This window comes from Poecilia reticulata, chromosome 9 (genome assembly GCF_904066995.2).
Source record: "Poecilia reticulata chromosome 9, P_reticulata-male-v2, whole genome shotgun sequence".
In the NCBI taxonomy this organism is placed as follows: Eukaryota; Metazoa; Chordata; class Actinopteri; order Cyprinodontiformes; family Poeciliidae; genus Poecilia; species Poecilia reticulata.
Window position 1 is genome coordinate 19,384,462 of NC_088838.1, and position 65,425 is coordinate 19,449,886.

At 39.1% G+C, this 65,425-nt stretch overlaps 4 protein-coding genes across 6 annotated transcripts in view; 2 read left to right on the forward strand and 2 right to left on the reverse strand.

The window, feature by feature from the left end:
* Nucleotides 1-4,222, forward strand: part of pcsk5b (proprotein convertase subtilisin/kexin type 5b) — a 95,869-nt gene extending 91,647 nt beyond the window's left edge. Inside the window, 7 exon segments of the mRNA XM_081610684.1 lie at nucleotides 1-11; nucleotides 163-396; nucleotides 472-652; nucleotides 728-945; nucleotides 1,234-1,334; nucleotides 1,938-2,142; nucleotides 3,022-4,222. The exon segment at nucleotides 1-11 is cut by the window's left edge and continues 232 nt beyond it. Coding sequence (XP_081466810.1) covers nucleotides 1-11; nucleotides 163-396; nucleotides 472-652; nucleotides 728-945; nucleotides 1,234-1,334; nucleotides 1,938-2,142; nucleotides 3,022-3,428 — 1,357 coding nt within the window. The 3' untranslated portion in view covers nucleotides 3,429-4,222.
* Nucleotides 4,223-9,155: 4,933 nt separating this feature from the next.
* rfk (riboflavin kinase) lies at nucleotides 9,156-13,023 on the reverse strand. Its single transcript, XM_008418529.2, has 4 exons — nucleotides 12,456-13,023; nucleotides 11,052-11,203; nucleotides 10,569-10,671; nucleotides 9,156-10,396 (listed from the first exon to the last, which is right to left on the reverse strand). Exons 1-4 carry the CDS (start codon nucleotides 12,535-12,537, stop codon nucleotides 10,224-10,226), a joined length of 510 nt encoding a protein of 169 aa, XP_008416751.1. The 5' UTR covers nucleotides 12,538-13,023; the 3' UTR covers nucleotides 9,156-10,223.
* LOC103470242 (glucosaminyl (N-acetyl) transferase 1) lies at nucleotides 11,177-19,909 on the forward strand. Of its 2 annotated transcripts, none has more exons than XM_008418532.2 (5): nucleotides 11,177-11,270; nucleotides 16,941-17,465; nucleotides 17,989-18,082; nucleotides 18,599-19,003; nucleotides 19,086-19,909. In XM_008418532.2, the coding sequence occupies exons 2-5, from the start codon at nucleotides 17,116-17,118 to the stop codon at nucleotides 19,584-19,586; spliced, it is 1,350 nt and encodes a 449-aa protein (XP_008416754.1). In that variant the 5' UTR covers nucleotides 11,177-11,270; nucleotides 16,941-17,115; the 3' UTR covers nucleotides 19,587-19,909. The 2 variants fall into 2 exon arrangements, with proteins under 2 accessions (XP_008416754.1, XP_008416753.1); XM_008418531.3 differs by lacking the exon at nucleotides 11,177-11,270 and adding an exon at nucleotides 14,163-14,550.
* A 1,743-nt stretch (nucleotides 19,910-21,652) lies between these two features.
* On the reverse strand, nucleotides 21,653-59,828 carry LOC103470240 (prune homolog 2 with BCH domain). 2 transcript variants are annotated; one of them, XM_008418527.3, is made up of 18 exons: nucleotides 59,138-59,828; nucleotides 52,871-52,972; nucleotides 51,662-51,864; nucleotides 51,171-51,337; nucleotides 49,762-49,896; nucleotides 48,712-48,800; nucleotides 37,645-37,794; nucleotides 37,079-37,407; nucleotides 33,015-36,527; nucleotides 30,655-31,098; nucleotides 29,069-29,160; nucleotides 28,012-28,233; nucleotides 26,855-27,028; nucleotides 26,304-26,403; nucleotides 25,852-25,983; nucleotides 25,411-25,497; nucleotides 25,189-25,287; nucleotides 21,653-23,181 (listed from the first exon to the last, which is right to left on the reverse strand). In XM_008418527.3, exons 1-18 carry the CDS (start codon nucleotides 59,174-59,176, stop codon nucleotides 23,154-23,156), a joined length of 6,105 nt encoding a protein of 2,034 aa, XP_008416749.1. In that variant the 5' UTR covers nucleotides 59,177-59,828; the 3' UTR covers nucleotides 21,653-23,153. The 2 variants fall into 2 exon arrangements, with proteins under 2 accessions (XP_008416749.1, XP_008416750.1); XM_008418528.2 differs by lacking the exons at nucleotides 51,171-51,337; nucleotides 51,662-51,864; nucleotides 52,871-52,972; nucleotides 59,138-59,828 and having other exon boundaries at nucleotides 48,712-48,828; nucleotides 49,762-49,851.
* Between the last annotated feature and the right edge of the window lie 5,597 nt (nucleotides 59,829-65,425).

Here is a 65,425-nt window from a genome sequence, read left to right on the forward strand (position 1 = left end):
TGAATGCAAAGGTAGGGAAGGTGGAGACTTATCCCATGATAAAAGTAATAATATATAAAAAAAGCTAAAATTATAGTTTTCCCCTCCACAAAGTTTCCCATGAGTTTTCTTGGATACAGTCGACTCCTTCTGGAAGGTCCTAATGGCTTCTTCTTCCTGCAGCTTGTGACAAGTCGTGTCTGACCTGCTCAGGCCATGAACCCACCAACTGCCTCAGCTGTGACGCCAACAGACGCGTGGATGAGAGCAGACGCTGTGTGTGGAACAGTCAGTGCTCCATGGACTCATACGTGGACCTGAACGGTGATTGCCAGCGGTGCCACACACAGTGCCACCGCTGTGACGGTCCAGGCAAAGACCACTGCCTCAGCTGCAACGAGCCACACCTCCTGCTGAGTGAGTCGCCGTTGTGTCTGTCTGGATGCATTCGGCGTAGGAAACTTTTAACATCTCTGTGGCTGCGCCCTTTAGACGCCACCTGTGTGAAGAAGTGTCCGGTGGGCTATTACGTCGAGGACAAAGTTGATCCTGCGTGTGAACGGTGCCACCCCAGCTGCGAGTCCTGCTTTGGTCATCACAGTCAACACTGCAAAACCTGCAAACCAGGATTTTTCAAACAGGCCAGCAGCTGTGTTGAAACCTGCTCTGAGAGGTTAGAAGACATTTAAAAAAGCCCTTTTCTGATCGCCGTAATGTACTCTAAATGCTAATCCTCCTTCAATTTCAGCCACTTTGGCAACAAGACCACCATGCTTTGTGAGCGATGTGACCCCTCCTGCAGCCAGTGTGTGGGCAGTGGCAACACACACTGTCTGAACTGCAGGGAGGGCTATGTGTACATGAGGCCGTGGGGTCAATGCCTGAAGAGGTGCCCTCCAGGGTATTACAAAGATATCTGGTCCACAGACTGTCACAAGTGTCACCCCACCTGCAAGACATGCAATGGTAAAGAAAAGCTGCTGTGGCTTTCTGATGCTCTGTGGTTTTCATCTCTTCTTCCTGTATTTCCAGGGCGTGGTGAGAGATAAACCATAGACACATCGGTATTTGCTGAAATTATATCTCTGTAGAGATGACTGGTTTTAGATGAAACATCTTCATCAGGCCTCTGTTTAAACTGAGAATGGATGCTGAAACAGTTATAAGATTTTGATAAGATGTGCTTATTTATTTTTTTAAATTACGGTTCATGTGTCAGATATTGTGCTCCATGTAATTTCTCTGTTCCTCCAGATGAGGGCGCTTTGTCCTGTCTGTCCTGTTATGACGGCTTCACCTTTGAGGGCGGATTCTGTGACAACCCCTGTTTCATAGGCTCCTACCCGACCGCTAAGGTAACAGAAAAAACACACAACACTAACAAACAAAATTACAAGCAGTTAAGAGATTTGACTCAATTCAATAAATGAATGAAATGTGAACGAAAACAGGAGCAAGTTTCATAAGAAGATAATTATCCTCTCTGCGCTGTAGAGAGCATGTCACATGTCCGCTGTAGATCTCTCTAGAGTTATCATGTGCCTTCTGCCTGCTTCTCTGATTAATCAATCGAGTTTATTTGTTTGGAACATTTCAGTTCGAAGCACTTTAGATTTAATCATCTCTTGTCTCAGTCTCTCGTTTTAAGTGGACGGCCATGTCTTGGTATGCCTGTAATGGTCTACATCCCTATGTTTATGCTCAGATTAAATAACAAACACTCTGAATAATGAGCTGTCTTCAGAAGAGAGTTGGTAGTGCCCCGTTTTACTAATGCAATAATTTAACAAACCAGAAACAACCCTTGTTTAACTTTTGGCTTTAGCAGCTGCAATAATAAATAATATGTCACAGTTACGTAATAATTGTACTTAATATTACGCTTGTGAAATTATTAGGAAATAAATCTAAAAGCAAAACAAAAGCTACAGATGTGGGCTAATGTTTTTCCCCTTCAGGATTTGAAGCATGATGACCCACACTGCAGACGTTGTGACCAATCGTGTGAGGGCTGCTGGGGCCCCAGCATGTGGCAGTGCACCCTCTGCCACCCGAGCCACATCCTGGCCGACGACGGCCGCTGCTTGAGCTGCTGTGGAAAGAAGACGCCACGCGACGATCAACCAATACCCAGAGAGTGCTGCGACTGCGAGGCATCATACAGTAAACAAGAACACACTGCATCAACCATCAGACCTCTATGATCATCTCATCAATGGAAATGTCTTCCCTGGATTTGTGAATAGAAAAATTTTTAATCATAAACTAGATTTTTTTGAGTGGAAATCATGTTGCACCTTTAACATGATTTCCACTTGCGGTGCTTTTTACAACTTACTGTATTCATTTAAATAGTTTTTCCAAGAGAGTGTTTTAGGTTTTACTTCACAACAAAACAGCCGTTTACAATGCCAATAAGTAATTCTTGCAGCAATTTACTTTTTTCACCAGAAACCTGATACTTTCCGACAAAGCTGAGAGGTTTTACTTGACAGAAACCTGAATCTTTCTGTTAAGACACAACAGAAAGTTTGTTGTCTACAAGAACAGAGAGGTGCTATTCTCTCTGCTGCTGCTTAAGCCATTAATTACAAGGTTTAAGCAGTAAAGATGTGTAGTGACGTAGTAAATCACGCTTCTTTGGCAATCCGAATGACAAATCTGGGCGTGGCTGATGCTAGAATGCCGTTTTGCATCTAGTGTAACATTTGGCAGAGTATACCTGTTTCCAAGAATTGGGTGCAGTCACTTAGTTCCAGTGAAAGTAGATCCTAATCCACACACATGACATTTTGGGGAGCTATGTAGTCCCAAATTTGTGCAAACAGTTTGAGGATGTCACCTTCTTGTTCCAGCATGATCATAAACATATGGGACAGTTGACATGAAATAATCTGTCTGGCCTGCAGAGAGTTCTGTCCTCAACCCAACAGAACATTTGTTGTCCAAATGTGATCAAACATCATTATTTTCTGTCATTGCTAATAAAATATGCATTATCTAATGTAATCTCACAAATATGTGTCTTCTCTGTTTTTTCAGTGCGGTGTATCCTCGGTGTCAACTTTGTCATGAGTTCAGCTGAGGATTTAGAGAGCAGGGCCAGGTTCAATGTCATGGCCTGCGTCATGAGTATCGTTTTTCTGGGCGGAGGGATCTTTGTTTTGCTCTCCGTCCGCTCCAAGTGGTTCACCGTCAAGATCAAAACCAAAGATGGGGGGTATCAGAAACTGAACACAAACGATGATAGTCCACCGCAGCCCACCACCTCCTCGTTCGGGGAATACAGCGACAGACTCACGGAGTGTGAGAACGATGAGGAGTATGACGACGAGGACATCGTGTACATGAGTAAAGACGGAACGGTGTATCGGAAATTTAAGCACGGCCTTCTGGATGATGACGATGTTGAGCTGGAATATGACGATGAGAGCTACTCATACAGATGAAGCAAAGACATTAAAAAATAACTGCGCAAAAATGCTCTTCACACCTATTTTTGGTACCATTTTACAATAAGACAGCCTTTAATTATTAACAAGTAATAACATTTTATTAGTGATGCTATGAACACTATAAACCATTAATAAAGAATTATTGTGTATTATTTTAAAAAATGACAGACATTAAAGGTGGAAAGTGCCTGGCTAAATAATTATTCTGATTCTATGAGAAGTCTAATTTATAACAGCTTATTAATATTTGTGAAGCTTTAACAGCCTAATTAATGACACATTTAAATAATTATTTGTGAGGGCAGTCTTATTTTAAAATGGTAGATTTTGCTTATGACCATGTTTGTGAATGTTTCTTGTTAAATAAGTGCTTAAATCAATACGTCAATGTAATTAAGTCAAATGATTTTTCTCTGTGATCGTAACTAAGATTATTAGCATATTTTATGGTTGAAGCAGGGTAATATCTTTTTATTTCTTGAAAAATGACTAAAGCTATAATTTTTGTCTTTAAAATTCAGGAATCTCTTCCACATGTTTCCTGTCATGTTTGTATTTTTAAGTCTTTTTGCTTACATGTGGTCCCTATAAATCTGGGACTCCATTTTAAAGTTTCAGGTTGTGACTAGCTAGTGTGACAGTGGAGAGAAGGTGGGATTCACTCATCTGTCAGACTTGTTTACTGTGATAACAGCAAGCTGGATGTAAACGGTGATGGCTGCTCCATGGTAACAGAAACTAAGTTGTATCTAACAGTCATAACTAATAAAATATGTTGGTTTTTCCCATTTCCTCTTTTTTTTCTAACAAAAACATTAGCATTAAGGTTTTAGATTTATTTAATAAGGAATGCAAATTTCTTCTGTGGATTTTTATCTTATGCAATTGATCAAATTTTCTCAACAAGAAGACTGGGTCCAGGAGAGCCCTCTTGTGCTGTGGGGACACACCTGGCGGGATTCACCCTGGATTTATTCATAACAGGATTTCAGCTGTTTGGAGCTTGCGGATACCTGCTTATCGACACATTTTTGACAGACTTGGCCGAACTAGCGAACGCTCAGACTGTTGGTGTGAACAGAGATGCAAGTTGGATGCGAGTCTTGCTGAACTCGCATCGCCAGCTTGAGGACTCTGAAACTCACTGGAATCGATCTTGGAGAAGTTGCTAGTTTCGGCTCAGTGGAAACACCAAACTAATTTGGATAATTGGGAACTGAGATGTAGGAGAAACTTTAAGGAAGATTGGAATTTATAATCAACCCAGCCTAAGACTTTATGTATCTGAATTGGCTTTCCCCGTGTGGCCTTGGAAGGGTTGCATATTTCCAATCTCCTTGAAGATATGTAAACATAACACTCCTTCCCACCTCACCCCCTCCTGTCATCCATGCAGCTGTGGAGCTGAGCGCTCCCAAGGTCATTCCTTGATAACATCTTATCGGACTTTTGCCCGGAGGCTGAGCAACGTGGTTTCATGGCCCTGTGACGTCACTTCCTTCACCCATGTCTTTGTTTTGCCCTTTGTTTTGTCTGAATGTTGCCATGCGCCCTAATGTGTCCTTTCCTTTTTATTTTATTTTGTTAGAAACTGTGGAGTACTTACTTTTAATCCAGAAAAGGAATTGGACCAGAGACTCTAGTTTATTAGTTTATTAGTCACTCTTTAGCTTATTTTTTAGAAACTGTAGACTATTTAGATCAATATTAGATTAATTTTTAGATTATTATGCAGACTCCAGAACAAAAACATTTAGTTTTTATTATTACTTAGAAACTGTGGAGTACTTATCACTTTTACTAATTTACGGCATACTTAGAAAGTCCAGAGAATACTTGTGCAGCAACCCAGAAGTCCAGAGGATACTTACTTACTTACTTACTTACACTTATTTATCAACCCAGAACAGGGATTAGAACAAACTTAGTTCCTTTTAATTCCTGCAAAGCATTTTGTAATGCCTTGTTGCTGAAAATGTGCTATATAAATAAAATTTACCTTTACCTTATCCATACAGGGTCCAATGTAAACATACACTGCAACTAATTTGGGTAAATGTGCCTTAGCAAGTTGCCCAGAAGTCATACGCTTTTTGTAGTCACCAACATGCTGCTGGTTCCCCCACAAAATTATAAATATTCGGTCCTTCTGATGCATGTTGAGCCCTAGGTGAACCTTTGGGGTTAGCTTTTGTACAAATATCCCTGTTTTTATTAGATTTATTGCTTCTCAAATTAATGTGAATTTTTTTCAATGTTAGTCTCAGCTGTAAAGAAGCGTCATGTAATGCAATGGTTCTTCTTTGTAAGACACAAAGCTCACAGTGTTGCCTCAGTGGGGTTCTCCTCGCACCTCTGATATTTACACGCTTATTTATCAGGCGGTGCACAAATAAATGTTCAAAAGTCCCATTAACTATATTAAAACTTCAACTTGGAGTTAACCACTAATCCTCACTGTTCACAACATTTTCTGCTGACATTATGACATACAGTGTTATTTTCCAGCTCAGGACTCCGATTGCTTGGTAGTTTTACACACAGTAAATCAGGAAACATGTTCAAGTAGAATATAAGAAACTGCATCTCATTAACTAGTTAGATTAAGTTGCGTTATATAAGTGTGTGTCAATAAGTCATAAATAGCTTCTTAAATGTCTTTGTGAATATCATTTGAGATACCAGACACCTCCCTGCAGGGTCAAACTGCATGTCAACTGTTTTAAATTATGAATAAATGCTTAGAAGATTACAGAGACTTCTTGTTTGGTTGGATGTTTTAAGAAAAGTCAAATCCAGAGCTCAGTAAAGAAATGTATTTTGTTGTGAATAAAGTTTTTTTTTTTCTCTCCGTCTAATATTTTACACATATTTAAATATTCAGTAATAAGACAGGAGATGAGGAGAGAAAGAATGGAGGACGGTTCTATAAAAGACTGAGTACATGTGATGTGGTTTCCTTACTATACCAGTTGCCCCAGTTGAAAGCTGTTGGGCAACTGGCTTTGTGGGCAGGGAAGTCAGACTAAAGTCAAAGCTCTGAAAATCAAGTGTGATAGCAAGCAGCTCCATCTGCTTTTGACTGTAACAATGCGGCTCAGTTTTTATTTGACTAAGTCTAAAAAATTTAAAGTAAAATTCCCTCTGAGGCGCAGTCTGGCATGTGACCCTGAGACATTTGGATCTTTTAAAGGCTATTCCCACAGAAACCTTTTCCCTGGTTCGTTTTGGCTACAAAGTAAACTTAAACTAAAGCTGTAGCTGGAAGATTTCCCCCCCCCACAGTTACAGTTTTTTGGAAGCTAGTTTATACTACTGTGAACTAAGCTAGAAGAGAAAAGCTATTGCATTTGTGGTTAATTACACAACACATTCTGCTAAATATGCATGCTCAGAATATAACTCCAAATCTATCTTCACTAAGATCTCAGTAATATTTGCTTCAATCAAGGAAATTCCACCACTCCCCTTTTATTTATTTGCATTTTAAGATATGCCAGTCACCACTACGTGCTCGAAGTTCTGCCGGAGATGAGAGTTGAAGCTCCGTCTCACAGGGGACTCCGCCAGACGTTCCCAGCAGACCCTCACTACACGTTTGGGCCTGCCAGGTCTGACCGGCTTCCTCCCCCACCACCGGAGCCAACTCGTCACCAGGTAGTGGTCAGTGGACAGCTCCGCACCTCTCTTCACCTGAGTGTCCAAGACATACGGCAGCAAATCTGATGAGATGATAACAAAGTCAATCATCGAACTGCGGCCTAGGGCGTCCTGGTGCCAAGTGCGCATATGGACGCCCTTATGCCTGAACATGGTGTTCGTGATGGACAATCCGTGACGAGCACAGAAGTCCAACAACAGAACACCACTCGAGTTCAGATCGGGGGGCCATTCCTCCCAACCACGCCTCTCCAGGTCTCACTGTCATTGCCCACGTGAGCGTTGAAGTCCCCCAGTAGAACAAGGGAGTCCCCAGGAGGGGCACTCTCCAGTACCCCCTCTAAGGACTCCAAGAAGGGTGGGTAATCTGAACTGCCGTTTGGCCCGTAAGCACAAACAACAGTCAGATCCCGTCCCCCCACCCGTAGGCGGAGGGAGGCTACCCTCTCGTTCACCGGGGTGAACCCCAACGTACAGGCGCCCAAATGGGGGGCAACAAGTATGCCCACTCCAGCCCGGCGCCTCTCACCGTGGGCAACTCCAGAGTGGAAGTACGTCCAGCCCCTCTCAAGGAGACTGGTTCCAGAACCAGAGCCATGTGTCGAGGTGAGGCCGAGTATTTCTATCCGGAACCTCTCAGCCTCGCACACTAGCTCCGGTTCGGGTCGCTCATCCGCGAACCGACCCCGGATAAGCGGAAGAAAATGGATGGATGGATGGATGGATGACAGTCACCACTAGCAATTAATGACACCATGACGGGAAATTAAAACCGAAAGGATTGAGCCTTTCAGCCCCACTCAGTAGCCTTACTTCTTGCAGGAACTCGAGAAAATGGCTACAACAGATGATATGATAGACATTGGATTAGTTAAATCAAATGTTTTGCCTTGATTAAAACAATATAAAAACAATAATGAAAAGCAATCATGTTTTGTTTAATCTCTTATTTTCTGAAGTAAGAAGAACACAGAAGAAAATCCTCATTGAAGGGCTTCAAACACATCCCTACAAAATATCATAAAACTGAAATATTTATAAATGGGCAATAATTTATCTGTTGTACAACTTACATACAATTATGTAAAAGAAATGTATGCTCATAAACTTATAAGGCTTTTGCTGTATGCACACATCAGATACAGTCTAATCATCAACAACTGTTTGACTATAACTAGTAAAAAGGAAAAAAAAATGCTTGGTCATTCAAACTTTGTGTTTGTTTTCCCCCCAAAGTCGTTCATCACATTAATCAGCTTGGCTGATAAAACCAAGACTTTTGTATCAAAGGTCAACATATTCAAATCCTGAAGTGGTATCTTAAAATTTCTCCACCAGAACCTCTGCATCAGACGGTGTTGAAAGGATGAAATAGCATAATGTTGTATGCCTGAAATGCTGAGACAACACCCATAAAAAACACCCCGATGCAGTTTGAGTAAGTTAGAACCAGCCTGACGAAAAAGATTGTTCTTTATTAGCCTCAAAGAATCTATGCCACAAAGATAAATATACACAATAAACAGATAGAATAGACAGACAGATCAAAAAGAACGTTTATATTTCATCTTTAAAATAAGAAATCATTTTCAGAAGTCAAATTAAATAGTTTTCATGTTTCTTTGGTCTTCTGGAAGATTGTCCACCACCGAATCCGGGAAGTTGGTTGTAAATCCCAACATAAGGGACAGAAGGAGAAAAGGGGAATACAAACCAAAGAAACAGGCAAAAGTAAGCAAGAAGATAAATGCTGAGTCGTAAGTGGCTGAATTTGTTATTTTTAGAAGGGAACAAGTAATCTATTGTATTATGTTTTTGAGCCTTTCTGTCTGTTTTAGTAACTCTACTTGTGGGAATTCCAGAAGATCTCAACAGATGAGATGAGCATGTTTCTTTCTCAATTTCTGAGATAAATATCAAGACACTTTGGATCACTTTAATTAAGTATTGGACTGTGATTAAAGCTAAATTAATTTAAAAACAATAACAAAAAGAAACCAGGTGCCTTTGGTTAATACGTCATATTTTATGATGTAAGAAGACAACATTTATGACATAGGATAATAATTTCAGGCCTCAGAAAGGCTTTAATGAATTAAATAGACCTAAAAATGACAGATGCAGGTTTCCAGCAATTACAACAAGTTTTACAGAGAATGTAAAAACTTCACATCCAGTTTCCTGTCATCTCAAATTTAAAATAAACAGTAAAAAGAAAATACTCCTTCAAGGGCTTTTAACACATTCCCAAAAAAATATTTAATAAATGGGCAATAGTTTGTCTGTTGCACAACTTTCACATACGATTATGTAAAAAAATAATTCATGTTCATAAACTTGTAAGGCTTTTGCTGTATATACACATTAAATACCTAACATTTTTATTCTTCTAATCATTTGCAAATGTTTGACTATAACTAATAAAAAGGAAAAAAAAAAATGCTTGGTCATTCAAGCTTAGTGTTTCCTCCCCCAGTCCTCAAATGGTTCATCATCAAATTCAGCATGGCTGATAAAACCAAGACCTTGATATCAAGGATCAACACATTCAAATCCTGCAGTGATATGTGGTATAACTTCTTAAAACATCTTTGTGTATTCTGCTTTTAATACCACAAATCTGGTCAAATGTAGGATTTCAGACAGACGGTTCAGCTCCAACAGAAACTCTGCAGCAGATGGCGTTGACAGGATGAAATAGTAAAACTTATCATGAACTATGATTAAGTTGCAACTTAATCATAATTTTGATAGCGACGGATTACAAAATATGATCTTTTAAGGACAATGAAGCTGCAATGCTGACTTGAGTATATGAAGATAACATAATGAGTTATCTTTCTTTGAGTTTATGGTTCCTTTAAATCATTGTTTACACCACGTAAAAAAGAAAAAAAAACATCTGATCAGTGATTTTTATCTGTCCACTCTACTAAAGGATTCAAAATATACAGTAGAACCAGATAATAATGCAAGAATATATACAGTTCAACAAACAACAGATGTCAGAAAACAGCGTTTTAACACAGAACCACGTGAAAAGAAACAGAGGTTGACTGTTTATGTGACAGCCGACATGTGAACAGAAACGTGTTCAGGGCACAAAGGCGCTGCCGTCTCTGCCAGCTGTCAGTGACCGTTGATGATGCTCTGAGACGTGGACGCGGCGGATGAGGAAGTGACCGGAGATGAGCTGGTCATGCTGGTGAAGAAGTTGTCCTCTTTCAGTTTGCTGTGATCCGGGAGCTCCAGCTTAACCTTGGCCTCCTCGATGTCGCTGTTGATGGCCGCTATGAGATCCTCTGTCAGCAAGGATAAAAGGGCAGCAGGCAGTTTGTGCGTCAGGAGATAAATAGTACAAGAAAGGGGAAGAAACTGTGTTACTGGCACTCGGATTTGTTCCTTTCACTAAAGTACAAATGCATGAATATGACTTTCGTATTCCAGTTTCTAAAAACGCAGATGACAGCATACCGAGTGAGGGAAAGCTCTTCTCTGAGCGGATGTAGCCCACCAGAACGACACTCAGAGTCTGTCCATAAAAGTCTTCTTTGAATTTGTGAATGACGTGCGTCTCCTGGAAGCCCAAAGACATTTACACGAATTTTAAAAGCAGATAATTTGCCAAAACTTATTGAAATGCTTAGTCGATCACAATTCCACCTGGAGTTTTCCTTTTAGCACAGCAAAACGACCCTGACACAAGCAGGTGTGTGGTGTCTGCCTAACTCAATGCAGACAGAGACAAACTTGAGTAACTTTATTTCCTGGAGCCATGTCAGGATAAATGTGCAGCTCAGGGCTTTTGTTTCTGTTCCCATGACTTCTCAAAACTCAACACCAAAGGACAATTAATACTTCGAACGGAAGAAACCACACATACTGCCAGCCAACCAAACAGGTTTAAAGTGAGGATGAATTTATGACTGAAATAAAAGCCACCCAACTTGAACTTACCATGGACTTCTTTGTGTTTTTGTAGTAAGGGTTCCAGCCGATGCTCATCACCATTTTGTAAACGTCGCCATTCCCGACACAAGCCCAGCCGTAATAGATTCCTGTGCTGATATCAGCTGGAAGATTGTCCACCACTGAATCCGGGAAGTTGGCTGTAAATCCCAACATAAGGGACAGAAGGAGAAGAGAGGAGTACAAAACAAAGAAACAGGCAGAGAGGTAAACAAGACAATAAATGCTATGAGTTGTAAGTGGCTGAATTTGTTATTTTTTAGAAGGGAACAACTAATTTATTGTATTGTGTTCTTTCCCCCCTTTCTATATGACAAAACTAAAGTTTATCAAATTGCAACTCTGCTTAGATTCATTTACTTTAGAGGATTTATTATAACATTGACAATGCAGCACCAGATAAAACCAATGAATAGGCATGTTGCACAGCACATCTGAATCTGGATGATTTTGTTGCATAATTACATCCAAGTAGTGATCAACTTCTATTAAGTATATTATCAGATTTTGTTCAAAAACAGAAGACCGTCCATCCATCCATTTTCTGACACCCTTGTCCCTCAGTGGGGTCGGGAGGGGTGCTGGTGCCCATCTCCAGCTAGAAGACTATCTAATTAGACTCTCTTCAAAGGGATTTATTTTGGTAGATTAAACCTGCTTTGCTTGTAAAAAAAAATTAAAAAGGTCATCTCTTTTGGAGAAAGTTTGGAAAATTACTTTTCACAAAATCTGAACTGGCTTACTACTTAACAATAAAAAACAGTCACACGTGATGTTACTGCATATACTTACACATAAAAGGGATGATCTTTTAGTTTCTTCAATTAAGGATGTATTCAAAACTACTACCTCTGTAATGTTAATTTTTTACATTTGATAAACACATTTTAGATACGATGGATAAAATTGATAAAATAAAAGTTCATAAAAAGTGCCTTTGCCATCAACCCGAGGAACTCCAAATACATTTCTTTATTTCTTATGTGTTGGTCTGTGTCCATCTGCTCAATTCCTCTATTTATGTGAGGTTACATAAAACACGACTTCACATTTTGGACAGAATCACAAGGACATGCTGAGTCAACAGCTGCACTTTTAGAATCAGTCAGATTCCCTTACGCAACTCACATACCTACGTAAAAATATTAGCTCCGTTTACGTACAAATGTAGAATGATTTTTCCGAATAACGCTCACGTAAAGCGTAAATTACTGATCCGGTGACTTACAAAACCGCTAAGATGGACTTGTTAAGTTAAGATCCAGCCTCTGCACAATTCCGAGAATCAGTAAAGAATCTGTTATCATAGACCTTACGTTATTTACGTAGACAGTTATGTATCATATTATCTAACTGTAAATCTCATAGTTTGGTGCCCGTTTCTTGCCTCACCCGTGGGAATTCCGAGTTCTTTGCTTCCTCTTCCAAATCCTCGAACGACCTCTCCTCGGCAGAAGTACGGGAGGCTCTTCATGTTTTGTATACCGCGAACAGCTGCTTTAGACGGGGCTACAGAATGACCTCGAACACGACGCAAGGAAGTGAGCCTGGCTGCTCAACTGGAACGGTTTTAACGGCTAGCACACTGCTAAGAGAAAACTGATGTATATTTATTTTTAAGTTAAGCTCCGGTGCCCGAGTCTGAGTGTATGGTCAACTTTCCCTACCAAGGTGCCTCCCTCACGCTGGTTAAAGTTGAACCTCAGTCACTATGCAGAGATGTTGATGAAAGTTCACCAGCTATGCTAGCAGTGCTAACTACCTTCATCAGCTACTGACAGATCCTGAAGAGGGGGAAACCCCGAATAAATTAAAGACAACTGTTTTTATAGCAACCCGGAGGATGACAGTACTTGTTTCCGGACGGCTGCTACGTGGTGTGGCGATGAAGATCAAGCGTAGAAAAAAGCCGGTTACGTTTATAACATGTGTTTGAACCCTCTGCGTCACGTACGCTCTTGCGTGATGTCATTGACCGCGTGACCACTGGAGTGCCATGGTGCGTTTAGGTAAATTGGGAAATGACAATAAAGAAAGAATAATTTATTGAAGTTGGTCGCTAATGTTATTGTTTCCATATCTGTTGAAAGAGCTCAAACAATGTGAGCATTGCTGAGATGTACAAATGACTTTGTAGGACATGTAGCTATCTCGTTACGAGTTTGCATCGTGTGCCACCTGGTTAAGAGTAAAAGAAATCAAGAATGAAGTTGGTGAGAAAGCACACAATGGAAGAATAAATAAATAAATAAATAAATAAATAAATAAATAAATAAATAAATGTATTCCCCAACGTATACTTCACCTATCAACCAACCCATCTACCTTCACAATCTCCTTTTCCCAGGAGATTGGGACTGAATCAGAAGTGTAGTGGGACCACCTAGCATATAATCTTATTTTAATCTCATTTCCAGAAAAAAATATTTCAGAGACAGAAAATGGATAACAGTCAGTTTTTTAAAAAAATATTCATTTGCGTCGTCCAGTGCGTTTCGGCAAGTTTTGTAAAACACATAATAAAAGAAAATTATATCGAGGTCCATAAGCCTTATATTTCATAAAGGAAAAACACCAACTTTACTACACAAACGACACGCTTCATCTAGTAATTTGAAAATATTTCAGCCAGAAATATTATTATGCTCATTTGTACCTGTCATATCCGTGTGTTGAACGCCAAAGAAAAAACAAACAAAAAAAAACCATCAACTTGCACTGCGTGCTTCCGCAAGGGGCGCTCGCGAGCTGGCACAATGGTGATCGATAGTGCACAATGAGAAAACGGCTTTAAATATGCCTGACGAGGCAACTTCTAAAAATATTCTTAGTGTTATCATGTTTCTTATCCATGAAAGCCCCAAAAGGTGGGCGTTCTCTGACAGAGTGGAATGTTTTACAGTCCGTGTTTGATGAAAATGTTATCTGCTCCGTGGGGTTTTTTATTTCTTTTCTTTCTTAACTATTGCACAATTTATCAGTAGGCATTAAAACTCAAATAATACATAAATTAAAGACTAATATGTGCATTGCTCTTCTGGAAAGAAATTTTTGATTTTTTTGGGGGTGGGGCGGGAGAGGGGGTAAGGATGGGATGGCCGTAGGCAGCACTGCTGTTTCTCCAGGGAGGACGATAAAGGAGGGGAGCAATCTCTTAAATTACCCCACTGAAGTTAGTTTCAAGTTGGATATGCAAAATTATGCACAATTTTGTAAGCTTTTTTTTTTTTATCATTTTTTTGTTATCGTTATGTGTTTCAAGTAAATGGTTGGCTAGACTTCAAAGGCGAGAAGCATCTTTTTGAAAAAATGGCTCAAGGGCAGTAAACACGCAACTATCAGACAGTTTCTGTTCCTTGTTTTATGCCTGATCTAATCTCTAACGCACTTTAGATGTGGAACAGGACTTTCCTTAGTAGTGTCTCTGTTCCTAAGCTCCACACAGAAAGAACAGTTATGGTGCGAAGAGACTCAGGTCGGATGACAGGTAAGCAGTACATTAATAATAATAATAATAATAATAATAATAATAATAATAATAATAATAATAATAATAATAATAATAATAATAATAATAATAATAATAATATTGAACATCATCAGTTTTTTAAGTAAATTTCTATGTCTAAAATATTTGCACTTTGGTAACTTCTAGAGATCTTCTCTACTTTTAATGTCGGTGAGTGCTAAATTTTGAAGATTTTTTTTGTATATATACCTGCCCAGACATTAAATAATGCGCGATGGCTTAAATGCTTTCAAGGCATTCTACAATATTATGTCACACATGGCATTACAAATTCATTTATAAGCGATTTTCACATGCATGCATAGGCTCCATAGACTCAGGTTTTATTTTTGTTTATTTATTTATTTATTTTTTAGCAGCGTAATCTGTGAAGATATACGGGAAATGCAGGTTTTTCAAAAGTGACACGGGTGAAGCGTGTTAGTGTAGCTGAATATGTTTTTTTCCTCTAAATACTTTGGTGTAACTTCGAGTTGCAAGTTACCGTATACGCATTGAGGGAAAGAAAGGAGAGCGCGGATGCAACCACAGTTACGCAATTGGAAGGTCTATTTTGAGATATCTTTCAGCTGGTGATGGATTTACTGCACTGTAAAACATTTGAGCCGCACTTACAGTAGTTGTCTCTACTATTTTCTACTCTTTAAGTCAAGTAAATTTAGCGAGTTTTAGATTTTGAATATAAATGTGTGAGTTTGTGAAAGGTAAACTTACAGCAGTAGGTTGTGTTAACTTTTTTGTTAATTTTTCCAGACCTCCAAGAGTTGAATAAACTAGAGTTTTTAGGTTAGCACTTAAAAAAAAAAAAAAAAAAAAAAAAAAACTCAAAGAAGAAAAAGACCCGAGTCGGAACTATTTCGTGTGCTTAGCGCCATCTTTTTGTATCGTGCGTTGCACCGTCCGTGAGTGAGATGGAAGTGTGTTACGTTGATGTGACTCTTGTGCGTTAACGACGAAAAATAAAAATAAAACATAAATTACGCAATTACGAAAATAACAAAGTCAGGTAAAAGAAAAGGTTTTCCTGATATATTTCTTTCAATATGAAACTTTAACAAAAACTGTCTTTGTTAGTAGATGCTTTGGTTAAGACAAGCTTGTTCTTCATTCACTGTGTTACTCAAAGTGGTAGAGCATCCAGAAATTTTACTCAAGTAAGAGTAACAATATTTCATAATACTCAGCATATAAAAATACTCTTAAAAGCAAATTTTCCCCATAAAACCTTACTCAAATAACTGTAACAAGTTTCTAATCAACTCTGGGTATTCCAACTTGACATTCCAGACTCAATACAAAGCAATTGAGTCCTTGTCTATAACTAAACCGTCTACTTGGGATCATTTTTGGGATGATTTTCTGCAGCCGAGATGCAATTATTTTAGACAACACCTTACAGTTACAATAGAGGGGAGTGTGAGGTCAATGCTGTAATTACCACGACTCTGTGCATCTTTTCCAGGTTTGGGAAGTAATGTTATTGTTAAAGATTGAGGAATACCTATCCTTTGGAATGCCTGTTTGTAAGGGGCGTTAATAATTTATTTGAAAAACTTTTAAAATATTCAATTAGAAAGCTGTCAGGCTCTGGGACTTTATTGTTTTGTAATGATTTAACAGCAAATCCTCACATATTTCATTTTCCAGCATGTCTTTCTCAGGAACATGTAATCTTAGGGACAAGTAATTGATTCAGAAATTGTTTTATGTTTGCATTGTTATTATCAAGGTCATATTGAAACTTGAACATTTTTAAGAAACTTCAGAGTTTGATTGAAACAGATGTATGGGACTTTTATTTTATGTATGTCAGAAATTTTCATTCTTGTTTTTTTTTTCTGGAACACATAAATACACTTTTTTAAATACCAAAAATAACTGGTGGAAACTTGAACTCACAAAAGTGGAAGCAAAGCAAAAATAACAAACAGCTGCAAAAAGGCGTTGCAAGATGTGCATCAAGCAAATGTTTGGATTTTATAATATTGTATGTATCGTTTAAAAATGAAGCAATCAGAGAGAACAGTGGATAAACTGTGTACATTACACCTGACCAGGGCTATCAATGCAATTATTTGGCTTTTTTGGCGAAAATGTTCTTAATTGTGCTTCGATAACATGAGAGAACTTATAACTGTGTAAACTGCTCTCCTTGTGAAGCCACATCTCTCGCTCTTGTTCTCTCTTTCTCCTTTTTTGTCTTCTCTAAAACTTAGCACTCAAATAAAATAAGTGAACACAAATAAATAACACAAATAAATAAAAAACACAAATAAACACAAATAAAGGAAATGTCTATTTATATGTCAACATTACGCACAAAACTAAACAATGATTTTTATTTCCAGGAACAGGGATTTACAAGTCTATATTCAACTCCACAACTGTTTCAAACACATTGTAAAATCCCCCTCACTCTTGGTAAAGGACAAAGGTTTTACTCCACATTCTCCAAAAGATGAAACATTCAAATACATACAAAAATGAATCTCTGTCTGGAAGGAACTATAAAATCTTGTGCAAATGACTGCTGGCTTCCTTATAGAGCTCACTAACTATCTGGAAACCATGCGATTGTGCAAACGGAGCTGGCGTCAGCTGTCTCTGAAGCTCACTGTTGCACTGGGCTCACTGTGGACACTGTTCCTGGTCCTTAAGCTGCAGTCACCTACTACTGACCTAATCCACAGTAACCGCTGGTTGGAGTACAGGGATTATGACTTTGGCCCCGAGAGAGTGTGCAACTGCTCAGCAATCCAGGAGGGAAACACAGAGGCTCTGCTGGAAGCCAAACTATTAACCATCACAAAAGAGTTCCAGAAAAATATTCAGATCCCTGACGAGTATTACATTAATGAAACCAAGGACTGCAGGTGTGTTGCTTTAAACTACAGAGCCTCATAACCCTAGAACATTTTCACATTTTGTTGTGATTTTATGTGACAGAAAAACATGAAGTAGACCGACATTATGAATACACTTGTGTTCAAATCCCCTAAGACCATTAAAGGGCAGATTAACTTATACTGAGCAAAAAAAAATGACACATAAGCAAACTCTGTTTGCTAGTAAGATAACTTCTGAAAACAAGAGTTTGTATTGGATTTTATTTATTGGTAACTGAGTAACTGAAAGACTCCTGCAAGCCTAGCCCTTACCCTGCACACGAGTGTCATTTCTTAAAAAGCAAGTGAAAAAACAATTTCCTTCTACTTCCCAGTTATGCAGCACTTTGTCTTACTCTGTCACATAAAACCTCAATGTGCTGGTTTGTGTTTGCATTGCAACAACATGTGAAAACGTTTGAGGGCTTTGAATACTATTGCAAAGATTTTTTATTTGTTTTAGTAAATCAATAATTTCAGTGACGCATAATGACATTCAACACTGTTACAGGAAATTCAAGTCAAAGATGAAATATATAACATTTGCCCTTAGCAAAGAAGAAGAAGACTTTCCTCTGGCTTATTCTATAGTTGTTCATCACAAAGTAAGTGCATTCTAACATTACATTTAATTACCTCTTACATATACATCTATATTGTAGACCTTACATAGATTGAGCTTATGGTTTCTGTTTTTGTTGATTTTATACTCATTGCTAATAAAGGCAAAACATTTAAATATTACATCAGGTCAAAAGAAACCAATATTTTTATGTCTAAAATGTGAGCTTAATGAAAAGTATCTTTAGTATCTGCTTAAAGGTTATAATTTTGAGAAGGCACTGACAAATGAACCTCATCAGAATCCCTTTCCCATCATTTTGAGTCAATGGCACAACAATGCAGAGGAGACACAGATTGTGATGTTAGTAAAAATAAATAAAGGAAATGTAAGCAGGCACTTGCTTGATCTGGAAAAAGTGACTGACAGATTTTGTGATGTTTCTCTTTCAAAGTTTAAAACTTTGGCTAGAAAACCGAACATGCATTTCCTCACAGAGCAATGTTTCACTCTTGTAGAAAGAAAAAGGAACTTAATTTTGTTTTTTGTCATATTTCAGGTGCAGAACTTTGAACGACTGCTACGAGCCATCTATGCACCTCAGAACATTTATTGTATTCATGTGGACAAAAAATCCCAGCCCTCTGTAAAAGCTGCCATTACCAGCATCGTATCCTGTTTTCCCAATGTCTTCATGGTCAGACAGGCTGTGAGTGTGGTTTACGCTGGGTGGCCTCGTGTCCAAGCTGACCTCAACTGCATGGCTGACCTCTATGAACGCAGTGCAGAGTGGAAATACTTCATCAACCTCTGTGGACAAGACTTCCCTCTAAAAACCAACTTGGAAATGGTAAGAATGCTACGCTCGCTGAAGGGTGGCAACAGCATGGAGTCCGAAGATATGCCCCAAGGGAAGAAGGGGAGGGTATCAAAAGTTCACCAGATTGTTAACGGGACAGTCAAGGTACATTTGGAGAGCATTTGTAGCTATTGTTGAGTCTTAATTACCAATGTTTTATTCACTTTTATTTACTCTATGTTTTCAGTCGACGGGAAAGTCAAAGAGTCCGCCTCCCTTCAACTTCCCCATTAAGTCAGGAAGCGCCTACATCGTGGTAACTCGGGGCTACATCCAGAGTGTTTTGAAAGACACCCGAGTCCAAGCTCTTATCGAGTGGTCCAAAGACACCTACAGTCCTGATGAGTTTCTGTGGGCGACCATTCAACGAATCCCCGGTGTGCCTGGGTCGACGAGACCCCACTCTAAGTACGACCAGACGGACATTAATGCCATTGCACGACTAGTGAAGTGGACGTGGCATGAGGGAGCACAGGATTCTGCAGTGTATCCTGAGTGTCAGGGCAGCCACGTACGGTCGATTTGTGTATACGGAGCTGGGGACGTACAATGGCTGCTGGAGAACCACCACCTATTTGCCAACAAATTTGACGTGTGCACAGATCCCATTCCTGTCTTCTGCTTGGAGAAACATCTCAGACAGAAAGCTCTGGCTGAATCAGAAGGTGAAAAATTTTTCTCGTCTTAATAGATGACTTAAAACAAGATGATCTAATGCAAGCTGGAACATATTTATGGTTGAATATTAAATTTTTAGCTGCAACGGGAAAGGGGAAGTATTCATATTTTGGGTCCACTATGGCTCAGAGGTAGAAATTCATCCTGTAACCAGTGGGTTGCTGGTTTGAACCCCAGCTCTGTGTCTTTCAGTCATGTTCTTCTTCTGCCTTACCTGCTGGTGGTGGTCTGACTAAGGGCCTGGTGGCGCTGATTGTATGCCAGCCATGCCTTCTAAATGTTCCACCCCTGTTAAATATTCTAAATAAATATATGAATATTGAACAAAACAGATATCTGGTGAAGAATATAGCGTCTTTGAATGCTGTTGGGTCAGGTCGGAGCATCTTTCACTGTACATACACTGAGTAACTCGACTCTTTTTGCATGTTTTTTCTGGCAGTTTATCTGAAGAAAGGCCTGCAGGTGAATCTTTGTCTTGTCAGAAACGGCTTTTGAATTGTTTAAAATGTGTTTATAGAAAGCAGTCGAGAGTATTTCAGGTCACCCCGTCCTACTGGCAGGACAGGGCCACTAAGAAAAATCTTCTATTTTAGTTTTCCAGTTAAGGGAAGTGAAGAAAAGATAAAAGTACATCACTCACAATCGTTTACTACCCTCTTACAAAGACGGGAAGGAAAGGGAGTATCCCACCAGTTCCAGTTTACTTCACATCTCTGGTATTTGCACCCTGGATGGTTCAAACAGAGTTCAGATATATCCTTTATTATGCGTTTCCAGCGAGCTGCCTCCAACATGAAGGCTGCTTTATAGCTAAAATTGATGGCTTGATTATTGATTGAAATAAAATAAAGTTTTGACACAAATTTTATTTTGGTATGTTAATGATCTTGATTGAGGAGTACCAAACAACAAATTTTCATTTTTGTTTTGATAATATGAACAAATATTAAACATTTTAGATCTGAATGCTGCTGTTTTGATTCATTCGTTGAACAAATCTTTGAAGATTTTTTCAGGATTGTATAAATTTTCATGACCTTTGAAGTTTTATGTGTACAGTTTTTGTCATTTTTCTGTCCTTTATAAATAAAACATTAAAAATGCCTAATTAAAGACATTTTACTTTTAGACAGGATTTTCCTGAATGAGGAAAATGTTTCCCAACAGGCAGATGGTAAACACAAATAGTCACTTTTTAAAATAACTTTTGTAGGAATTGAAATCTTCATGGAAAATATTACATACAACACACTAGGTTTGACTTTTTGGCACGTTTTTTTCTTTAGTCTTAGCTTCATAGGAAACATGACCACAAACATCCAGTGACTTTCTCTTAAAAAAACTATTTTGAGCATCCCTATTCCTTAAACTTGGCTTAATAATGCAAACATTTTAGAAGAAAAGGTGATTATTCCGTTCTTGTTGCTGAGAATGCAACCATTTCTTATTCCAAGAAATAGAAAAACATCTGACCCATAAAAGTCAGAAAATTTATTTTCCTTTTGAACAAGTTGAACAAGTTAAAGAAACTCTTATGTTTTGGATGTACAACAATTTATAAATCCCTTTTCAATTAACAGAATAAATTTTGTGTTTTATTACAATATTGTATGCTTAGTTTATTTAAAAAAAAAAGAAAAAGAAAAAATCACAATAAAAAAAAAACTATTAACCTGTCATTGGCTACAGCAGGAATAGAGAAGATCCTGTGGCCAAGTCATTGAAGTTCAGAAAAAAAAAAATTAACTTTTGGTTGGAGCCATTTGAGTAGTTTCTCTGGTCATTATGATATGGAAAGAACAAGTAAAAATTGCTTGGTAATAAATCATTTCACCCAACCACTAGCAAAGAGTAAAATAGTATCATGCTCTCTGACAAAATGTCAACTGTATCATCCCCCCACCCCCCAATACTGAAGAAACAAAAAAGGAAAATTACCCAATAGAAGATTTAGAAAAAGATGCATCAATTATCTCAATGACAAAATAGAAACATCTGGCTTTTTGTCACTGTGTGTTAATATAAATACTTCTGGAAAGTATCGGAAACAAATAAAACACAACAAGCTACTGGTCGGGAGGAAAACATATTTAATGAAGTGCACAATTTTCTGATCTCTACAACAAATAAATATTATGTGCTGTGGGAAAAAAATAATAATTTCCAATCACTGTCAGGTTTATTTGTGTGTTGTATTGTACAGAAAGCTTGTAAGACAATCAATAACGAAGATGTTAAAAATGAAAAGCTCTGTCAGGCAGAGTCAACACATGAGTTTTATACCATGACGAGGGATCCAAAACACGGGAAACTGTCTGCTTCCCGTGCAGCTGTAGGGAAACAACTTCCAACCTTTGTGTAGCCCAAACCGGTTCTTTTGGTGAGAATTCACAAGCATTTAATATGACATGATCAGCAGATGTCAACGAATAATTATTTTCCCACCACATATGCCAGTTACACATTAACATTTATGAGTAAAAGCATACATTAAACCGAGTCTCCACCGTGGCTATTATCTTTGCACGAAGGAACATAAAGTACTTTAAGTTTGTCATCCAGTGGTTCATCTTACACAAAGGTTGAACTTCGATCGCACCTCACGATCATCATAATGAAGCCAGTCGTAAAGCCCTGTTCCCTCTGCTTTCACCATTAATAAGTGATTGTTACAAACAGCTGATAGAAAACATGGGACACACTTGGAACATGGGAAAACTCCACTCCAATTTTTTTTCTCTGATAACCTTTTGATTTCACGACAGATTAAATTCTGCTGACCGTATGGATGTTTTCACAGTGACACAGTGGAGCTGGAGGAAAGAACAGCTCGTTTTATTAATAAACAAATCGAGTGTTGACTTACGTGTCGGCACACAGAAAAAAAAAAAAAATCACAACTTCTTACTCAACTAAACGTACTCCTCTTGTATGGGGTCAACCACCTTCGCCTTTCAGCATCATGCATGTGCAGGCCACGCTGCTCATAAAATAGTCCTAATATTTAAGGCCAATTTATTGTATTTTCAAAAGCTTATCGTCTGAGACTATAGTCTAAACAGATAAAACAGACAGTCTATGTTTAATAGTTAAACAGAGACTTCTTAGAGATCTAACACAGCACAGTACCCTGATGGCAGAGGGAGAGCAGAGGCTTTCTGCCAACGTCCAGTTCAAATCGCAACTGTGACTTCAGGAAATACACACTAGTATAAATACCTTTTAATATACAGTGAAGAATAGCCGTAAATGTGTTAATAATTATATTTAAATAAACACAGAGGAAGAGATGGTGAACTTAGTTGAGTGATGTGAAAATGGGACAAAGCTTTCCTCCCTTCCAGCACAGTGACAGTCTCCGCCATCTATGTACCCTTTAATCAGAAACTCTCCACAAAGACGACGTGATCACGCCACGTTGGCTTTATGGCACCATCCCCTCAGATTCGCCAGTAGTTGCAAGGCAACAACTACGTGCCGCACTAATCATGCTGCAAGCTTTCATACTCGGACATGCTGTGGCAGACAGTACAGCAAAACACAGGAAGAAACGAGGCAGCATCCAGGTGTCTTCTCAAACAGCTGATTTCCCTTTGTCCACTCTGCAGGAGGCGGAAGACAAGCAGGAAGAGGAGAACATTTACTGAAGGGGAAACTTTTTCTTTGGTGTTTATTTTGAATTTGAGTCAAAATAAACACCAAGTAGGATGTGGAATCAAATGCTTTTAGTCAACTCATAAAATGATGAAGTCACTTTGTGACTTTATCATATAATGACTTGATATGATAAAGTCATAAAATGATGAAGACTGCAGGGGAAACCTTTTCTTTGGCTATGAATTTGAGACAAAATAAACACCAAGTAGGATGTGGAAGAAAATGCTTTTAGTCAACTCATAAAATGATAAAGTCCACAGTCTCTGAGGCTCACATATGTCTGACCTTTACAATAAACCCGTGACTTTGATTTAAATCAGCTTTTATGTTCTTCCATCTGTTTGGAAAAACAGAAGCTCAGTTTTTTTTTGTTTGTTTGTTTTACACAGTTCAAGCATATTTGCTTTCCTCATAAATGACGGTTAGAACATGAAGCATTTTTGAGTAATTTCCCTTCACCAACAAGCTTATGCTCCCTGCTAAATTTGCATTTGTTCTGCAGGTGTCTGGTTAGCTGATCCTGATCACGTTTCAGTGATGTTTAGTTTGTTGTTGAATGATCCTGTTGAGCTGTACAGATTGGCCACTTACATACATATGTCTTAGATATTTACTTGAAAAGAGCGACTTACATGACCTGGAGGACTTAAGTACCATTCTCATATTACATATTTTTCAAAAGAGAAGATTTGTTTGAAATGCAAAATAGTTTCTCAGTGGGACAAACACTGTTAGTTTTTTATTGTTTTTTTTAACCCAACTCTGTTTTCCACAACTTTCTACTTGACCTGTCTGCTGTGTTCCCAACCTTCCAGTTAGCCATTTTTTAGTTCCAGATCTAAAAACTATTAAATTATTAATTGATACACTGACTGACTGGTGTTCAAAGTACAAGCTAATAAAAAATTTTTTCAAAGGATTTATTGGTTTTTTTTTTTATTAGACACTGCAGCAACACCTTCACTAAAATAGGTTGTTTCAAACTGCAGTGGCACTTTTACAGTGTAGCATGTTCTGAGGAGGAAGTCGGTCTACTGCGTGAGAACTACTTAACATAAAATTATTATTTGCCCTGTTTACTGATGATCATAATTAATAAGCAAAGCATAGCCAAAAATGTATGTGATCTGCAATTGCTTCTACACTGGGTCGGAAAGACGTAGAGAGCAATGGTTAACGTTAGCAAGAGATGAATAAAAATATCAGCACACATTCACATCATGCATTTCTTATTGTTGTCAAACAAGCGATGTCTTGTTCTAATCTTTCAAGAGCCATCTTGGTTATTTTATTTGTGAACAATAAACACCAGAATTAATAAGTTACTCAACTTATAATCTCTACCATGTAGGAACGTATTAACATCAACTCCGTACAGTCAGCTTGTTCCTGTTTGGACACTGGTCTTGTAAAGATAGAGTGAAGTTCCACAGAACCTGGAGCCAGACTTGCTTTGTGTGCGCTACTGAATGTTACTATTATCACAATCTAACAGATGCAACGTGCTGTTCGTTTAAATGTGACATGTGTGTTGAAAATTGATAATTCACACTGAAAGTCAGTTCCTGAACTAAGAGAAATATTAAAATGTAAAAAAGCAGCTGATTTTGGGACAGATGCAGCAAAGTCAAATGTTAGTCTGAATCTGCTGGTTTTGATTTTCAAATCACCAGCAGATTCAAACGAGCAGGCTATTATCATGGAAACCTTTCGCAATGCATTAAGGCAAACACTGTTTTGTAAAACGGTTACAAGCAAACGTCCTGCAGTGATGTCTTATCAGTCAGGTTTAGGCTCGCAGTTAAGATCTGCAAGATTGGAGCGCGAGGCAATTTCCCTTTCAAAATATTCAAACAAGCTGTTCCACATACACAGAGTCAACATGCAGTCATGGCCATACATGGTTAATTATTCTCTCAGGATAGTTCTACGTAGTGCTGACAAAGACTCACTTCATGATGCTGGGAGGAATGTGGACATACTCCATTGGGATTATTTCTCCGAGCTCCTGCAGGCTGTGAACATACTTGATCTTACTGCTGAACTTTGAGCTGCACAAAAACAGGAATCAAAAAGACTTCAGTGCAAGTCGATACCCAGCGCTGTATGATGATATTCGTCGTTGCATTTTATGTCCATATTGTGTGCAAGCAAATTGTGAGTAACGGCGAGACCTAATGAAGGGCCTGGTGAGTCCCAGCAGAGTCCGAATAAACCAGGAAGGATGGACAATGATGAACATCTTTAGGTTTTTCTTCAGTCTGCAGCAAAAAGAGAGAGAAAACTAAACATCATGACTTATATTGAGACAAACGGCTATGTCCATGTTCTCTGAAGACATTTAGAAGTTTTTTTGTGGACCGTGACAACACCATCAATTTCTGATATTTTGATCTCAATTAGAGAAAACAAAAAAGTTTTTTTAATTTTTAATTTACAGTGTAAGCTTGTGAGAAAACTTTTCAGCAAAAAGTAACCGCAGATCATTTAGTTGTCAATTACCTGAAAATGATCTGAAACCATCTTAAGACCCAAGTTAGGCTTGGATCTTAAAATGTCCAATATGTAATCACATCAAGTAGAAATGAGAAAGCAAGCACTCGTGTGATGATTACCTTCGGTCTATCATCTGGTAGCACCTTTTCATCCAGGTGAAACCCGGCATTCTCCTTCGAGGAGTGGCTCCGTTCAGGTACACAATCATGTAATCCTCTGCCACCATCAGCTCTAATGTACTGATTACATAGCTGCAAGAAGGAGGACATCGGACCTGGATTTATCACGTTACCTTCATAACGATAAGAAAATAATAATGGTACGTAATATCATGGCATTCTGGGTCTAACATTGTTAGTTTTAAATGAATGAGAAAATGCTTCCTCATTTCAGCATCACTTTCTAGGGCCAGGTCAAGATAATACCATATATATATTAGTATAATTTCAAATCCCAGATGTTATGAAGCTAATTCAGTGAATTAATGTCCATGGTTTTGATATTAGATATGGGCATCATGTCTGCTCTGAACGTTTACATGAAATCAGGGAGATTGGAAAGTTTAACTTACAGAAAAAGGTTTTCCATGACATAGTTATAATTTTCACAGTCACTGTCCGGCAGGAAGCAAGCTGCAAACACGATGATGGCGTTCTTTTCGGCATAGTAACCTGCAAAACAAGAAAAGTCACCACACCAGTTCTCGGTTTGCGGAAAGTTATTGAAACACCTTCTCCCATTTCCATATTTATTAGCTCTGAAACAAAAGGGACATTCAGTGAGGAGACATTTTTTTAATTTGACACGAATAATGCTGCAGTCATACTTCATAGGCAGAGAGGAACCGGAAACACAGAGAAAGCTCTGAGAAGCCAATAAGAAGCTTCTCTTTAGCATCACCAATCAACCTAAATGGATAAAATGACAGAAAGAGTTAAGTGACAAAGGATGTGAATGCTGACATTAATTTAAACCAGAAAAAGTTCAGCATTTTCCCACATGATGACATGAATCTACGAAACAAAGGGTGAAGCTTTGCTGAACCTGTTTTGGAAAATTGTGAGACAATAAAATGAACAGAAGAGACACGTCTTCTGAAGCCAACCATTTGTGTCTCCATACCTCCATGGGAAATGACTTTCTTGTATGCCTGAATGCATTTCATATCAATGCGATGCTCCTGCTCTCCAATCACCACACTCCTCCACAGCCGGTCGTCTCCCTTTTCCTCTCCTCGACGCTCAACTGCGACGTCACCCGATGCTGCTCCGGCACCCAAACCAGCCTCTTCTGACTCTGTCGTCGGTGACATTAACGATACGAGAGAAATATCAAATAAGGGAGATACTTTAAAAAAGGATATGGCTGTAAATCGATACTCCAAGCTCACGGAAAACTGTCCAATCCTTCATCTGAAAATGAAAAGACTGTGACACAACTAAAGACCAGCCACGACATGTCTGGAATCTAAAAGTCACAGCACTCCACAGATATACGGCCTTTATCAAAGAGTATCAGAAGGAACTACTGATAGAGAATCACCAGAAGTCAAATTTTTAGTAGGGGATGAGACCAAAACTGAACTTTCTATATAAAAAAAATAGAAACACTGCACATTACCAAGGACTCACTTTTCCATTTGGCATGTGGTGGTGGCAACATCATGATGTGGGACTCCTTTCTTTCTTTTTTTTTTTTCTTTTTATTTACTTTTGCAAGGACGGGGAAACTGGACAACGTTTATAGGCAGATGGAGCTAAACATAGAGCGATCCTGGAAGAAAACCTATGAGAGGCTGTGAAAGATTTCCACCTTTCAGTCCTAAACGTACAGCCAGAACAACTGAGTTGAGATCAAAGCAAATTCCCGTGTTAGGATGAGTAAATCCATGTTCAGATCAAACTTAAATTGAGATTCTGCAGCAAAACTTCACAACTGATGTTCACAGATACCATAAACAACTTACAGCTATTTTCTTACAAATATCTCAGTGTCCAGGTGTGATAAGGTAGGAGACACATTCCACAAAAAGCTCTCAGCTGCAACTTCAAGAGAAGCTAATAATGTCAAGTATCTTAAAATCATATATAGTTTTGGTTGCACCTTACAAATCTCAATAACTTCGTGTTGGTCTATCACATAAAATCCCAATTAAATAAATTTAGTATTTTGAGTTGCTTTGTGATCAATGTGATTTATTTAGAGGGGTACGAATACTTTTGTGAGACCCTCATGCTCATGTGCCATATTTGCATTGAGTCTTTGGGCTTGTATCTCACCCTGGACATTCATTTCAAGTGAGTCTGCCTCATCAGGTGTGTCTATCCCATCTATGCTGGCATCCAGATCGTCCCCAGTGTCCAAGGCATCATTGTCCGTGTCCAGAGCATCTTCTGAAAGAAGCGACCCCTCACTGCGTTCCAGTGACAGGTTCATTGGTGGAGCCGACAGCTTCCTCCTTTGGTTTGATCCAGCTGAAGTGTCTGCTGAAGAGGAGGGATCTGTACAACGATTTCAGAAGAGACAGAGATGCCAGTATGACACCCAGTCGTAAGTGTAAACTGTTGGATGAACTCTGGAGAATAGATTAATTCTCATCTGGATTAAAACTTTTCATTACTTCTCTGTATTCTGAATGCAATGTTTCTTTCTTTTTTTGTTTGTTTGTTAGTATTATTGATATAATAATGAAACGTGTTTGAACTACGCTGTTGCTGAAATGTGCTAAACAAATAATTTTCCAGGACAAATTTGCCAAAATGTCCCTTCGAAAAAGAGCTTAAAAAAAAGATCAGAAGCCCCAAAAATGAAACATGGTGTAGTAAAAAATTTATATGCATAAATTAACTGAGACATACATAATCTTTTATTTCGATTATGTATGTCCATGCTTAATTACAAGTAAGTAGGTGAAAAGAAAACCCGAGTTGTGAGTACAAACTTGTTTATGGGGACAAACGGGGAACGGGATCCAGATTTACATAATACCAACATTTTCAGTCAGAGTGAAAAACATTTTCTTTATTTCTTTACTTCCTGTCTGCCCTAAAATTTATTTTCTTTATTTCAGCCTTTTTCGTTTTTTTGTCATTTTCAAAAGTTGCATTTTTTCATTTTACATCCCAGAGGTGCGTGTCCATGTAAAGAGATAAAAAAAAAAGAGTTGACCATTCCTCCCAAAAAAAGCAACATACATCAGGACTGATTCCTTTTTGAGGGCTTTTATTTTTGCCTTTTTTTGTACCATAAACCTCCTTTAACGACTAAAACACACGCAGAAGATTTTGAGAAGTGAAAACAATACAAGTTTTGTTTTTCCGTTTTCTGTTTATTTACCTTCTCTGTCTTCCAGCTTCTCAGCTGCTTCTTCACTGGAGTCCATCTTCATCATCGTCGCTGCTGCTTCACCTTCTCCCTGATGGGAGTTTCTGCTCAGAGGCAAAGAAATACAATAGTGAGCCATGACATAAACTATCATTGCTATGACCAACGCCACCAGAGGCACAACTACACACAGTACAGGGCCAAACAAGGCAAAGACAATCATCTATCTCCAAAGCAAAAGAGCAGAGCTGTCCCCATGACACTGAATAAAACGGAATCTAAAATCCATTCGTTTGACTCAAGACATGAAGGATTAAAGTCGTGACAAAGCAGATGGAGAGAAACTGACCCGCTGCTTCATTCCCAGGCTGCACGTGTGGGCCGAGGACACAATACTGTGCAGTGTTACCACCTCCCTCCAACTATAGCCCCTCTAATAGATTCTGATTAGCATACAGACCGCTAACAATGGAGAAAAGCACTACAGAGACGCTCGGACACACAGAGACACACATGAAGACACATGCACAAGATTTTTTTTTTCTTTTACAGAAATTTAGATTGTTACCTTTTTGCCATCACAGTGTCCTCCGAACCAGACTTTCCACAGTAGGTCACATGACTAGTTAATTAGGGGAAAGCCCTATTGTGCATGTATGCAAATAGACACACACACAAGCAGTGATAAACAGGGGAGGGCCATGCATCCAAAAGAGGGGGTGGGACATTATTCCAGTGTGGGACAAAATGAGCACAACAATACTGGAACTACTAATGGGAACAGTGTGACCAGGACACCCCTATACGAATACTTATCTAAAAACAGGCTTTACTTTAGTGTCTCAGTAGAAAAAAAATGTATCTTAGGAAGGCATAGCACAGTAGATTCATTGTCTTTTTCTACTATTTTTGTGATTTTTAGATCCCGTCAAAAGCATTTTCAGAAGCTAGTGTAGTTGAAAAGACTGTGCCGACATCATGTAAAACTCCATGGATTTAAAATTGGATGTCACTCAAGTTCAAATGTGTGGGAGGGTAAACAAGCAAACGCCTTTGCAAATGCAGCAAACCTGATAAGATGGAAACTTGCCCTGAAACACGAGCTCAGATAAAACCCCAAGGTGTGAATATTGAATGTAAAGTCAATCATTTTCAGACTGCTACAGTAATTTTTATGAAATGTTTTTGGAAAAATTACATAAAAACTTGAAAAAGAAAAATATTGAGGGCATGAGTAAATGTTTCGGTTATGGGGCCCTATCTGCAAAGATTCCAAACAAGAAGCGGTAAACTGTGCAAGTAAAAAAAAATCGAATGTGCAACAAGTGGGTGTGTTGCACACAATCTGCAAAGACCGACAGTGCAAATGATTAAAGAAACAGTGGTCCAACTGCAACAGAAAGTCATTATGCTGGAGGTATAATAATGATAGGAGTGATACACAAAACTTTGGTCAATCACAAGAAAAGTTTTTTTTGTTAATTGAAATGCAACAATTTGTATTTTTTTTTTATTTCACTTTCAACATAATTGTATTTGGTAAGTGAAAGGATGGAATCAAAATCCAGAAATTGAACTCATTTTCTGGAGCAACTCACCTTGACAGACGAAAGTGAACATATCCTTGTGACACATATCGAGCACGATCTTCCGTCCCAGGGTTTCCTCCAGCTTCGTACTGAGAGTACTGGAGTTCGGAGCTGCTCGTGGGTTCTTCCACGTATGTGTCGTCAGTGATGTACTGACATCTAAAATCCAGGCCGTGATGGGCGCTGGCTCCAGTTTGGTTCTCGATCTGCTCGGCTCTGAAATACTCGGCCTGTGCATCGGTTGTGAACTCGGCGTAAACATCTGAGGTGCTCTGTGGCCTTTCAGGCTTTGTGATCGCGCAGGGTGGGTGAGCATGCTGGTTTTCAGTTCTTTGGTCGATGTGGTGGTAGTTGTACCCATACTTGTTTTGAACAAGACTTGTGTTCGGATCAGATGCAGCATTTTCATTAATTGGCTGAGATGGCGGCTGACACGTTCTGTCTTGGTGTCTTCTGTTACGGGGATAAGGGATCTGGTATCAGTGCAAATACATATGGGACACAATGACACTCATTCAACAATACCTCACTTTATTTTTAGGCAATACTTCAGACTTTATATCTAAATTATATAAAACAATAATATTGCCCAATTTGAAAGCAACAAAGTGTGGTTAAAAGCTAAAAAAAAAACAATGTCACCTAGTTTAAAGACACTTTGGATGCACCCGTTTAACAAATAGAAATATTTCTAAACATAAAATAACCACTTTTGCATTATGCTGATTCACTGCCATGAATCCAGAAAGAAAAGAAAAGGATTTATCTAATCAGTTTTGTATGTTTAATACTCCGAGAAGTCAAATTATCTGCTGGAAAATCCAATAGATTTATGTATTTTTGTGTCAAGGATCGATAGTCGGGGTCTGTTTTTATATTTTTGCAACTTATTCTCTTGTTCTTCATAAATGCTAAGACAGATGCGTGGAATTTCTGCAGTTATTAGAATGATCTGTTGATGGCAGTACTGCACTGGAAAAAAACAAAGCAATTGCCCTCAGAGACATCACTGAGGGAAAGAGACGCATGTATTAAACTTTTCTTATTTCTCTTCTCTGGGTCTCCTTTTAGCGTCTCAATTCTGTTGCCTGTGAGCCTTTCCTTCTATTTTGACATTAAATCCTTAGGAATATCTCAGTTTTTGATGTACTCATATTGATGTATTAATATGTTACACTTTCAAGGATAATTGCACATATTATTTTGGCAATGTAGATAAACTTTTGCAAAACAGAATTAGGGTTGGAGAAAAAAAAAGGTTACTATTTTTATTTTCCATTACATAAGGTCAAGAACTAAATTCAAGGATAATTTTGAGAAAAAAAGTTCAATTCTTTTCTGTCAAGACAAAATATTGAGTATCAAGTGGAAACGAAATCTAGAAGAAAAGGTGGGATTCTGAAACTCCTGTGTTCTTTCTAACCCATATTTGTCCATATGTTAGCAGAAAAATAGTTTCGTGTTATTCAATCTCATTCTAAAGTATAAAGTTACGAGCTTATATAAACAAGGCCTGGCTGTCGTAGGTGTTATGCCAGTGTCATTTTGACTTTACTATCAATCTATTTCTTTTCCACTTTTTTCATCTTTAATTTTAAAATAAGTGCAAGTGATCCTAACATTCCCACATACTATTCAGATGCAAACAAAATATACGCAATTATGTTTTAAAAACCTCTGCTTTTGAGCTTAACAAAGTACTGCAGAAATGCATTACTAATGCAAAATTAAAGCCACATGGACAAGGTATTCTCTGCTGCACCTGATTTTACATATGCATACTTTCCCTTGCTAATACACATGTATGCCAGCACCTTGTTAGAAAGCAAGGGAAGCCATTTCCATAAGCAGTGGAGGGGCTCCAGCTGTAATGAGGCAGGTAATGCATATTTAATGAGGCGTAAACTGATTTATAAAAAACAAAACGCAGAGCTGCAGATAAAACCTCGATGCTAAACACACATCCTATGCACTCAGCTACATATGTACAGCTCTTTATCTCCTCACACCGATACAGACATAGATTCCCATTACACCACTGATATAGCACTCATTTTTCACTCATCCACCCCACATGTGTACACACACACGCACACACACTCTTCGCTGAACCAATATCCTGGGGAGAACTGTCCAGCTCAATTAGGACAGGGTTCTCAGTGATGCCAATTTATTTATTAATTTTTTCTGAAAGGCTCAAGTCAAGACAAAACCCAGCAGAAAACAGGAAGAATAAGATGGACTATATATGAAATCTGTAAAAAAACAATAAAAAAAGGGGGGTTAAGAATATACTGAGGCACCTTCCCTGAATTTGAAGAAATAAAACCCATTTATTACATCACTATTTAATTTGTGGGGCAGCTTACCTTAAAACAGTTGAATCGATGTCTCCAGAAGCTTCATGATCTTCAATCTGTTGCTCCTCCATCCTTATAAATTGTGAATCATAGTAGGCCTCTCTGTTAAGTAGAAACCCATCATTCTTTTGTTCAATAGCTTCTAAATCTGTTTGTTGAAACATGGGAGCTTCAATAAGGTCCTCAGTAAAACTCAAGAGGTCAGGAGGTTCAAACCCTTCTCTTTCTTTTCTTTCATGTGGTTCCTCTGAGCTGCATTTTGGCAGGGCAGTAGACTCTGTATCATCATCTTCATGCTCCTCTTCCATTAAATCTCCAGAAAATGGTAAGCCAAGTCCTTTATCAGTGGAAAAACACAGCTCATTTACCGGGGAATTTACCAGGGAGCTGTTTTGAGAGACTGAACTGTTAGTGAGTGCCGGGGACTGGGCTTCAGATGTTGCTTGAGGTGCGTCCTGACCGACTAACTGGCCTCCCCAGAGTTTTAAGTCAGCCAAAGAAGCAGCGCTTGGCGGAGGAGCTGGTGGCGATTGCCCACCTTCATCAGAATCCTCCATTGAGATTTGTGAATGGACATAGACTTCCTCTCTTGTCTTCAGGAAATGATCAGATGGATATCTTAGGGAAGGAGACACACTCCTGGCAGCTAACCCAGACTCATTTTCAGAGTTCAATTCTTCTGTTTGTCCAAAATTTGATTGGTGGAAAGCTTCAGAGATCTTTTTTGACTGGTCAGAGGTGGACTTTCCTAGCAGTATGTGATGGTCAGGGTTATAATCAAGGCTGGATTGGTAAGGATTGGTTGATTCAGATGACACGGATTTGCTTTCAGCTCCTCTTGTCTGTTGTTGACTGCTTTGCTGAGCATTCTCCAGGTGTTCATCATATGCAGATTTGGTGTGAGATCTCAGTGCAGTGGCAGCATAGGAGAGCATGCTGAATGTCTCCATGGGACTCCGTTTTACTTTAGATTGCTTGTCTTCCTGTGTAATCTCATTTGCAGACTCCCTGTTAGTTTCCTTTACTGCTCCAGGCATGACAATGTACTCCATTTCTAAGGTTGAGAATGAGTCTCCATCAGAACTAGTCTCATGGTTATTGTGATGACCTGAGTGAAGACTGCTAGGGCTACTTTGTGTTTCTCTTTCGCCCATTGGAGAACAGCTCAAAGATATTTCTTCTGCGATTTTGTTTTCTTTTTGGCCCAGCTCTTGGTTTTCAGCTGGAGACCCCTCCTGTACATTGTTGGCCATTTTGATGGCCAGATCTAACGATGAGGTGGAGTCTGATCCATCGTGTCTCTGTGATAGATGGTCGTCTCCATCCAGGCGGCTTAGAGATAGTGACTGGGGAGTCTGGACTTGGGTCTTAGCATCTTCTCTGGGACTTCCTGAAACAAGCAGAGTGACAGTAGATTGGTCTACTAAAACAAATGGAGAATGCTCACTGGATTGTTCCATCCAATCAGTATCCTCAAAGACGTCACTGCTAGTGTTTTTGGACTTACTCTCAACTGGACCTTCTGTGCTACCTGTAAGATGATCAAACTCTTTGTCAAATACAAACATTTGGTTTTCTGTCTGATCTCTGTCTAGATCTGCCTGCGTTTCTCCCAGAGGACCAGTTCTCTGATTCTGAAAAGGTCTGGGTACTGCTATAAAAGGGCTGGATTGCTCCTCTAGATGTATCAGGTCCACTACAGGGCTGGGAAAGTTGTCAGGGGAGGATGCGCGGCTCCATCCCCCAGCTCCGACGTTGTCGTATTCAGAGGTGGATGTGACCATGCCATGGACAGGTAATTCCCATAAGTCAGTGCTTCTGTGAGGTGAAGATTCAACATCTGATTGTGCAGAACCCAAGTTCCCAATTCCAGTCTCTAAAAGCTCTCTCTGAACACTTTGCATGTCATTGTTGGTCATTTCCTCCCCCTGTGATCCACTGTCAGCTGTTTCTATGACTATTTTCACATTGTGCTCAACACCTCTCCAGTTATCATCTTCAGGTGACCGAAGGTCCCCTTTTTCCTCTGTCTCAGGAGAAGAATTAGCTACCAATGATCCGACACACGCCAGATCTTTTTCATGTTCAGGTCCTTCGGGGGTCGTTGTTGTGGAGGAGCTTTCTTCCTGAATGGTGGTGTTCCACATCGCCATGCCACCATCAGAATATCCCACTGGACTTTCCAGTGATGCATCTTTCCCTGTAACAGCGTTCAGCCCACTAAAGGATCCTGCATTTTCAGACAAATTGTCTGGAGTAGTCAGAGGTGAGAAACTGTCGTCCCTGATCGTCATATTCCACAAATCCAGAGATTCAGGGTAGGAGGTGGTTGTTCCGCTGTCGGATTTCAGAAATCCCTTTTGGGCTGAGTACGTCCAAAAGTCTAGGAGCTCCGTTTGTTGGCCTGTTCTTTTACCTTCATCCTCTTCTTTAGAAGTTTCTGGTGTTAAAGTGTCTAGGGTGAGTTTCTTTTTCAATAGAGGTGGTGTTACATGTTTTTCTGCAGTAGCTTTGGGTTTTAAAAACATGCCATCTTCAGGTGGCATTAACTGAAGGTCAGCCAAGGTCGCAGGGTCCCACTGATCCCCAAGTACATAGCCTGGGTTCCAGTTTTCACATGTTTCAGCCTGCTCTGTGATCAAACTAAGCTGAGGTTCAAGAGTATTTGCCCTCTGACAGGCAGCATCTGGCTTTGATATTTGGTCTACAATATCTCTTTCTGTTGCATCGCCCATCGAGTCTTTTACTTCGTTTAAAACATTCTGAGGACTGCCTGAGCTGCGGACCTTATTTAATGCACTAATGTCACTGGAGAAAGCTGCTCCTTGTGTTTCACTGCTCAGGTCATCCCAAGTCTCTGATAGGGATGATGACACACTGTCTTTGTGCTGTAGGCCATTGATCCTCTCGACAACATCTTCTGGGAAAAATCTGACACCACAGCTGCTGGGTGGGCGGCTACCTACCAGGCTGTTCACGGGAGTTGGAGGAACCATTGTGTCCATCATCTCATTCCCGCAGATCTGACCGTGGTGATCAATTGAGGAATTTCTACTTTCTAGCCCTCCTATAGAGTTTGGAGCAGAGAAATCAATCAAGCTCATCTCATCCAGCTCTGATAAGCTGGAGCTTCCAGCTCTTCTTTCCACTTCATCAACTCCTTCTAGAGAATCTACCAGTTCTCCTTCCGCTGGCAGTGGCTGGTCCCTGCTGTGAAGTGGGTCAAAGCTAAATAAATTGAAATTGTCTTTCTTGTTTTTGCTGGAGCGGTGCTTCCTCCTCTCAGGTGGGACAGGAGGGGAGAGAGATGAAAACCCCAAAGGAGAAGGGTTCCTTAGAAGGAGCAGTCCTGGTCCGCCAACCGGACCTTCTCCTGCTGGACTGTCGTCACTGAGGAACACAGAGCTCTCCTTGGAGGAGCGGCTGCTGCGGATGGTGGTCATACCGCTGTCAGGGCTCAAAAGCTCCCCACCAACACCGACTCCCACAGCTCCCATCTCCTCTTCACCCTCTGTAATCACCCTGTTTGCAAAAATAAAGTTAAACCGTGGCAGTATTGATTAAATCATAATTAAGCATAGTGGATCTGAAAAGAGTACAAATCCCTGTTAAAATGCCAATGTTTTTGGGACGATGAATCATCTCAAAACTTCTACACTCTTTAATAAGACATTTACTCTGTAATTTAATGGATGGAAAAAGAAAAAGAAAACTTGCAATAATCCAGTTATAGTCTAAACAAATATTTTTCAGCATGCTACATCTTGATTTCATCTTTTCCAACCTTATTCTGACCACAGTTTTCTCCAGACAAACGCAGTTTTTCCACTGGATATAGTTCTGGACTCTATCTAGGGCTGGAGTTGGCAACCTTTACCATCCTAAGAGCCACATTTGCCAAAATAAGACTTATTTTGACCTTATTGTTTTTCATTTCAACTGTACAAGTAATGCGGCACATCACAGCCAGAATCAATTCGAACGTAATTTATAACGGCCTATTCTTTTTTACAGTACAGACCATGTCTTTTAACAGGGGTGTGTACAATTTTGAGGTCGAGTGCACTTAATACCTTGCTTCTGCTGCCACGTCTCCATTGCCATCTGCCCTCTCTGTGTCAGATCCGTCCATGTCGTTGATGCCAGACGATCCCTGGGAAAACTCCACGCTGCCCGCTACTCCCTCTGTGGAGGAAGTCCTGCTGCTGGGGTGGCAGCCTAATACAGAGTTTCGCCGGCTCACAAAGTCCTTCAGGATGCTCTGGATGTCTTCCAGCAGCAGAGGAAGAGTATCAGAAGGGCTGGATGTGTTCATTGGAATGTGGTAGACCTGGAGATTTTCCCTTTCTTCTGTTTCAGCAGAAAAAGACCAGCTGGAGGTCTCCTCCAGCTCAGCGCAGATCTATAATCAGAGCCGATAAATGGTGACATCCTGTTTTTTCTATTTGTGTTTTTTAAAATTAAAATTACATCAACAACAAAGGTCATCACCAAAAATACACAATGTGACATTTTTACTGGTAATATTCTGGATTTACAGCAAACTAGAACTTTTTGCTGATTTTCTCAGTAGGTTTTAATGAACACAATAGATTAAATTAAAAAAAATGTTTTTTTGCACAGACAGGTTGGAGTTTACCTGGTTTAGGATATCTGTGTTGTTTGAGTAGACAGCCACCTGCTGGCGAGGATGATGAACTGTATCCCTGATGGACAAGACTGCCACAAGAACATCATAGCCATTCTGGTGACAGAATAATTTCAAGTCATCCACGTAATTATGCCAGTCCTGAATGTGAGAGGGGGAAAAATATAAAACATATTAAAAATATGACACCATTTCTTTCTACTCATCATAATCTTACAAATACAGTTTTTTGATTCCAAACATTTTGCTTACATCTGTTGCTAACTTTGTTAGACTTTGTTACTTTTATTGCACATTCGATTTAATTTTATTTAGTAAAAGTAGTTTCAAGTGTGTCTTCATCTGTAGTAATGAGAGACGGAGCTGTCAAAGTGCACAGAGGGGTAGAAAGATACTTTGTGATTTATTGTTTGGAAATTATCTGTTTGCTCTTAAAACAGCCACCATGCACAGATTATGGTAATTCAGTGACATCCTCTGTGATTGATGGATAGAAAGTTGCATTAATTAATTGTTTTGTTTGTCAAGGGAACTTGTTTTTTCTCGCTCCCTCTGAAATGATTAACAACAGTGTTACTGCAATCATAATTTGCCACGCAGGGATATGCATAAAGTGTACAAAGTGATACTTTTGAAAACATATTTGCTTGATTTATCTACATTTGCTGTACAACTGTTTGCTTAGGGAAGTTTTGGAAATTGTTGTTGTGTTTATTTAAGTTGAACTTTCACGTAAAGAGATATTCATAGTAAGTTAATGCTGCTCTTCACACGACAGCGTGCGTTATATGACATAGTCGAGCCGTCCGAGGATATTACAACAAGCGTTTCTGTCATTTTCTTTCAAAACGTGTGTGGTCCTTCTCATTACGTGAGAGCGAGTGTGTGTGTATGTGTTTGTATGAGTCCACTGAAGGTGATTGATGACTGCTTGAGGCACTGTGTCTGCCCAGGCTGTGTCAATATTAACCTGCGAGGATGAGGGGGCTGCAGTCCTCCTCCCTCCACTCCAGCCTCCATCCCTCCCTTCTCTCACCACAATATGGCTGCTGTCAGATTTAAGAACATCAATCGTTGCACACACACACACAACTGTCACTTCACTGACACTGCCATTCCTCAACGCCGATATCCTGATGAGTGCAATGAAGCCTCCCGAGATTCAATAAAACACACATATTCACTCACATGGGTATACACAAGTAAGGACACATGTGACTCCCAGCACACGCAGCTACCCAGATTAATCCACCTGCAGTTATCTACTGTAACCCGACTTTATGAGCAAACATGTGCACATAAAATCTCTATTACAGCCATAAAGGCGCCACCGTTTACAGCCCATTCTGCTAAGAAATGTTCAGATTGCAATGCTACCAGCCAACTGCATGCGTCTACACACAGAACTACACACAGGAGCGGGGAAACAGAGTCAGAAAACGAGCAGAGTGCGAAGCTCTGTGATAACACGCAGGGCGACAGTCTGTCTGCCATTTGGTTCTTAACTGAGTAAATTACTACTCATATTGCTGCCCCTCCTCCTTCTCCCTCTGCCACCCCCAGACACACAGATTGCCTTTTCTTATAAATTATCAACATGTTAGATTTAAAATCCACTTGCTAACCGTCTCTAGGAATATTAAGATGCATGCACAGAAACGAGTGTTTCTTATGCCAAGTTTTGCTGAGATATTGCAGTTTTTCTGCTGAACCCAAAGTTTACTCCCAATTTATCAACTGACGTGTGTATGTTTGAGTTGATAGTCAACAGAAACTGCTGCGGCTACTGATACTGTACATTATATTGACAACTGTATTTGCTTTTCTCTTTAAATTGTTAATTTCTGGTGCTTCAATTCCTTCAATGGCCACAGGTGTGTGGAATTCAGCACCTACACAGGCAAACTGGTTCAGACAAAGCATGGGCTCAGATCAGAGGCTTGGTGAACTCCAGCATGGGACCAGGATAGCGAACACAGTCCAGCCATGAAATTTTCTCACTGCTAAGTATTAGCAAGTGCAATGCAAAGTGTCAGATGCAGTGTTGTGAAGCATGCCGCCACTGGATTAGAGTAGTGGAGATGAGTGTGGAATTGGAGGAAACTGTGATTCAGGACTTTCTGTCCAACATCAGTGTCTGACCTCACAAATGTACTTCAGAAAGAATGGACCAACATTTCCATAAACAGTCTCATTAACATTGTGTTACAGATACAAAATGGACAACAGATGAAAAATAGACACTTGGCTAGTTTTAGTGCATTTACAAAAATGTTGATTAATAATGTGCCTTGTCCCTGTCAAATAAATAAATAAATACATTAAAACTGAAATGGTGGGCCAGCATCACACTAAACCCTGTGGATAAAGAATGGGATTTCACACAAGTTCAAATGTGTGCAAACAAGTGGATATTTTTGGCACTATAATATACTTAAAAACATAATCTGCTTATTTTTTTTCCACACAAAAGCAAATCAAGATATTTACTGACTCACTGCAAAATGATAAAGCAGCACTAAGATAATACTGACGTTTAGAGGAAACAGCCAGCATCTCAGTCACATCAAAAGATGCCCAGTAAAGTCTTGTTACAAATACAATTATAAGAGTAGCACAAACTTTCATCCTCACTAAATGTTAGTGCACTACCTGTTTCTTACACATTTACTGAAAATAGTTCTCGATTAAAATTCTGTTAATTTTTAACAAAAGGGAGTTAGTCCTTTTAATACTACGGTGAGCATACTCATCTTCTGATGATTTATTCCAGCAGGATGATGCACCTCTAGTCCCCTCAAACTTGTTTCTTGAACACAATAAGTTCACTGAATGTCAGCGACCTCCACAGTCACCAGATCTCTATTTGATGGAGCATTTTTGGCAGATTTGCATCATCGATGTGAAGCTGACAAATCTGCAGCAACTGTGTGATGCTTTCAAGACATTATTGGCCCAAATCTCTCAGGGGTGTTGAATCTAGGATATAAATAATTAAGTCAGGTCTGAAGGCAAAAGCACTGGCATGGTGTCCACGATGGACAGTGTAAAGGTTACGTCATGACAGGATGCCTGAGCTGTTTTCCTATTTGAATATAAACTTATTGATTTGTCCATTTATCAGATCTTCGGCATAAATGAGATTATACCTGCCAACCTGTCTCTCTGTCACACTTTGCCTGTTCATATCCTTCATATCCGGCTTCATCTTTTCTCCCACATGGATCTCAACGCACACAACATCACGCATACACACACTCCCACACACACACGCACTTCCTCCCGTTCTCATTGGTTGCCTCCACTCCACAGGTGGCAAGTCTTTAGCGGCTGCGTGCAGCTCTCTCAACCTGCCGTCATTATGCACAATAGCCTTAGGTACGAAACTCAGGCCTCATAACTCACACCCTGCGTGCGTAAATTCCCGTGCAAACACAGTCAAAGCAAAAACACATTTCCTGCTGTCGCCAACATCTCTGGCAAAGAATTAATCAAGCGTTCATCCATTTAGGCTCTTTGCATACCCTTTCCGTCAGAACACGGAATGCTAAGAGAGTTGCGAGTTCTTCTCAGGCGATCGTTTCGCCACCCTGATGAATCCATCAAGCGAGGTTTGATTTATACATCTGTCTGTGATCACAGCGGTACAGCTACAGTAAATGGGGTGGCAAGGAGCGAGCTGACACCACCCTGCTCAAACACACGCACACATGCAAATGTGCACACACATGTGCGCTATATACCATTTGCAACACACACGCACACACTCCCATACTAACAGTCATCACCTCCTGTTCACACTCAAGCTCACACAAGAATATTACTGCTTATGAAGTTTTTGGAGAGGAAGACAGAAGAGGGGAGGGTGGCATTTAAGTTTGCAGGCAGAAACCCAAATGTCTCTCCGTCGATTTCATATGGGCCCTCTCCACATGCTTCATTCACTCAGCTTTAAGTGTAGAGATCTGGGGGCCAAGATCTAAGCACTGACTCTATAAATGTTTTGCTTTGTTATTTGTTTGCCCTCAAAACCCATGGAAGCCACAGGGGGAGAATGAAGATGGGAGAAAAGACGGAGTCAAAAGATCTTGTTTTCTTCCTTTAGATGAGATGATGAGGACAAAACATCAGTGCAAGATATGCAGGATGCAAAGAGATGACTGTGGTGTGCAGCAGTTCTCCAAACTTGTTTAAATAAATTATATGTTTTTGTGCAATGTTTTATTGTAGCCAATAAATTTGAATCTAGGAGTGGAATAATGTTCGTAATGGACTTCTTGTAATAGAAACAATTGGAGTAAGTAGAAAAGTAGAACAAACAGGTTAAGGATATGAAAATATTTATTCCAAATTAGAATTATTAAATCATTACCCAATTTACAAAGTATATAAGTAATGTCTATCTCACAGTCTATTAAGTTATTTCCTTACTGCACAGAAAACAATAAGAAATTAAAGTATTATCCAGTAGAAATCTAGAGAAAAGGAAAGGCAGGCGGGGCACCCTGGATTCCTGGTCTTCAATCTTAGTCCCTAGGAGGCCCACCCTGCACCTGCTGTCTCCCAGTGCTTCTCATCAGAAAGGCATTTACCGAGTGCCGTGGCTGCGGGCCCCTTCATTAGCAAGCATAATTATTTGTGCAAGTGGTGTAGGGCAAAAATGGCCCTGCATAAACAAACAGAAGGGCTGGAGGACTATGAACAAACAACACATTAGAGACGTCGCCAAATAAAACCCAAAACTAAGCTGATAGAGGGAAGGACATATCTAACCCATACAAAAATAAAACAAATTTGTTTAATTAGTGAAAAAAAAAAAGTTGTTTTTGGACAACCAACAAGGAAGAAATCCCAGCTGAGAGTAATCTCTCTTCAAATTTTATGATTCTTTTGTCTTCAGGAAACAGAAAGGAGTTGAGAAGTGGAATAAGCAGTAAGGATGATGAACTTCTTTTCAGGGCTCTGACAAAATATGACTTTCCTTTCAGACAGAAGAACAGAAATGAATTAGACCTAAAATTGAGCTAAAACTGGTTATAATCAGTAATCAGTTTATATGTGTTGTTGTGTATCAAGTATTTGTGGACCACGAGTCTTTTGAATAAAGCAACCAATCAATTAGAACCTAGATTAAAAACAAATTACACTAATCATGGATTCCACAATTTAGTACTTTGTTATTTGTATGCATGTCAAAGTCTATCATTGTAGCCAGGTAATCCACCTCTTCAGGCTGCTTGCAGCTGCAGAAAGTTATACTTTACTACTTAAGAGTCCTTTACTGGCATCTATAGGTAAGTTTTGGGAATGACGGAAAACAGCAGTGAATGTTTCTGTTAGACTGAAGATCCATAAAATATTTTATTTTTTCCATAAATAAAATTAAGAAAAATAAAAGTTTTATTAATTTGGGAAGATTTTTCCACTTTATAGGTTTATTTAATCCCCTAATCCGCCCCCCCCCCATTTCTGTTGTTGAAGTTAATAAAGCAATAAGAAGATTTAAAAAAAAAAATCACAATAAATATATTTTTTTCTTTAGATGTTTGGGTAAACCAACTTAAAGAGAGGGCACCTTTGGAGGCAGGCCTCTCAGAAATAAATGGATGCTGCCTTACAGAAACATGTAGCTAAACTAAGATCTGAAATCTGAAGCATCGACTCGGAAAAGTGATCAAACTCATTGAACTTTCTCACATCTTGTGAGGTTAAAATAATCAACTTCATCAACTATATGGAATCACTTTTACTGTGATCCATCAGTCCAACTCAAAGCAGTCGGTAACTTTATAGAGGAAGGATAATGATGCAGGATTTTTAATATGTTTTACAACTAAAACACCTCCTTTTTTTCTGATACCACTGAGGATGAATATTCAAAATATCTTTGAGAGTCACTGCTTGAAAAGCTGAAGCCTGGTCTCTTTAAATAGCTGGCAGAAAATGGACGGATTGGGATACTGAGAGGTAAACAAATACACACACAGTGGTCAGACTCACACAGAACCACAGATGATTGATTCTGTTTACCACACAGTAAAAACAAACAACATTACGATCATTACGGTATCTTGTAGAAACAGTGGATTATTGCATGGACGCCAAGTAGGAAATAAAACTACAAGGAGTTTTCTAAAGTACCGAAATGAGTGGCGCTGAAATGCCTTTAAAAACAGAAGAAAAAAAAGAATTGTGGGAACATATTGCAATTCTTGGACGTCCATGTTAATGTAAGCAAAAACACATTATTCTCATGTTCGGGAATCTGTGTGTGTCTGAGGGCTCCTGTCCTTCCCACAGTTCATCAACCCCACAGCATGACGACTCTTCATCCAACTGCAGCCTCATCTGCCAGCGCTAATTTTTGGGCTGTGAAAAGCTCCCGACACACACCCTCTGACACGACTGTGGGAAGATTGTGTTTTTGTTGCAATCTGCATTCATTAATTCGAACTCTGCCTATCTGAGCATAAAAAAACCTTTTACACCATCAAGAAAACATGTCAAGCGGGGTTTGCAGCAACTTAACTTGTGCTTCTAACTTTCATTTCTTTTACACTGTCAACTGATTCAACCTCTATCGTCTCATGTAAATTATTTTAAAAAGAAAACATAGATGCGTCGCTGCCACCACAAGTATAAGAGCTTAGTCTGGTCAAATATAACCCCTAAAAATTGTGGCCCAAAACACTTAAAAAAGCACACACACAAATAAAAAATAAAATTGAATTGAATCTGTTCCTGAACTGTTTTTGATAGAGATCTCTCTATGGAAAAAAACAACAAAAAACACCCTGAAGTTTAATCCACAACAATCCGAATCTGTGTAAACGCTATCGTCACTTATGATTTTGAAGACTGAAAAACCCCATCTATTTATCTTCTAATAATACACTTTAAGGTTGGCTATACCATGTATTTATGGACTAGAAGGCATTACCTAAAGTCTTACTATTTCCCATACCAAATTTGACAGCAATAAACTAAAAAAAATTTGCATTTTGTCTAATGACACACCTACATAAATGTTTATTAAGGGCTATGACATTCAGTCACTCTAACAGATTAAATGCATAGAACCAGTGTGGAGCTGATGCCAGCGCCAAGGTGAGGCTGCAAAAACCACGTCCAACTTTAATCTGCATTTAGAAAAGAAGCATAAAAGTTGTTGAAATTAGTGTAAGTGATGCCACAAAAGCACCCAGGCACATTAAATCTAAATCTGTACCAGAAATACACATGATTTAAAGCCTTCTGAGAATGCATAGCTCCTGATACAGGTGAGACAAGAATATTACTGCAAGTTTGGAATGCTGTTTATCCCTAGACATCCAGGTAACAGTTTTCCATCAGTCAGATGTCTTCTGCTTATTCCAGATTAGGTCTAGGAAGGACATCCAGAAGCGAAACGCTCCAGCTCACTGGTGAAAACCAAGGGTCATAACTCTGTAAAGGGAGGGATTATGATCAAATGCCAGCCTACTTTAAATTACTCCTCTTTTTCTGACTAAATTTTTTTCTCAAAATGTAGACAGGTAGTTCAAGTAAAACTTTGCCTTTTAGCTCAGTTCTTTCTTCATCAGCTATGCCTGATTCAATGCAGATGACCCCCAATTTACTTGCTCATCTCTGTCCTATCATCATTCATGAACAAGACCCCAGATACGTGACGACCTCCACTTGAAGCAAAGAACGGATTACCACCAATTCAGTACGTCATTGTCCAGTATAGAACCATGGCCTCCTCTAAATACATTTAATGCAAAATGCCGAAATCGCGCTCTCATTGACATAGACACACGGCAAAAATTGCGTCATTTTGTTCGCAGAGGCATCCATCTGCCAAACTCGCACAAGGCCCGGGTTGAACTTTTTCGACAAAGGTCTGTGCAAAGTGTTGTGCAGCTGGTCAAATGCAGCTCCTTGCTTTGGGTTAACCAGGACTTGATCGCACCTTCAGCCAAACCCGGGTACCAGTCACTCTGACAGCACCACAACAACTCGCACATATTACTTCCAGCAGTGGTTCTGGAGCTCTTCATTTGCACTTCCATTGCTGAGCAGCACCCAGGCTGACTAATGTATGTTTGTACAGTAAACAAAAATACATTAGTCAGTGTATACGATGTGTCCATATCGTTATCCCACACCACAATCTTTCCCTTTGCTAACTAGGCAATCACTGCCATCAAAACCTCCAACTCAGTCCTCTGTAAGTGCTGTGTCACACACACACGCACACACACGCATGCATACACAGAAGTGTCTCTGACAAACACACAGCACATAAACCATTAAAGACTAATTGAATCTAATTTATTTAGTTTTCTGGAAAGAATCATTTAAGGCAGAACTTCCCTAAGCCCTCTCAATAAATGACTCTCATACCGTTTTACTCTCTTTTCAAATACAATTAAAAAATAATATATAAATATATACACATTGCAAATGACATGCATATGAGGAGTTCATTTTGGAGCCCGATCTCAGGTCATTAGTAACCCACCATGACGCTGTGGAGTTGGGGTCCGCTGGCGACACGCAGGCCCCTGGCCATTTATTCTATATTAAGTCTTTAATGGGCCCTCTCTCTTTCTCTCTCTCTCTCTCTTTCCCCCCTTCTTTTGGTTGTTCTCCGTCTCCATCTCTCCCTCCTGACACACAGCGTGTAGGCACAGCACTGGTAAAATATGCACAGAAAGTCCGGTGCGCACACATGAGCAAAGCCATTCAAATGAATGGTTATTTATTCGCTAAACGAGGATCTGGGTGTTTAATGTTCCTTGGACGTTAGGTAGTTTTCTGGGGGAGGAAGAGCCATACCCCTACGGCTACAGACATCATTTATTTTACACATAGCCTAATACCGCACGCTAGGCAGTCGCTGAGAAAAATGGGCTTCGAGAAGGAAAATATAAAAGAAATAATGAATGATTTTTTTTTTTTTTTCGTTTTTGCTTAGTGGTGGGGAGAGTGAACACATTAGAGATTGTAGCAGGGAGAGAAGCACGGGGTAGACTTAAAAGCTTAAACCCTACTTTGTTTTGTGTGTGTGTGTGAGAAGCAAGGCGAGCCAGCAACAGCGAAAAGAAGTCAACACTAACGTTACACAAATGTGTGTGACAATGATGGCCCGTTTCGGTGTGCTTGTTGGATTTTTGAATATCAGCAGGGAGGATGGTGATACATCACTGTGTGTGAGGCTTTCAGGCCTCCATCTACATCTCATCAAAATGCAGAAGAATAAAACTTCAGAGGGGCTCCTCAGCAATAAAAAAAACACCTCCAAAAAGTGACGCAGAGCAGGTGTAATGCAACCAAAACAATAAAATCACCAAAAGTAACTTTTTTGATAAATGAATGAAAAATAAATCTGTTATCTGCATGTTTTTTGGGCTTTCATCTATCATTTAAAAGACAGGAAATCATTAGATGCTTCTAGGAAAAAATAGAAGGTATTAAAATGCAGTTTAATCAGCATGGCGTATTAAAATAATTTGACTGCAGCTATTAAAGTTAATAACTCTAGTAGTAACTTAAATTCCAATGCAAATTGTAAATTATTGGGTTTTAAAAGTTTATATCTCAGGGAATAATAAGCAAATTCCAATACGGGCAGAAAAAATATCCATGTGTTGTGCTGAAGAACATTTCAGATTTTACCTTTCACCCACAAGAACTGCTTCCTCCAGGTCACTGCAGGTCACTGGACTTGTTTTTTGCTTCAAAATGTCCTTTAATGAATTATTGACATTTAGTCTCTTTCCATCAAGACTAACTAACCTGTTAATTTATCTTCTGCCATTACTTTTCCCAGAGGACCCAGGACTGATGGTCATGTCAGATTCAGTTGTTTTAATTGTTTTGTTGTTTGTTTTTTTGCTACATTTATCTAATTTTGTGTAAAGTTCCTTCAGAATTTTACTTTTGGTTTTCCTCCATATTTGCTCTTTATTGACTTTCTTTAAGTGCTTTTTATCCCCAGTTCTATAAGTGATCCAGAGGAAGCGACATCCACATATTTAAAATCTTTGTGCTAAGACAACCAGTACTGCTGGCCTAGTATGAAAACTCAATTGTCAGGCTAAAATTAAACACTTTCTTAAACAGTCTGGACCTTTGAGCAGAAAACATGTACAAAGTAAAGATTTATTATCCGTATGTTCAACAAATCACACTTGTAAGGTTGACTTTCTAATCTGGTATTGTCGTAAAAGACTGATTTTTTAGTATTTTGAGAAAAACTATATTAGCACTATTTGAAAGTCTTGAAAATCTATATTGTGGATCATTAATTGCAGATTTTAAAGCACAATTTATGACCTATGATCTCATTATTGTTAGTAAAAATTAATACTGATGGTTTGTATGTCAGTCTGCTCTTAGCAATCTAAGACAAAAAAGCAGCATGTGTAGATTAGTCTTTGGCTTCTTTTAGTTACTGAAAACTCAAATCAATCAATAAGTTTGACGAAAATGTAATGAAAAATAAAATACATTATTTGGCAATAAATCAAAGTAAAGTCTCCCCTTTTCATAATGTTTTGAATTTTGTTTCAGTTGATGAAAAACATAAGAAATTCTGCAAATCATTAATGTCAGTTTTGGTTTGTCTCCACTGAACTAAGCCTGGCAAATGATGAAATGAAACTGCATGCTTACCCAGACTTTTCCAGAAAGCACAAGAGCTTTCTAAATCATTTCTCACACGTTCTTTCAGTCAGAAAAACCAGCCTCTTTTAATAATAGTTTGCAGCACAGCATTAACATTAGATATTATTATTTAGATATGTTTGAGCTTAATCAAATCATTAGTAGGTAGATATTAACTTGGTTAATAATCTTGAATAAATTGATTAATCAGGTTCTGCAAAGTAACCCATATGCATTTTTGTGTTGATTCTACATAAATCTTAACTGTGAGAAAGCTACTGAAAATTGTTTGCATTCAAGACCCCTTAAATGCTAAAAAGAGAAACATTTCACAGATTGATTTTAAGGCAGTCTAATTAAGCTACACATCCATCCCATAGGTTGTACCAACAATAAGGAACGAACCTCCTTGTCTGTGGTCAGGGATGTGAGTGCGAGGGTCATCTCTCCATCTGTGAACTCCTTCAGTTCCATCATCAGCAGCTGCGATAACTCTACATCCGGTCAGCACACACAAACAGACTGACAGTTATATGAAAACACACACAAAATGATACAAAACAGTTTCACAACAGAAACAGAAAAACACCAGAGTAAATATCCTCACCAGAACCAAAGGTTAACCGGACAGATGATGCAATTCTAGATCTAAACTTCAAAACACTTAAGAGGCCATCATGCTACACGGGCAGCTTCCACACTACGCTACTTTTATTGTAATTTGTGAATTCAAATTCAAAATACTTTACTGATCCCAAACGAAATTTTAACTCTATAGAAACCATAATTTTTCCAATTTTGTACTGGACATGTTACAAGGTTCTGAATAAACACATAAGAATGGAAAAAAAACCCTTTAAAATTCAATTGGGAAGAATCTAACGCCACAAACGTGGCTCATCAAATGTAGACCATCAGTTTGCATCCCTTAAACAACACTGCAAGTGCTTCAGAGACAGGAATCCCAAACTAAAGCAAACTAAAGCATCTTGGCACTCTTGCTAGGTGCACCAAAGTTCAGTTTCTCTTCATATTTAGTTCATTTAAAACAATATTTTGAGATTTTAAATGTAGTAGTTTTATGCTGCAGAACAGTTGGCTTGGAGGTTTTTCACTACAGAACCACACTGAGCAGAACACGGTTTGGTTTTCTTATCATGAGAGTATAAACTTTATTTATTTATTACAGATAACATGCGTGATATGAAATGTTCAACGAAGTAACTTTCATAAATTAGAGCAAATTTGTCCAGTCACACTGAAGCAAGCTCCTGGCAACAAATTCAGAATGAGGAATAATTTTGTATTTTTTGTTGACCTTAAACAGCGTAAAGAACTTAAAGGGTTTCAGCTGTATTAAAACATGTGAGCCAAATCCAAGCTATCACAATTTTCCTTCAAATCTTTTTCTTTGTTAATTTTTTCAGATAAAATCCAACTTATTAAAAATTGCACCTTGTTGCTTCACTTCATCGGGCTGATCAACAGTGACATCACCCCACTCCTCCAAAGATCTCAGTAGGTCCTCCAGTTCTTCTGGGCCAGAGTCTTGTTTGATCCACAAAGCTTCCCTAAGGAGCTCTAAGGCATCTGGAGACAAACAAAACGAACATGCAAAAAGAGGCTTCAGTCAGTAAATAGAGCAGAGGTTCTTGTTTTCAAAAAAAAGTTTAATGTGCTTCAAAAAATAAGTTCATCAAATTGCAAATCTGACATTATTTTGTAGAACAAGCTTCTGTGAAATCAAGCTTGGCTTTCATCCAATAGGAAACCTCTGCTCTGACTTGTACACTTCATCAGGCTTCATCGGCAGCAGGGTCTTTGTAAATTGATGTTGAGCTTATGTTGAGCTGTGTGAATGATTATGGAAGTATATCCATTATTAAAAAGTAGCCACATATAGTTTATACCCTCTACCTCTGTAACACTTATCGTCTTGGTTGGAGTTTGTTGTTCAGGAATAGAGTTGAGTCATTTCAGAATCAATGGATTAGTACAAAGATTTGTCACAAATTCATATGGGACATGGACCACTTAGAGTACTTTATTCTCCTGCTCTGTTCATCGGTCTTTCATGTCTTAAATGTTGTGCTTTACTCGATTTACTGTGAGCTTTCTCTCCATACACCTTCCCTGACTGACTGAATGAGTTGAAAAAAAGCAGAGATACAGAATGAAGTTCAGACTTTGGCATCACCGTAGAACCACCGTTTTAAATGTCTTTGAGAGGACAGTAACCTAAGTACAATCTGATGTGTTTAATCTATTTCAATACCTTAAATAAAGGTATTGAAATAGCTACACATAGTTTAGGAGTCTGTTCCATTTGTGGGATCAGACACCGATGTTGGATGAGCCGGCCTGGCTCACAGTTTCCACTCTAATTCATCCAAAACATCTTCCATCGGGTTGAGGCCAAGACTCTCTGCAGGCCCACCAAGTCCTTCCACACTAAACCCACTCATCCACCTGCTTATGGACCTGGCTTTGTATGCTGGTGCAGTTCCATTTAAGTTAGGGTTGAAGGAACTATCCCTAAACCGAGTCTGCAAAAGTCCAAAAGTCACCAGAATTCAATGATTCGGAGTGGTGACCTGAGTATATCTGGATTTTTTTTTTGTAGACACTTTGTTGTTCTGCTGGGGGAAAACTAAAAGATAGCATTTTTTAAGACTGCTTTGAAAAGTTACATTATGGGTCTCTGTGCACCTTTCTAAGCTTTTTCTTACCCATACTCACCAACCCCTCTCGCTTTTCCCTCCATCTCTCCTGGTGAGTGTTAAGCGAGTCATGTCAGGGGATTTGTGTGTGTCCTCCTTCATCGCCCCATTACTCCCCCCAGGGGGTGCCTTTTCCTCCCTCACCTCCGAGAAGCTCCCCCAGCGCTGCTCTGCTCTGCTCCACTGCGTCTTGAAGAATCTCTCTGGCGACTGTTGTCAGGGCGGACATTGCCCCATCATCCGCTGCGTCCCGCTGCCCGTCCTGATGGACCACTCGCAGGACACTGGACTCCACAGCGTGGTACTCAGAGCTAGGAGATAAAATAGGGGTGATACGGGTGTGGATGGCTGCAGGGGAAGAAGCCATAATTGTGAGGCATTTGTGCAAATGCAGTTTTCCTTCGGGTCATGAAATGAACACACAGAGGCCTGAAATACACATCTAAATCATATTTTTACAAGCCTCAGAGGACACAAACAAGTTTCTAAAAGACAAGCAAGCCTTTTAAGACAGACATTTGTATGCCAAGGGACTACTGCAAACTCTGCAAAAGTTGAAAAAAATTCAACTTTTAAGTTAATTATTAAAATTAGTTGAAATTAAATGTGTGTGAATGTGATTTGCATTTACTCACCTCTCCAGCAGGCCATCTCTCAGCAGAGTTAGCAAAAGCTTTCCAGTGTGATGAAGATTCACTAGGTCTATGTCTTCCCTCCATAACAACGCGCTCTCACTAATTTTCACCCTGTGCAAATACCTGACGGTCTCCTCCGGCAAGTCGGTGCTGCACTGCTTCCTGCACAGCAAGGGTACACACACTCCACCTGAGGGTTGCTTCTAGATCACACAGAAACACACACAGAGAAACAAATATAGCAGAGTTGGAGACAATGGTGGTTCTTGTATAAATGGAGCCCTGTTCTGCCGTCCTGCACTCTGACCCACTTTCCTAAAAACAGCCCAAACAACTTTTTACTATATCACCTATTAATGACATAAATAACTAAATAATATAAATCTCATAATTGATTGAAACAGACCGTTAATATAGTGTTCACATTTTCCCAATATAAAGTAATTCAATGCCAAGAAAAAAATTTAAATTTGTTAAAATTGTATTTTTTTATTAGATTGTTAAAAACACTCATGTTCTCTTTTGTCGTCAGCGGCGCTGTTGTCAACTTACTGTTTCGGTTCGTTGACCTGTTGCATAAAGCAGCTTTAGCCAAACTTTAGAAAATCAAACAGATGACTTCACATTTCAGTTCAGAAGACCTGAGTATGGAGAATAAGTTAATATGCAACTAGAAAGTTTGCATACAGCACTTTTCCGTTGGGTCTGGTTTTATGCGTGTCGTGTGAGAGTTTACCAGAGCGGACATCTGCTACTAAACCATCTCTGAACCAGCAATAAACAGATAAACCGGGGTTTATTTTTTTATATAAAGGTTCTCTGAAATTAGTTTATTGTCAAAGACATGCATCGGAGGTTTTATAAGGGATACTGTCTGCACGGTGCACAGGTTGAACAAACAAAACAAACCTGCATCCTCACTCTTCCACCATTGTACGTCACAGAAGATTCTGTTTGGGGACAAGTTTTATCCTCTTTTACAACTTGGCTAATGACGTCATTCTCCTTCTGAAGATTCTTATATATTTTTTTTTTACTTTTTCTGTCTTTTATTAAGTGGAAGTTTAAAATTTAACATGTTAACTTTGATTTTTCTTTATTATACACATTTGTTCATACTTTTCCATTAACATTTCTCAAAGTGGAATGAAGTAAACATCACTGTTAACTCTTCCAAGTTAGATGTGCGCTAACTGTTGCTGCAGTTACCTGGCTGAGGTGCAGCGCTAAGCACAGAGTTGCAGCCACCGTATCAACATCAGGCTCTGGTCCACCTAAAACAGCATGGATGGGACCCTCAGGCAGACCTGCCTGAAAACACACACAAAGAATCTCAGTTACTCGTTCTGTGGATATTATTTAAATCAATCAGAAATAGTGATGAATCAGTCTGCAGCACAGAATATTTGCTTTCAATAATCAAATACAGGAAGTAACTGGTTGTACGTGATTGCACATTATTGCATGATCTAAACGCTCATCCTCTCTCACACACGACAGTGTATCAGTGGAAACTCACTGAGCCAGCACATCTCAGCTGGATGACTGTAGCATCTTGAAACCCTCTGTATGAATTAATAATGAAACCACGGCACTGCACGACTCAGTTCAGGTTAGACAAGAGAACACTTTTGAACAGGGCTGGCGATGGTGTCAAAATCACTTAGAACAGCAAAGCAACAGGAGCTTATTTTACCTCTCAGTTTCATGGCTTGTCAGAGCAGCTATTAGTTCCACTGACTACGCTTAACGATGAGGACAAAATTTCCCCATTTCGAGTAAACAGACATTAACGAGAGCTGCACTGAAAAGATTAGGCATTCATCTCTGCGCAAGAAAGGCAGAAAATTAAGTCCCTTCCCTCATTTGTTGTCTGGGATTCTTGGAGTTATCTCTGAAAATGGCAGATAATTAATGATCCTCCTGCATAATCCAAATAGGTTTGTACACAATGTTGCAATGTAAAAGAGTCTCTGAAATTTGGAATCTAAAAATAGTTTCTAAAAGGCATCCCGAATGAGCACATTTGTCAGCAATTTGAACAATAAAAAAAAAACTTCCAACGATTTTAAGTATGTAAGTGTGGACAAAATGTCTCGTTCTGTTTCCAGCTTCATCTCTCAAACAGATGAGCTGAATCAACGCCCGCACAAACCCTGCCTGCAGGTTTTGCCGTTAATTACAATGCGAAATGTGGAAACAATGAATTCACCGGTTATCTGAAGTAAATCTTAATTGCTTTGTAAGATGTCAAAATGTGAAAAGAAATACTGCGAAAGGCTGGTTTTATTACTGTCAGGTCAGTGAGCATGAGTAGCAGAAAAGTATGTCTACAGTACAGAGTAGTGCAGAAGTAATCTCACAACTTAACTTCTCCATATTTTTATATGTTGCAACCACAAACTTTAACTCAGTATTTAACTCAGATTTTTGTTATGGCAAATAGAAATCTGAGAAGTGTGGCATGCACTTCCACTCAGTCACGCTAAGAAAATAGCTGCAAGTCTTTTGAGGTGTTGGTCTCTCAAGCCCAATCAGATTAGAGGGAGAGTGTCTGGACTTTGACTGGGCTTTTCCAATAGTTGTTTGCAGCCTCTCAGTGGTTTTCTTCTAGTGTTGCCTTTTGACCAGCTTCCATGTCCATGCCAAAGAAAAGCATCCCCAGAGCATAAACTGCTACCGCCATGTCTCTTTGTTTTATAAACCTCATCACAACTTTCTCCACTGCCTATCTGTTGCTTGCTTCAGCCTTAAATAATTGTAAATTAGGTCTTGGTCTAATCTGTTCTAGTACTGTAAGGCACTTAAAAAAAAAACCCTGTCATTTATAAATAAATGGATTTTAATTTCTCAGTCTCCAAAATGATGTGGGTTCATTGATGTTCTCCAACAAACATCATAAAAACCTTTTGTGTTTATACTGGGATTAAAATATACACAACTACATTCTAATGATTAATTACAACTTTTAAAGACAATGGCAATGGTTTTTACTTGGGGCATAAGAACAAAAGGAGTCGACAACAAAAACATGCAACACTTTTCGGAACTTGTAATAAAACGGAGAAAAACTTGTATAGTTTTTTGACCTGGCAATTATGAGCTAGTAGTCTGCATTGGGCTTGCATATAAACACTTTGAAGTTTTGGGGTGAAAGGTGACAAAAACTAGAAAAAGCTCAAGAAGGATGATGACGTCACTGTTCATGAATGAGCAGGACATCAATAGGCGATTGATAAATCAGCTATCGATTTACCAGTTACCAACTTCAACAATCATCTGGAGCTCTGGGTATTGACCAAAAGAACGAGATTGCAGATACAAGCCGTTAAAATGAGTTTCCTATGCAGGGTGTCTGGAGAAACCCTGCATCATGACTCAGACTTAAGTTGAAGGATATGAAAACATTTGCTTTTTGTTTACTCTTGGTTAGTTCACTTCAAAAAATAATTAACAGCAATATATGATGTACTCCATACCTTTTGTGTGTGATATGAAGGAGAATAGCAAAGTCAGTCATGTTTGTTGGACATCCCCCTGAAAATGTGCCACTTGATTATTAGTTGACGCTTAGTTGAAGCACAAGTGGTAAAGAGGGAACGAGTGCACGTTCAGTGTGCAGAGAAAAGGTTAGTGGCTGTCAATTACAGCCTGAGTGACATTTGAAGAAGTCAGGTGAGATTTGAGGAGAGAGAATTTCAAATAGGCTTATTAAAAAAGAGGTGGGGTGAAAATGAACCAAGCAGATCAGATATGCAGAAGAAGCATATAAAAGGGAAAGTGGATAAATGGTGAACAAGTGAAAATATGCAAATTGGTGACAACCGGAAGAGAGCTGGGAAAGATTTACAAATTAAAGGAGAGGTGAAGATAGAATTAGGAGAGGAACGTAGAGGGAAGGTGTGTGAAAGAAAGATACGATGCAGCTCCTTCATAAGAGGGAGAGAGAGAGAAGATAAATCAATACTAGATAGGCAGCGAAGAGGAAGTGATACATTAGCAGGAGAAAGGCCAGTGCCCGTTCCACTGCATCGGGAAAATACTGGTGTGTATGCGAGTCCGCGTGAGCATGTATTAGTCATCTGATATCTTTCAGTCAGAGTGCTCTCCCTCCCTCCTTTACAACATTCACCATCTCTCTTTTCAGTGGTGGTCAACATGATCATTTTTCTGGCAGGTAGTACTGGAAAACAATGGACTATTACTCCTGCTTCACAATGTGTTATGTAACTGTCACAATTTAAAAACAAAACATTAATTATTAATTGTACCCAATTATGTCATGTGAAAGAAATTCAATGTAACCAAAATTACATTAAAACAAAACTGACATTTCCAAGTACGTCACTGAGAACATTTTTACTTCTCAGAGCGGTCTTCTGCTGCAAGCTAGTGCACCAACATCTCAGCCTAAGTTGGTCATAACGTCCAGCAATAAAATTAAAACTTTCTGTGGTTCCACAAATAGAACTGTTTCACAAACCTTAAATTATGCAGTTGAGCACCTGAATATTTAGAATTTTGGACTATATTTTAAAATGCAGCTTAGAATCCCCAAAATACTGAATCAAATCATAAGCTTTGATTCAGTGACAACATCAGCATCATCAGTCACATGTAGTGTGAAGCAGCATTTATCCAGTGCTCACAGAACCAACAAAAGAATAGAAAGATATAGATAAATTCACCATAAACACCCATTTCCTATGGAGTGCACAAACAAGTAGTGGAAAACCCATGTGGAAAATAGCAGATGGATAATTTTACCCTAACCTTTTCCCTCATGCCACCTCCATGGACTCTGCCGCCCTGGGTTGAGAGCTGTGTAGCTCATAGTCAATAGATACACGTTTCCACTATAACACTAAACCTGCTACCACGGATGTGACTGGCTTTGGAATAGTTTTACACATCCTTTTCACACGGGAAACCTTGAAAAAGTGATTTATCTGAAGCCTTTTGAGATCCAGCAGTAACTTTTATGTCTAAGCAATAACATGATGTTTTAAAACTTCCACAGGAAATAATCTTCCAGCACCCCAGACACACAAGTGGACAATAAATAACAGCTGGAAGAATACAAGGTAAAAAGGGTCTTTAAGTATATAGTCTATGCAGATGTTGTAAGTAACCTCAGCTCACAGTTTGAGCTCTTTGCTGAATGACGGTGAGCTACGGAGCAAAGAACTGAGCAGAAGAGGAGATGGATTCAGTAAGTATGCGCAGAGCCAAGCCAATTAGAGGTATGGCTGTTCTGGATCGCGGCCATCTTTAAAGTGAGTGAAGAAACTCTCAGAGAATGACAGAGATAATAAGTGGTCTGCAAAAGGCTGAATCGTCAAACTTAAGACATAAGAGATTGGACAAAGAATCCGTGGATGGGTGTCTTTGTGTTCAAGAAACAAAATGGACATGTTACATCTTATCTGCAACCTCCAAGACTCAACACTTTCCCTCCTTAACACAAGATAACCTCATGATGCTCTGATTTGCAAATGTACATCTTTGGTCTTTTTGTCTTTGGCAGCTTTTACTGTAGTCATGTGAAGCACTTTGAGGACAAAGGCTCCTGATTTCACTTTAAAATTTCCTTCCTGGCAGCTTTTTCATAAGGACACACTCACACTCCAGTTTACATGGATGGATGATGGCTTCTCAATACTTCTGGCTTCTAGGTGAAAGGTGGAAACATGTATCATGCAGTGTATTCCTAAAAACACAAAATCTTTAGGAATCGTTATAGCCACAAACTTCAGTGACTTTTTAAAATATTTTATGTAAAAAAAAAAAACAATGCAGAGTAATGGAGAATTGTGAAGTGGGGTTGAAACATATGTGGCTTTATATTTTTTTCTACAATTAAAACGCATTCATCCCTCTTTATTCCAGTAGTCCTAAACAAATTTCAGTGCAACTGATTGTCTTCAGAAGTCACCGAATTTGACAACAGAACCAGCTGTGAGTAATTTATTCACAGTATAAATCAAGCTGTTCTGTGAAAGCCTTAAAGGTTAGTTAGTGAACATTAGTGACATTAGCAAGATGAAGATGAAGGAACACAGCGAGAAGAGCTTTCATGCAAGAGACTTAAGTCACAGTTACGACAACGCAAACAACTCAGACTGGAGGGTAAACTCAGGGCGAGACGGGCAGGCAGAAGTTCAAAGCAGAATTTGTTTTAAAAAAATAATGTTGAGATCTGTGGACATCTCACTGATAAATTCCTTATTTTAAAATGGAAAGAGTTTGGCACAACTGGAAGACTATCAAGAGGCAGCTGTCGACTGGGTCTACAGTCGGGGCAAAGGAGAGCATTAACCAGAGATGCAGCCAAGAGGCCCATGGTCACTTTGACGGAGCTGCAGAGATAAAAACCTCAACTGGGAGGATCTGTTGACGGGACAACTATTAGCTGTACACTCTTCTTTATGGAGTAGTTGTTGAAAGAAAACCCTTTAGAAGGTATAAGAACTATAGACATAAGCAAAGGCTCAGCTAACAACAGAACACTGACCCTAAAACAAGGCAACTTAACTTATTTAAACTCATTATTTTCATGTCAAATGTTCATCAACCAACTCTAGCCAGCAAAATGAACAGATTGGTCTTTTCATGGTTAAAATCAAACAAACCAAAAATGTATGTATTCATAATAAACCTTTCTGATGCCTGACAGGATGCATTTATGTTTGTATAACTACGGGTTCAAGAAAGGACCAAAACAGCTAACGCATTATGTGTTTTCATCTGCTCCTAAACGATACACACCTGAGCAGGTTTACAAACTAGAGGAAGCACTCTCACAATCAACTTCTTTGTGTCGCTTAGTGTGAGAGTACATGAGTAACACACTGTATGGCAATATGGCCAAAATATAATAAAAATAAATGAGACAGACTAGGTTTAATGGCCTTGTAACCTTATGGCCAGAGCAGGTTCATTGAATCTTTACAGAAATATCCCTAAACATGAAGCCTGGTTAAAAACAAAACCGGTTCACATTGGCTCGGTCATGAAGTCAGCCAGTCTCTTCTGTATTTGCATGAGGCTTTTTTTTTTAAATAGGATCTTTGAACATAATGAGCCCAACATCAAATGCAAATTCTGAGTCAGTGTCTGATGAGCAGCCAGATACCAGGAAAGTCACTGGACAAACTTGTTGATGTCATGTCTTTCCCACTGATTTAGAGACCAGCTTCTCGTTCAAATGCACACACCATTGTGGTCCTGTAAACACAGCATGCTTTTTCTTTTTTCTTTTTCTGTTTGGACCAAACACATCTCAAATACTGGCGATCTACAGGTGCTTATTGTGGCGGTGGGGGGTTGGTGGGAGGGAGACCAAAGCTTAGCTGTTCGCTGTCTGTGCAACAGGAGCGCAGCTCGTAGCACAGCAGAAGCACCTTCCCCGTCACGATCTCATTCATTATACCCACAAGGTGGTGTCATCAACGCCGCTGAGGGCTCTCAACTCACCCCGAGCCTGCTCTGGACCCTCCGCAAATACTCCTCCATGTCGGCCTGCGTCGCTATGGCGCTGCAGCAGATCTCTCCATAGACCAGGTTTGGGGGGAATAAACCTGGTATGTGTACGCGTGTGTGTGTGTGTGCGTGTGTGTGTATTTTCTCCGCTTCCGAGTCCCCCCGCTGCGCTCGCACTGCAGCACTTGTCGCCGCGCTGAGCTGTCGGTCCTCCCCCTTTTTTCCTCCCACGGAGTGAACCCACTACACCGAGCGCGGGTGGGTGTGACGGCAGGAAGAGGAGATCCGACGGAGGCGCGCGCCCCGGTTGAAGCGATTCAGCCGCGCTCCCTGCGGTACGAAGAGCTCGCGCCCCTGTCTCACCCCTGAAAGACACAGAGACCCATTCAGACCCGCTCTGCCCCGCTGGCTGACCGCCTCAGCTTCGACCACTAACGTAATTAATTCAGGTGGTGAATGAGAAATTGTAGCTTTCCAGCATCACGCATGACACTCTTTCACGGCCAACAGCTGTGCCTTCACTCCTCTGGTACACAGGGGGCAAAAATGCCGCAATATGATCCAGACCACAGATGCAATCACTGCAAGACATCTGCAATATACCTATCTGAGGGAGTGCTGTTGGAAACACTTCAATTAATCTGAAATATCGCTAAGTGACTGCTCACATCTATCTATCTATCCATCTATGAAAAAATTTGGAAACCACAATATACAGCTTTTTCCTACATATTTGGGCATGCTAAGATATATATATATATATATATATATATATATATATATATATATACTGCTCAAAAAAATAAAGGGAACACTTCAGTATTCACTTAAATGTTAAAGTGTTTCCTTTGATTTTTTTGAGCAGTGTATATATATTTCAATTTTAACAATATTGACAAAGGAAAATACATTTTACTTTTTTATGCTCTAAAAATGTTTCCACTTAAAATTAGAATTACTGTTGCATATGAATGTATACATTTTTATAAAAACATGACGGATAGACTAAGATTTGTCAGATTGATCTAAAGCATGAAAGACCAGAGCTTCTGAAATTATTTTTTTGGTTTGTTTATTTTTTGGACAGCTGGGTCTCAAATGTATTTCGCTGGACACCAGAACAGAGGTCATGTTTTTTTTTTTTTTTTCTTAAACCAAATACAGAACTTTTATAAGCAGAACATTACCTACCACGAAGCATGGAGGAGGACGTGTCATGGTTTGCTAATGTTTTGTTGTGGCTGGACATGGCCAGCTCACCAACACAGAATCCACTATGACTATCCGAATATACACTGCTCAAAAAAATAAAGGGAACACTTTAACATTTAAGTGAACACTGAAGTGTTCCCTTTATTTTTTTGAGCAGTATATTTGAGGAAAATAGATTTAAAGCAAAAGTTGAGGCTGTACTTTACCCTGAAACATGTGAGATGGATTGAAACCACTCATGAAATCTACAAAACATGTCACCTAAAATGAGAAGGGCAAATTTTTCAGATGGAAACATTAAACATCTGTGACCTTATTTATTCTGTCCACTGAGCTGTGTGTAGATCTGCATGTGTGTGTCTCTCCTTGGCTCCTCTCATTGCAGGATGTGACTGGCAGGTGTGCTCCCACAGCTGCACCTCATCAAACCTCATCAGGAGGAGCATAAAGAGGAGCCGATTAGCTGAGGAAGATGTCAGATTATTTTGCTGTCATATGGTAGTCAGGCTGCCCTTTCTGCTCTGTTTTTACCTACTTTGTCTTCTTTAATATAGGAATCGGTTCCTGTGTTTGGCCGCCATCTTGACACCACCTGCCTGGATCACTCTAACCACTGGCCTTTTGCTCACCTGATTGCCCTCCAAAGTTCCTCTGTTCTTCAGACTTTTATTCTCAAAGAAAAAAACAAGGAAACAATCAAGTTGTCATTCACCACCATGTATGAACCTCCGGCTGTGGAGGTATATCCCCTCCTTTTAGACAGACCTCTGTTACCTCGTTAAACCGTAACAATTCCTCTGACGATACTTCAATATAATTACTAACTTCAACATGTCCTCCTTGGTGCCAACCTGAACTCCTGCTGTAAACCCAGAAGAACAAAATTGCACATTTATAAACCTTTCAGACTGTCAGTATCTAAGTGGCTAAAAATCAGACCTCTTTTTAGTCATTTATATTTAAAGAAAAAAAAAGTCCTAAACTATCTCAAATTCATTGAGATTTTTTCACTGTGGAGAAATTGTTCTTTTGTCTCTTCAGTCAAAAGAACAGTTCCCATTAAGATTTTTTTTTTTTTTCAAATTTAAGATGGGCCTTTGTGGTTTTGGCTTTGGAGCTTCTCCACAGCTGTCATTGCCTTGGACTTTAACTAGGAGACATAAGCCTTGTGATCTTAGATGTTCAGGGTACTTTTCTGAGAATTTTAGGTAGGCCTGTCAATCCTCCAAAACTTCTCTACTGTTTCATCTTTTCGCTATATGCAGACAGTGATGTCACTGTGTGAAGCGTGTACTTACAGCCAAACTGTAACATGAAAGTGCCAGAATATATGCGACTCGGATAATTTTTCACTTCTCTCTGCTGGCTGTTTTGTTTGCATTATTGAAAGTATTGAGGAAAATCAAACCCAACTCAAAAATATATTTAAATTTAGTGGCTGCAGAAAAGAGCAATTACTTGTTGTCCATTGTAATATTTTGCATTTAAGCCTCTATTTTTTGGCCCTAATGAGAAAATCCATGTTTAGTGAAGTGACATGAAATCTGCGTGTATGTTTGCAATTACGTCACAGTTATATGTGTCTGAAAAACACATAACTTTGTAATTTCTTTCTTAAGATTAATATGATTCCACACACACAGCTGCTGTCTTCAGTAAAACTTTGTCGGGTTCCTGCCAACATGCTGAGAACTTTGCTGAAGTGAAAAGCTAACAGTAGCATATTTGCTCTGTTTTGATCCAGCTCAGCATGTTTCTGTGCTTTTCTGGTTGGATGCATGAAGACAAAGATTTTGGAAAAAAATATTCTCTTCCTTCTTAACCTGAATAATTTGCTTTATTAGCTAAAATTTACTGGGTTAACTGTGCACAAAGCTGTTCACCCAACTTACAACAGGAGTTGCTAGTCTCTCTTTCACTCTCGATGGTATTTATTGCAACAAATAAACTCGAAACATCGCTGGTTGACAGAAACTGTTATACAAATCATTTGAAAAGCCTTGATAAGGACCCTGGGATTGGATTAGGACAACATAGTTTCATGTTTCTTTATTTTAAACCGGCAACAAGCATTACAATTTAGAAAAAGAATAAAACTTAATTCAATCTAAGACTTAAGCTCTATAAATGTAATGTTTTCATGTTAGCAGTTCATATTTCACCTGTTCTGAATGAAGGCTAAGATAAAACCTGCCAAGAATTAGAAACTGTTGTAAAACCAGTATCTGTCCACAGAGAAATGAGATTTATGTCTCTACGTAAGGAGAGGAAAAACGAGTTCCTGGTTTCAAGAATTATTTAAAAAATGAAAACATTTACAAGACAACTGCTTTCTACAAGAATAATGATACACATCAAAAAGAGTTGAATTAAGTTAACTTTGAACCTCTGTAAATTATGAACCCTGTTGAAAACTGTGGCAGTCCTTCCAATAAAACCATCAGATAAAAATCCAGATTAAGATCAGATGCTCAATGCAACAAAAATTGAGAGCCTGATGCTCAATCTTATGAGACAATTAAATATGTGTTATATAATTTGAATGTAATTTAGAAAATTATTTAAACATAGAGGTTCAAGTTAAAACAAGTCTTCCAAAATCACCATGCTAAAAATCTGGTATAATTGAACATTTCTGATTATGGTATGAATAAAATTTAGTTTACAGACATCTTTAGAGAGAAGAAATTTCTCTCCAGATTTGGGCACAATGATCCCATTTCATTTTCCCTTTTTATTATCCCAAATTAGATTTTATGTGTCATCTCATCAGGTTAATCAATTTAGTTTTGCTTCTTGTTTGTCTAAGTTTTTTTCACTTCACCGTGTCAGCGTTAACATTTTTCACTTGAAGTATCTCATGATTTGATTGCTCCGATAAGCTTCTGTTCTGAACAGGCTGTTTCATCTGAAACAAGAAGTTAGTTAAGGTGTAAAGATGGATGCAAACGTAATATTTGTCTTTTTTAGTGGATAAGACAGAAAAAAGATGAGTTGCACATGGTGTTGGAAGCGAAAAGGTTTAGGGAGAGCAGTATGAGGTCCACTGTTGATCATAGCAGTGTCACTGTTTTACACTAAAATACTCAACTCTCACACAACAGCACTGGGAGAAGTGTAATGTGGATCCTAGTAACAAACAACAAACCCCAAACAAGATTCGACTAAATATTCTAATTGCCAGAGACATCTTTCCACATCTCCTGTCTCCAGGTCCAAAACCTTCATCGGACCTCTGGATCAACCAACACAGAAGCCAAAGGAATTGAATCCCTGATCTTTTGTCACCCTCATCAATAAGCTTCTACTTCCATTCATTGTTCGTCAACTCTCCTCACCGTTTCCTCACAGTCTTTTCAGACTTTCCCTATCTCCGGAGACTGTCTGTGTGTTTGGGTCTGAAAACTATCTACCATCGTGACATCCAGGAGTAAATGGAGAATGAGAAACAAAACATTTAACATAATGAAGACCACACATACCAGGGAGGTCAGGGATAAAATGAGGGCTAAGGCATAAAACAATATCCCAATCTTGGAATATTTCACAGAGCACTGATCAATAAATTGGATCAAAATAGAAAGAACTCATGTTGTAAACCTACCAAAGCACGGGCATTTACCAAACCCATAAACCAAGGGAAACATAGTATTAGTCAGACAAGAGCCACTGAACACATGGTAACTCTGGAGGAGCTGCCGAGATCCGCAGCTCAGGTGAGAAAATCTGTTGATTTGACAACTGTTAGTGGTGTACTCTAAAAATCTGGTCTTTGTGGAAAAGTGACAAGGAGGAGAAAGCCAGTGTTGAAAGGAAAATAATAAGACACCTCATTAGAAACAGAAAAGTGAATGAGAGTTGGTGAAAAGTTGAATGGAGCTAAATAAACAGTAAACCCAACAGAAGTTACAAAAGACTTGGATAATTTTGATTCCACATGTTTACTTTTGAACTCATTCAAGAAAAAAAACAACAACTGTGAAGCTGGTGAAGCTATTGCTTCATGCCCTCTGTGTGCAAAGATGATAAATGGAAACAATGTCAGTTTCCTCTTGGAAGAATCATATCCAAGGAGTAGAGCATCATCAGCTAACAGTCATTAAAATAATTCATTTTCAGGTGGATGGTTAGCGAGTGCTCTTGGTCAAATAATGGGCACTATTTTGTGATGGTTACTTCTTTATTTTTTCCCCTTTTCCCATGGGTCGATTTGAGAGTATATTTCAAAATGTAAAGTGAAGAACATTTGCAGTTTCTATCACAAAAAAGATTGCATCAAAAGTTTAGGATCTGTGCCCAATAACTGCATAAATTAAAACCGAATTTGCTGAAGTAAAAAAAATCCTAATTATGAGCTCAGTGTCCTAAACATGTGTGATTTTGCTGCTCCCTGCTGCTTCTCACACTGTATAACAATGTGTTTTAGTTTGTCTAGAGTGAATCATAAATGAATTGTTCATCGCCTTTACCTACTTTACCCTGCAGGGTTATTGTTGTACCTATTTTGGTAAGGCAAGTTGAGATCCAGCCAGAAATATAAAAACAACAACAACAAAAAAGAGGTGCAATAGGTGACACAACAGTACCAAATTATCATACAGCCCAAATGTGTGTAAAGTTGCTAAGGTCACAAACTTAGCAACTTTACTAAGTTTGTTTACATACATATATTCTATCATTAATAGAATATATGTATTCTAAAGTGACTAAATGGCCTGCTGGTGTTAATTAGCACCGTAAACGAACAGAAAATGAACTGAATTAAGTAGAAGAAAAAAAAAGTCTATAGGCATTTATAGACGTTTTATAAAGTCTACTTAAAGGTTAATAATAAAAAGGGTGAAGCTTGTTGTTTTCTGCATGATAACTCTCAATATTCAAGCACCAAAATAAGGCCTGTACTCCTACGTGTGTTAATGTTGCAGAGTTATCTATTTGCAGCATAAAACTTACTCAAGATGTTTGTTAAAAAATGTAATGGAATACTTAAGGATAGTTTTATTTTCTTCTGTTTAGCCTGAACTGACGGAGACAGTCAACAGGCAGACACAATGGACAGCTTCCTCGCTG

Bases quoted from the DNA above. Each gene is read 5' to 3' on its own strand.
- LOC103470240 (XM_008418527.3), bottom strand. From the start codon at position 59,176: ATGGAGGAGTATTTGCGGAGGGTCCAGAGCAGGCTCGGG. The intron at 49,897-51,170 runs GTGAGGGAGGAA...GTTTGTCTCCAG, and splicing joins GCTGGGGGAGCTTCTCGGAG to ATGCCTTAGAGCTCCTTAGG. The intron at 25,498-25,851 runs GTAATCATCACA...TTTTTGCTGCAG, and splicing joins TACCAGATGATAGACCGAAG to ACTGAAGAAAAACCTAAAGA.
- rfk (XM_008418529.2), bottom strand. From the start codon at position 12,537: ATGAAGAGCCTCCCGTACTTCTGCCGAGGAGAGGTCGTTCGAGGATTT. The intron at 11,204-12,455 runs GTGAGGCAAGAA...TGGGATTTACAG, and splicing joins AGAACTCGGAATTCCCACGG to CCAACTTCCCGGATTCAGTG. The intron at 10,672-11,051 runs GTAAGTTCAAGT...TTGGGCTTCCAG, and splicing joins AAAACACAAAGAAGTCCATG to GAGACGCACGTCATTCACAA.
- LOC103470242 (XM_008418532.2), top strand. From the start codon at position 17,116: ATGACTGCTGGCTTCCTTATAGAGCTCACTAACTATCTGGAAACCATG. The intron at 17,466-17,988 runs GTGTGTTGCTTT...ACACTGTTACAG, and splicing joins AATGAAACCAAGGACTGCAG to GAAATTCAAGTCAAAGATGA. The intron at 18,083-18,598 runs GTAAGTGCATTC...GTCATATTTCAG, and splicing joins CTATAGTTGTTCATCACAAA to GTGCAGAACTTTGAACGACT.